Source organism: Spinacia oleracea, chromosome 2, assembly GCF_020520425.1.
Source record: "Spinacia oleracea cultivar Varoflay chromosome 2, BTI_SOV_V1, whole genome shotgun sequence".
Taxonomy (NCBI): Eukaryota; Viridiplantae; Streptophyta; class Magnoliopsida; order Caryophyllales; family Amaranthaceae; genus Spinacia; species Spinacia oleracea.
Genome location: NC_079488.1, coordinates 73,781,182 through 73,853,270, shown reverse-complemented (window position 1 = coordinate 73,853,270; position 72,089 = coordinate 73,781,182). Strand labels below are relative to the sequence as shown.

The window sequence follows — 72,089 nt, the reverse complement described above, 5'->3', positions numbered from 1 at the left end:
CTTACTCATTTCATCTTTTAACTATAATATACTTCGTATAATTCACTAACTACCCTACTTTCATCTTATTTTAATAAATTTAACTCACACTCCTAAAGTTACATGCCGGTCAAGTATTTTTTCTTTTAAATACGAAGGGAGTAACTTAGTGAGCACGATGAAAGGAAGAGCATGCACCTTCTACCCTGAAGGTTGATTTTCTAAGGATTTTTTTTTTAAATCATTGATATGAATATAATAAATTCCTAAACATATATTGATAGTAGACATTAATTTAATCATTCACAATGACATTACAAATGATGCAGAGGAAATTTAAATATTTGCTCCCTCCGTATTTTAAAAAAAGATACGCTTTTCTTAAATGACCGTATTTTAAAAAGAGATATATTTTTCTTTTTTGACATGTGGTCTCTATTTCCAATTATATTAATATTTCTCTTTTTTTGTGGTTCCCAAGCTTACTCACATCATCTTTTTACTATAATAAATAATTCATCCACAACCCCACTTTTATCTTACACAAATTCTTATTTACAATGGGTGTACAATAAATATTGTACACCGGAGTAAAAGTTAACTCAAAATGCTTAAAAGTTAAGATTATATATGTAAAAGTTATCTATTTTTAAGTGATAAATTTTTTCATTTTAGTATAACTTATTTCTTCAAAATCACTAATAATGTATAAAATCAATCATTTAATCATTTAAAATATTTATCTACCAATTTTTTTTACTAATATAAAAGTTAATCAAAACTAGGTTAAAGTTACAAAAAAAGAGGGTTAAAGTTATCTTGGTGTACAATAAATTTATTGTACACCTTGTGCGCGCAAGACCTTTTGTTATTTTAATAAATTAAACCAACTTTTCTAACACTCCTTGCCGATTAAAGTATACGGAGTATTTCTTTTTAAAATACGAAGGTACCCCATATTAACTTATTGTGCGTATATATATACATTTATAATATAAAAAATACTCCCAAGCAATGCCTTGGCCTAGTGGAAAGGATTTCACACTCCAACCAAAAGGTGAGGCCTCATCATCGCCCCCCTCTCAAAGTGTCTAGCCTGCTAACCCGGGTAGGTTGACCCGTGCGGAGTTCCGACTCAGTAGGACACTTCATCTTACCTTCAAAAAAAAAAATATATATATATATATAAAATACTCCGTACTTACAAAAGTGAACCCATCATCAGCCCATGACTACGAACTTTACGTAGCGGAGCTATCATTTTTCTTGAGCCCGTGACTTGTTTGACCAATTAAAAAAACTTTTACAAGATCCTTTTTTGACTTAATTTTATGATCATCAGATCATGATTATATAATCAACTTGATTCTTGAATGTAGAAATAATTGTATTAAAACGAAAAATAATTTAGTGTGCAAAAATGGAAGTACTCGATCAACTCAATTGATGACGTAGTAACGTGTGCAATATGTCATCATGTATGGCCGTATGTATTTATCCAACTTCATTCTCATTTCTCAACGTTGATGCTTTCGCATACAATGACAACTTAGAAATTGCTCAAAATACTTTAATAATTTAGTAACAACCGTTTAATAATTTAACTAGTAATTTTGGCCCGGACAATACGCTGGATTATTATGTGAATACCAATTAATTATTATATTCTTTAGTGAAATTATGTTTTAATTTTTTTCACAAGATAATTATTTTATATTATATTAATATTGCAAAGATAACAGGTAAAGTGTTATAGCTTAATTCTTTAATGCTCTAGTGTTAGAATTGAAGGTCGCGGATTCAAATCTTACGCAAACTATATGCGTCACGTGTCATATAAACGTTTATAGAAACGTCTTTTAATATATACGGAGTAGTATAGATTAATTACGTACGTCTGTTTTTAGCAAGTTTGAACTGAATTTAATAAACTACTATTCTCTGCAATATGCGAGTTGAGTAGTGGTTAATTACTTATTATAATAAATTGATAATTGATGGATTACTTATTGTGAGTAAAATAAAGTGTAAGAGTGAAAAACTGGGAACTAAGGAGATAAAGACCATTAGTATACTACATCCGTTTTAAAAAGATTTTTACGCTTTGATAAATGTGTCCAAAAATTAAAACTTTGACCATAAATTTTCACTATTATATCTATCAAAAATTATCATGAAATATCCTGTTAGATTTATCTCGAAATGTATTTTATAAATATCAACTTTTTATAATTTTTTACCATACGAAATTGGATATATTAACGGTCAAACATTGCACCGAGTCCGTGCAAATAATAAGTGTAAAGATTTTTTTAAAACGGAAGTAGTATCTGGGATTGAAAATCATAAGAGGAGAGAAATATGATACGAAGTATTAAAATATAAAAGCTTACAAAATGATAGTATAACTCTTATTAAAAAAAAACAGGATTATATCAAGTGTAACTCTTATTAATAAAAAATATAGGAAGATTTTTATTTGTCCCCCCTGTAGTTAAATCCATAAGATTACCTATTGAGCTTGTGACTTGAGTTGTGATGGATGGATTGGACTCCTTAATCCAAACTAGACGAGCCAGAAATTTTACTATGCATGTAATTCGTCCGCACAAATGCGGTATGGATGGATTGGACTCCTTAATCCAAACTAGACGAGCCAGAAATTTTACTATGCATGTAATTCGTCCGCACAAATGCGGTGTGCATGCCGTGTGCAGCATGCCTCTATATATCCTTCGGTAAAAGGGTTTCACACACGGAGTACGGACTACGGAGTATAACTGTATAAGTCTATAACGGAGTACTATTTTCGTACTTCGGTATATAGAAGGGTTTCATGTACTCGGTAAGGATGCCGACCTTATGGTTAGTGGCGGAGACGGCCCACCTAATTTTGTAAATATCGGAGGAGAATGTTTATTAGAAAAAGTAAATTAATATAGATTAAATAACTTTATCAACATGTCGACACCAAATTCAAACATTTCGACACCCCGATTCAAAAATCATCGCTCAACCATTGCTTGTGGTGAGATATTCGATTCTTGCTAGTTGAAGTTTTCAAGGATAGAAATTTCTCTTATCCTTCTCCCTATTCCCAAGGACCTGATGTACATGTGCTCTTAGTGTCATGTTATACGTACGTGGTGTTGATTTCACATCGATCACTTAAGCTTGCATGACACTCGATATTAACAAATGTATACATGAGATGTAATATTAACAAACAACATATTTTAAAATGTAGTACAATACTAAGGGATATGTTCTTGAGAGAATACGATAGTAGATGACTAACTTATAAATCTAGTCAAATATATTACAAGGCTTGTACATGGTTAGACTGGTTCCAACATGTTCTTGCATATTCAGCCTAATAGAAAATTCATGAAAATAACATTATATTATTACTAACTAATTCCTTCTCTAATGTCAAAAATAAAGACAGAAAGGAAAATGATACTCCAAGTCCACTTAATTAACATAAAGTAACGTCTAAAAGAAGCATCAAATTTCTACTTAATTAACCAACTCGATCAATAAGAGAAAAGGTGTACAGAGAATGAGACAAATGCAAACGGTTTCTTCCACCCTTTTTCCCACCTATAATTTTCTCGGCTAAAAGTTCAAATCAAGTTATTTCAAATCAATCTTTTCAATTTCTACAACCCATTACCTTCCCATTAGCTGACATCAATATAGATTATAAAATGGCATTTCAATATCAATAATGTCTCAGCTTAGTGGTTAATATTAGAGGTATGTTTATCATATCGTGATAGTTTGAATTACCCTTCTCCATTTGTAATTTTTGTTGCCTTAATGGCTCATTCACACCAAAATAAATAAATAAAATGGTATTTTGATCCATATCTTTTAACCAATTTGTCCCCTGACTCCATACCGTAAAACATCTATTATATATAAATTACAAAATATTGATAAATTCAGTTAAATGCTAATAAGCGGAAATTAGGCGAATAAAACAAAAGTTAAATGTTTGTGGTAGCGGGTAGCGTTTTGACCTAGTCAAGACGCTACTTGTAAAATTTGTAAGTGTTTGGTAAAGTAGCGATTTAGGTAGCGGTTAGCGATTGAGGTAGCGGTTGGGTAGCTGTTGTCAAACGTTAAAATTAGTAGCGTTTAAGGTAGCGGGTAGCGTTTGACAAATTTATAATAAAGTTTTGAATAATATTCTTGCTTTTATTTTTATTTTTATAATATCAACCGCTACTTTTACCGAACACTCATATTAGTTACCGCTACTTTGACAGCTAACCGTTACCAGCTACTATTCACCGCTATTCGCTACTTTAACCGCTACCCGCTACTCAACCGCTACCCGCTACCGCTAATTTTGCCGAACAGGGCCATAGTATATTTATCAAAACTAGCATTTCAAGATGAATTCAAAGTTTCAAGTACGTTTCAAATCAACCTTTTCAATTTCTCCAAGTCACTACTCCCATTAGCTCACATCAATATAGATCATAAACTGATATTTTCGTTCATCTACCGTTATACATCTATGTATCATGTATATAAATCATAATGGGTCAAAATAAATTCAGATAAGTGAAAACCAGTTAAATAGAATGTATGCTCAAAACTTGCATCTCAAAAACGAATCAAAACAGCCGTTAAATTTTACCAACTATGGAGATTAAGTCCTAGAGAGAATAAGACAAGTACAAAAGGTTTGAGCTCCACTTTTCCCCAACTAATAAAACATTCAAAGTTTTCAAGTTTCAAGTTTTGAAAATCAATTTACTTAAGTGATATAATCAACTTATATTTTGTCAATTAGCAAATGTCTAAACCGAAATACCACAAATATAAAAAGACAAAAAAGTAGAGGCCCAAAAAGCAGAACCCCTGGGCAGGTTCACATTCCCAACAAAATGGGCCGCGCACAACCCGCCCAAATACGGTCAAGTAAAGAGGGGGGGCCCAAACCCCAAGGCCCTAATATTTCGTAGCATCCCAAAGTCATAGAAGTTTCCAAAAGCTAAGCAACAAAATATACTCCAAAGTCATTTAGTTTTCAGTAAGCTTTAATGCTCTAAAATACCAACAAATAGCTAAATTACATTTCATCTTTTTGGCAAAAAAAAAAAAAAATTCTTCTTCAAAGTTTCAATTTCATTAACAAGTTTACAATTCCCATTTTGATTTCTTTGCCTTTTAATGATTTGACCCTTTACTTTCTTGTAGTTGGGAGTTTTGGGACCAATTTTAAAGGAGTTGTGAACTCGTGATAGAACAATATCAGGTGGTGGTTTTTTTAGCCGTTACTCGATTGTTAACTGTAATTAGCAAATATGATTGTATATTTATTTACTATGATAGTATGTTATTGCAATGAATTTTATCAACATTTGAGACGAAATTATAGAGTCAAACATTACATTCAGTAACGTTGATTATATTTGTGTAAGATAGTGGACAACCCTGCCAATATCAAATAATTGGCTATAATATCCCTTTTACAAGTCCCATTTTATAGTTGTAACTCATCACAATCTATTAAATACAGGGTACTTTGTATTACGTTGTTTTAGTTTATGTTATTACTCCCTCGGTCCCTTAATACTTGACCTGTTTTGATCGAACACGCTTGTCAATGCATAACTTTGACCATCAATTTCTTTAACTACATATTATAAGGATGGAAAACGCTGCTTTTTGTTTTCCGTCACTAACAGCCGTTAAAATTCATTGCTTATTTTACAATAATTAAACATATTTAGGAAATAATTATTAAAACGTAATTTATTTGCAGAATGATGAACAGGGCTATCTCTTTGTTCAACAATTGTGATAATGAACACCCTAAGAGGTGCTACTGTGGATTCACAGTATCCATTCAAAAGGCATGGACAAAAGAAAATCCTGGAAGGAGGTTCATTGCTTGTCCAGATTATGATGTTGAAACAAACAGAAGGGGTTGCATCTTTTTTAGATGGATTGATGAACAAGAACCAACAACTTGGCAAACAATTGTCATACTAGGGTTAATGCAAGATAAACAAAGCCTTGCTGCTGAAGTTGATAGTTTTAGGACAAAACTTAGTGAAGCTAACAATTATGCAAGGAAGAGGGAGGCAGACTATGTGATGAGCAAGATGAGAAGACCTATTAGTGTGAAATGTGAAGTGTGGGTTGTAATCCTAGTGGTTCTGTTTTTTTTTATCTGGTTTGTTTTAAGTTAAGTGGGTTAAGTGGGTAGGTAAAATGTAATGATCTGCACTAATGAAATGTAATGAAGACTTTAAATTCAATAAAATCTAACCTCATGGTCTTTTTTCTAATCTTCTAGCCATTGCAAGATCCTGCAATGCTTGGCTTGATATTGTGTGTCCTTGACTTGGTTGAGTCTGTGACAATGGGAAGTCATGTGCAGGGAAGGAGTAGATGGTTTGCTCACCCCCATGATCAGAATAGAAAGCTGCAGGAGGTCTTTGCCTCTGTGGTGTGGGGAAATGTTGTGATATATGTGTTAGGTTATGATACATATGACAATTCATAAATCATGCGGAAAAACCATTTAGCCAGGAATACATATTATTTACACATAATCATATAGCATATTTTAGATGCATACTCTTTGTTGCGTGCCTTCCCTAGCTGCGCCCGAACCGAACAAGAACAAGTCTTTAGGACTCCAAGTGTCGTCCCTCCGTAGATAGTCCACAGTACGTCCGGATCCGCCTTAAGATTGACCAACTAGAATCGCCCTTAAGGTACTAATAATTTCGGCACTTTTAGGCAAGATATGTGACTGAATTTTTCTCTCAAAAACTCACTTTGAATACTTGAAAACTCGTTATAAATTGTGAACCCAGGCCACATATTTATAGGGGTATGGAAAGAGAATTGGAATCCTACTAGGATACGAATTAATTAAATTAGAATCCTAGTGAAACTCTTATTTAATTAATTTATCTTTTAGGATTAGGAATTTAATCATTAAACGAATCCTGTACGTTTTAGGTTTCGTATGTGAACACAAACACACACGTACGCACAGCAGCCCACGAGGGGCGCCATGCGCGCGCGCACACAGCCCGAGCAACGCAGCCCACGACTGCCGCAGCCTTGGGCGCGCGCTGGGCCTGCCTTGCGGTGGGCCTGGCGCAGCCTTGGGCTGGCGTGTTGTGGCGCGCGTTTCCCTTGCTGGACGTGGGCCTGGCTTCGTGCTGGGCCTTCGTCTAGCAAGCTCGTCCGATGCTAATTCGTACGACGCGCTTCCGATTAATTTTCCGATTTCCAGAATTCATTTCCGATTCGAACAATATTTAACATTTCCGATTCCGGAATTAATTTTCGTTTCGAACAAATATTTAATATTTCCGTTTCCGGAATTATTTTCCGATTCCGATAATATTTCCGATTCAGACAATATTTCCATTTCCGGCAATATTTCCGATTCCGGCAATATTTCTATTTCCGATAATATTTTCCGATACGTACCATGTTTCCGTTTCCGGCAACATCTACGACTTGGATAATATTTATATTTCCGATACGATCCATATTTCCGTTTCCGGCAATATCATCGTTTCCGGAGTATTCTTTTCTTGCCTGTGACGATCTCAGCTCCCACTGAAACCAAGATCCGTCGATTCCGAATATCCATAGATGGAGTATTTAATGCCATTAAATACTTGATCCGTTTACGTACTATTTGTGTGACCCTACGGGTTCAGTCAAGAGTAAGCTGTGGATTAATATCATTAATTCCACTTGAACTGAAGCGGCCTCTAGCTAGGCATTCAGCTCACTTGATCTCACTGAATTATTAACTTGTTAATTAATACTGAACCGCATTTATTAGACTTAACATTGAATGCATACTTGGACCAAGGGCATTATTTCCTTCAGTCTCCCACTTGTCCTTAGGGACAAGTGTGCATTTCCTAATTCCTTTGTCGCTCGATGCTTGCTCTTGAACATAAGGTAAGAGTTGTCATCCTTATTATGTCCAGAGGTGTTCCTCGGTTTCAGAGTTCAACTGATCAAATAAACAGATAATCATAGCCTATGATTCATCCGAGCACGGCCATGCATTTCACAGTTTCTAGCCCTCCGAGTGGCCTTGTACAACTTTTAAGCATCTCATCCCGATTTATGGGAGGACAATCCCAATCTTGTGATCTTGAGATTAGACTTCGTTTGATAGGTGATTACCTGAGCGTTGCCTTTATAGCCTCCTTTTACGGTGCGACGGTTGGTCAACGTCAAAGAAACCAGTTCTCAAACAAGTAATCTCAAATCACTCAGGTATTGAGGATTTAGTGTCTAATAATTTTAATGAAATTTACTTATGACAGATTTTCATCTCTTACAGTAAAGTTTCATAGGTCTTGTCTGATACTAGTCTTCCCAAAGTAAGTATCTATGCAAATGATTATGACATTGCCATGTCCACATAGTTCAAGAAACAGAACTACTAGTCATCTTGCATTCTAATCGTCTAACGTTTTCTATGCGTCCAATTTTATAGAAAACTCCGACTAGGGACCATTTTCAACCTTTGACATTCAAGTTCACTTGATAGACATTTCTTAGTCACAGGACTGGTCCTGACAGTCTATCTTGAATATATCGTTAAATTGAAGGGACTCATCATTTAATACTAAACCAAGATTAAATGGAATATGAAAATACATTTCATATATGATAAATGTTCAACCCCTAATGTTTTACAACCATGGGCCTCGAACCCATCTTTAAAACATTTCATGGAATTCAAAGCTATGCTTGATTTCCAGTGCTACAATGTGAGTGTTGCTTCTCACTTGTTGCATAGGTTTAGTTATCATGCTTTGCCAATCTTAATATCTTTTTCATCGAATGATATTCGAGATAGGATGATAAGATCTTTTGAGTTTGTTTATTATGTGATCTAGTCTTTCTTACTTCGATAGTGGTTCTACGCATTTTGCAATGAAGAGCCATCAAGTTAGCAGACATGTGATCCACCCAAGTTCAATGAAGAACTCATTAATATAAACAACTCTATTTTATTGCTTCTTAGGCAATAAGTACTTTTACTTCAACTGTTTAGGTTGCTAGTGATGCTTTGTTTGGATTTGCTTATCCAAGCAGTTCACAGATATGTGGAAGACTTTCCAGCTGTATCTTAGAACATAGAAATTAATATTTAATTACCCACGCAACAACTCATGGTCTCCAATCCATGTTGCCATTTCAAAACACAATGCTCTATAGCTCGTCCTTGTCAATGGTTAACTTCAAAGGAATCTTGCTTGATCCTTTGCCAGTGTTTATGCGTGTAGCATCAATATTTAGCATATTTTTATTTCCTTGAATCAAGAAGTAATCCTATGTACCTTTTCAAGTACCATAAGTTTTTCTTGATCTCAATCTAATTGGTCTTCACTTAGATCAATAGAGATTGGTATATGTTCGTCATGCCTAAAGTCATACGATACGTTTTTGGCGATCCTCATATTATATCATACATGATAAATTCTTTTGCAGAATAATTCCCAATTGAATTCTATTCATGTAACTTTAGCTCATTCAATTTCAGTAGATACTGAATCCAGCTAAATTCTTTGACATATAATATAGGTGAAGAATTTCATTAGATTCTTTGATGTTAACTTAGTAAATGCTTATACATAGTTCAAACATTCTTTTACTTAGATTTATTCACATGGGTCGAATATCTCCAATGGAGACTTTCGTGTTTGATTCAGTAAATGCCATTACTTAATCCAAAACAATATCATAAGATCTTTGTAAATAGATCTTAATACCCAGTATGTACTAAGTTTCGCCTTGGTCCATCATTGATGAATAATTTCAAATCTAAGTCATTAGCATTTGAATGTTATTTTACAATAGAGAGATATGTGTGTGATACACATAGGACCAATTAAGTTTTTATGTACTCCCACTAAACTTCTTATATATCTATAAGAATCATGTATATTTTTGAAACTAAAATACTTATTAGCTTCATTAAAATATAATTCCAATTCCCAATTGCTTGCTTAAATCTGTACTTAGATTTTATAAGCTAGCTTTCTCTTTCAAGCATTTATTTGGATCCACAAATCCTATGACATACCATGTACATAGTTTATTCCAACATTTGATTGAGGAATACGTTTTGTCATCCAATTGCTATATGTACCAATATGCAATCATTGCTTGAATTATAGACTTGAGCATTACGATTATGCATGAGGTTTCAACACAATTCACACCATGAATTTGCTTGTAACCTTTAGCAACTAATCTCGCTTTGTGTGTGAACACAATTTCATGTTTGATGGTTTTTATCCTTAAAACAAACTTGCAACCAATAGGTGTGAACCTATTCTTGCGAATCAACAAAATTTCAATTTTGTCATCAAAACATTGAGTACGTTTTATGGCCTCTAACCATTTAAAATATTTGAGTCTATATATGGCCTCTAACCATTTTAGGGAATCTGGGTTTCGTCATAGCTTTCTTACAAGTCACAAACTCATTAATCTACATGATAATAGTTTGACTGCAAGTTGTAGGTTTCTTCACTATCTAATAGAAGAATCGCATAGCTTTAGTGACCTGAACTCCATGATTCTTCACTATTTAATAGAAGAATCTCATAGTTTCAGTGACTTGAACTCTATGCCTACTTGGGTATAGAACATCAAACAATAGAATATCAATAGCCACTTGAAAGTCCTTTGAATATTTGTTCTCCTTGAAGCACTTGTAAAGTCTTCTAAGAGATGTCTATTCTTTAAAGCCACTTCTAAAGTCTTTAAAGGATAAGTTCGGATTTTCTGAAGCACTTCGAAAAGCCTCCGGAATGTCCGTTTATGTTTGTTGTTTGCCTCGAAGACTTTCGAGGTCTATTTTCTCCCACTTGTCATTTTGGAAACGAATCTCCAAAAGGACATCATCTCGAGCAAACAAACATTATGTTCTCAAAAATTCGTGGTAGAAACAATACCCTTGTGTCTCATTTGAATAAATCACAATGAAACATATATCTATACTTGGGGCCTTAGTTTGTTGAATAACAAACACTAAGCTCCCACTGAGTTTAGGAACTCTTTAGATATATTATGAAAAGATATTTTGAAATTACTTTTCAATAGCTTTGACGAATTTGGTTTAGTTTGGTGGTAGTTGAGCATTTTGTTTTAGAAATTATAGGAAAAGTCTTTATGATTCATCATTGATCGAATCAAGTACTAATTGACTTCGATTATTCCAACTAAGATATGCCATATCTTATGGACCTAGATTGTGAAATTACAACACACAATCATTGATGATCATATTTGGTCTCAAGTAATCATCAACATGATCTATCCTAGATCTTTATGATTTCTTGCTTAGTGGATTTTATACTTCTGAATCTTTGAACTAGCCAAACAGATTCAACTTATATCATATTTGAGTAAATAAACCTATATTCACTCAAATCCATGTGAAATAATAAAGTCATAAAATCTTTCTTTAGCTTTGAACTCTATTGTCTAGGCGTTCTAACAATAGTTCATATCTTTTGTTACTTTCAACAAGTAAGACTAGTTGTCTTGAATGATCTAGAAATCAATCAACTTTCAAAATTCCATAGAACTTTTGAATGTTAACTCATTGATATGGTCTAAGCAACAATGCCAAAGATTAGTGGAACTCAAATCAAGGGGTTGATTTGAACCTAGTAAAGTTCTTTAAAGAGTTGTTTGTTTTAATCAAGCATATTGACTCAACCCTTAAATGACCATTTCATTCAAATAAACAAACAAACATTGTTTTTGTTCTTCTGAATGTGAGTCTTTCTGTGTTTGAAAACAGAAATTTAGGTATGTTGATTATGGAACAAAATAGCCATTAAGTTCCAGCCTTTGAAAGGACTTAAAACAAACTAGATGACCCTACAACTAATGTAGCATTGCCATGCTTCATTTCCCACTTGTAGGTCATTAGTGTATCCTAGCTTCCATTGTTTGAGTTATTACCGAAGTAAGAACCTCAAGCGGTATATGATACCAAGGAAGTTTGATTGCTAGGTCACTTCTCTTTAAACATAAACTTATAGGTAGAAACGGAATCATAAATTCCTTTCACATGTTCCTTTGTTTTCCTATTTCTTGTACCTTTTCTTATAGTCTTAAGAATTGAATTCTTTAGTGTTGACTTTTATACTTTGTTAGACATGTCCAATGTCACCAACAAGGTTCTTTACCATTTTAATTTATGTTGAATATTAAGTTTCAACTAGATGATCTTACCAGAAGCTTCTAAAGTTCTCTAAGCATCGATCTATTCGAATGTCTAGGGACTAGACTCATTCGAGAAATAAATGGACAAAGATATTAGGTTGTTAACCATTGGTAAAGCTGAGCGTTTTAAGCTCAATGATTTATGATCTCAAAACTACATTGTATTTTGAATTCACAAGCACCAATTGGTTTGCCATTCGATTTTGATGTTCGAAAACAACCATAAAAGTCGCTATAAGAAACGTACATTTTAAATTGCTCACTTTCTCTCATTTCCGTGAATCGTTCTTGGATTCACTACCAATCGAGGAAATTTACTGTTACCTTTCTAAAAGGATTTATTGCAGTGCAAGATATTTAATTATAAACAATAATTAAAACATACATTGAAGCATGCAAAGTCTAAACATTTATCATGAATAATAACTTGAAATTAAAGCAACCATGCAATTCAAACAAGTTATTAGCATTTTATTCGATTTTATTGTTCCGGCAGGTGTGAATAAAATGATTCCAAGACCCTAAAATCATTGAAGAACTAAGCACAGTTTGTCGACTTAATCCTAAAACATCTTAGGTAAGCAAAAGCCTTTTGCTAATAGTCTAGAAACTATTCTTGGTTGATAGGTACGTCTAAGAACTTATTAGGTAAACCTATCGATTTTGCCACGACATAAAAGGACTCCTTACTTATATCGTTGAGTTTCACCAAAACTAACATGTACTCACAATTATTTGTGTACCTTGCCCCTTTAGGACCAATAAGTAACACCTCGCTGAGCGAAAACTATTACTAGATTGATGTAAAGGATATCCAAGCAAGTGTATATTTTGGCATGGCACCTTTTAACTCAATTTTTAAGTTTGGAACTTAAGGCTCTTACTATGTTGGTTAGATTTTAAGTGAACTAAAATCCTTAATCATGCAACATAATCAAGCCACAATCTTATGCATAATTAAGACATATTTAAAGCAATAAATAACTTAAAGCATGCATAAGATAATTGTGATCTAGTATGGCCCGACTTCATCTTGAAGCTTTGACTTCAAAGTCCGTCTTGAAAATCTCCGTGGGAGGCACCATTTTCTTCAAATAGGATAAGCTATAATTAAAACTAATTACAACTATTTGATGGTACGCAGACCATATTTGAATTGAAAAATAACTTTGGTACTTTAGACCAATTACATTCAAATTAATGGTGCGCAGACCATATTTTCTATCCTATTTGGGCCATACTAGTCACTTCATAACCTGCAAAACAGTACATATACAATATATACCATTCACCCATTCATTATCATGAATGGCCCACATAGCTGGTTAGTAAAACACATTATGCATCACGTAAACATTTGCAGCAATTAATCAAGGGCACCAATAATCTACCAATTATTCAGTCCTTATTAATTCTAATCAAGTTGTTTTAACCTTAAGGATTCGTAGACCTAATCAAGAGTTTATGACTAAAAAGCGCTCCCACTTAAACCAATAAATTCATATGCTTTACTAATTTTAAACATAAAAATGTATTTCAAGTCTAACCGGAAACATACAAATTTAATTAAAATTTAAAGCCCATATAAATTTATAATTGAATCCAAAATTTTAATTTGATTTCAGTCGTATTTAAATTAATTCATGATTTTAATTTTAGTAAAATAATTAGAATAAATAAAATTTATTATAATTACAATATTCAAAATTAAAATCCAAGAAAATAATTTAAATTATTAATTTTAAAATTAATTAAAATTACGTAAACTGAAAATTTCAAATTAAACATTCAAAACGATCTAATCGTAATGCAAACACCCTACGCATCGCACGCCCATGGGCCACACGCACACAGCCATCGCTGGCCATGTGCGCGCAGCCCATGCGCTCGTCGCATAGCTGCTGCATCTTCCCATCGCAAGCCATCGCACAAGTGGTGCTCGCTGCGCGCGCGCCAGCGATCGATGCACGCGAGCCATCGCTCGCTGTGCGCGCTCGCCAGCGCTTGCTGCGCGCGCTCCAGCGCTTGATGCACGCGAGCCATCGCTCGCTGTGCGCGAGTAATTGCTCGCTGCGCGCGATCAACGATGGGCGCAGCGCTCGTGGCACGCGAGCTTCAATCGCTGCGCGCGAGGCTGCGCGCGCTTGCGCGAGGCAGTGCGCGTTGTGGCGCAGCTCGCTTGCTGCCCACACGCGACTGTCGTGCCTTGCCTTCGCCCATGCCCATTCGTCCATAGCTCGTGGCCCACGACACAAGGCAGGGCTGCTGCCTTGTGCTCATGCACCATGCCCTTGCTCATTGCATTCGTGCCGCACGGGCGACGAGCTCCCTTGCTCGTCGTCGCATGCCCGCACTATACAACATCCCTTAAGGGTAACACGAAGCGTCCATTGCTTTGTGCGTGCAAGTTATATGAACGAATCGCATAAATTTAAAAATTATATTTAAAATTAATGACAAATTAATAAATTAATATTAATTTCATAATTTTATGGCGAAAAATCGAAAATTTATTATTCAATTGATTTCTGATTATCATGGATTCAAGCCTAGGTCATAAAAATTTAAAATTTATCATAAATTTACAATTTTTATGGTGGTTTTTAATCATAGGTTTCTAATTAAATTATAATTAATTATGAAAATCAAATTAATTCTAAATTATTCTAATTTTCAACAAATTAATCATAATTACAAATTAGATTGCATAATTAACAAGGCTAGGCATTCAAACTTGTTAAACATATACAGTAGGTCAATCAAAAATTCAAGATTTATCAACAAGAACCGCAAATATTTAATTTAACATCTTAAATTTACGAAATTTTGCATTCGAAAAACTAAAACCTTCGAAAAGTCATAGTTAGGCTTCGAATTTGAGAATTCTGGGTTCGGCAGAAAAATATTATTTTGTCAAAATTTTAGAATGCCTTTTACATGCGGAATTGACACAAAAATCACTCGATTTGGATGAGTAACGAAGAAACTGCCGAAAAACTGCGTACGTATAATTAAATAAACGCAATTTGCAATTAATTAACAATTACGAAAATTAATCACCCCTTTTAATTCTTGCAAATTTGTAATATTTAACCATGTTCATGCAATTTAGATTATGAAAATAATAAGAGGCTCGTGATACCACTGTTAGGTTATGATACATATGACAATTCATAAATCATGCGGAAAAACCATTTAGCCAGGAATACATATTATTTACACATAATCATATAGCATGTTTTAGATGCATACTCTTTGTTGCGTGCCTTCCCTAGCTGCGCCCGAACCGAACAAGAACAAGTCTTTAGGACTCCAAGTGTCGTCCCTCCGTAGATAGTCCACAGTACGTCCGGATCCGCCTTAAGATTGACCAACTAGAATCGCCCTTAAGGTACTAATAATTTCGGCACTTTTAGGCAAGATATGTGACTGAATTTTTCTCTCAAAAACTCACTTTGAATACTTGAAAACTCGTTATAAATTGTGAACCCAGGCCACATATTTATAGGGGTATGGAAAGAGAATTGGAATCCTACTAGGATACGAATTAATTAAATTAGAATCCTAGTGAAACTCTTATTTAATTAATTTATCTTTTAGGATTAGGAATTTAATCATTAAACGAATCCTGTACGTTTTAGGTTTCGTATGTGAACACAAACACACACGTACGCACAGCAGCCCACGAGGGGCGCCATGCGCGCGCGCACACAGCCCGAGCAACGCAGCCCACGACTGCCGCAGCCTTGGGCGCGCGCTGGGCCTGCCTTGCGGTGGGCCTGGCGCAGCCTTGGGCTGGCGTGTTGTGGCGCGCGTTTCCCTTGCTGGACGTGGGCCTGGCTTCGTGCTGGGCCTTCGTCTAGCAAGCTCGTCCGATGCTAATTCGTACGACGCGCTTCCGATTAATTTTCCGATTTCCAGAATTCATTTCCGATACGAACAATATTTAACATTTCCGATTCCGGAATTAATTTCCGTTTCGAACAAATATTTAATATTTCCGTTTCCGGAATTATTTTCCGATTCCGATAATATTTCCGATTCAGACAATATATCCATTTCCGGCAATATTTCCGATTCCGGCAATATTTCTATTTCCGATAATATTTTCCGATACGTACCATGTTTCCGTTTCCGGCAACATCTACGACTTGGATAATATTTATATTTCCGATACGATCCATATTTCCGTTTCCGGCAATATCATCGTTTCCGGAGTATTCTTTTCTTGCCTGTGACGATCTCAGCTCCCACTGAAACCAAGATCCGTCGATTCCGAATATCCATAGATGGAGTATTTAATGCCATTAAATACTTGATCCGTTTACGTACTATTTGTGTGACCCTACGGGTTCAGTCAAGAGTAAGCTTTGGATTAATATCATTAATTCCACTTGAACTGAAGCGGCCTCTAGCTAGGCATTTAGCTCACTTGATCTCACTGAATTATTAACTTGTTAATTAATACTGAACCGCATTTATTAGACTTAACATTGAATGCATACTTGGACCAAGGGCATTATTTCCTTCAATATGCTGCATTAATTAAAACAAATTAGGAACAAGTTGGCTTCAGTACAGTAAAGTAACATGTAAGAAAGAATTTGAGTCTATTGAATGACTTACAGTAGCTATTCTTTGATACCCATTTGGGTAGGTATAAATACCCACACCCCTATTGTGCATTGGTATAGCTGAACTGGTTCTTGGGTGTTGTTGTTGTGGTGTGGTCTGCTCTGCAGTAGCATGATTGTTGCTGTGTTGTTGTTGCTTAGGGGCATTCTTGCAACCCCTTTTGTTGTGGCCTATCACACCACATAAGCTGCATTTCATAGAACACCCTATTCTCTTCAGCTTACCAGATGCAGTTACCTCTCCAACACCATATCTCCTCTTTGTTTTAGGTCTTCCATTGACCTTTTTCACCTTTGGAGCCACAACAATGCTATCAGAAGTAGGCCACTCTTGAGGACCATTTAAAGGCTCTAACAAAAATTCATATGCCTTCATGTAGGTCTGTTTGCAGAAATATGCATTGACATATTGTTCTGGGTGGTCTACTTTATTCCATATAGCAACAATTGCATGTTTGCATGGAATCCCACTCACCTGACATGCATTGCAACTGCAAGTATGTTGGTTCAGATCCACCACATACTTAACCTGTGTTGCACCTTCTCTTACTCCATAGCAAAACCCACCATCCCAATATGCATTCCAACCCCTAGCCCAAATTTTGTGTTTCTCTAACTGAATTTGGATCCTAGGACACAACATTATCTCCTTTTTTCCAATGAAATCTCTTTTCTTATGCAGTCTTTCCATCAAACCCTCTCTGATATCTTCCAACATGGTAATAATAGACTTGTGCCTTGCACTAAAGATGTATGCATTAAACACCTCACTCATGTTGTTGTCTACACTGTCACAACAAGATAATGGAGTGTAGAATGCCCTACACCATTTCTTGTAGTTCCTTTTCAGTAGGTCTTCAGCAGCTTCATGTGAAATAGCCCTCATTACTTCAATGTTTTCATTGAAGTGATTTACTGTGTTGCTTTTTGCAATAGTCCAGAATTGTTTTCTGTACTCTAAACCACCTCCAAACACTCCCCTAAAGTTACAGTACACATGCCTTGCACACACCCTACTTTCAGCTTGTGGAAACACATTTGACACAGCAGCAAGTAAACCTTTTTGTTGGTCAGACATGAATGTGTACCCTGCTCCTTCACTAGTGCCTAAATCAGTAGCTAGAAGTTCTAGAAACCAACTCCATGTGTCAGTGCTCTCAACCTCACAAACAGCCCAAGCCAAAGGGAACATTTGATTGTTTCCATCCCTCCCTACTGCTACTAACAATTGACCCCCAAATGGTCCCTTTAAGAAACATCCATCAAGTGATATGAAAGGTCTGCATCCTGCCAAGAACCCTTTCCTAAGTGCCTCAAAACACAAATACAGTATGTCAAACACATTTGCATCCAACTTCAACTTCACTGTGTTCCCTGGATTGCTTCTTAGTATCTCAGCTGCATACCTTGGGAGTAATGCATACTGCTCTTTGTATTCACCAACAATGAGTGCTTGACCCCTTCTCCTAGCCCTGGCAGCCTTGTCTTTGCTCACCCTTATACCCTTTTCTAACCAAATGGTTTCCTGAATATCTTGCACTCTCATGTAAGGGTTAACCTTAAACAGATTCTGGTAGTGTTCTGCAATCCAATGTGAAGTCATCTTCTTAATGATAGGTGTCCTACCACAAGTGTGCTCACTGACAAATGTTTTCACTGTAAATGACCTTCTTCCTCTCTCCCATGAAGCCCAAATTCTCCATTTACAACCTTTATCTTTGTGCTCACACTCTGCACAAACCCTAGTGGAATCATTTTTAGAAAATGGTATGTTTCTTCCTTTATCAATTGAATAATCTATGATTACTTTCCTAAATGTCTTTGGATTCTCAAACTGTTGCCCAACATAAAAAGTGGCTTCCCTCTCTTCAGTTTCAGTATTGTTTTGCTTCTGTTTCCCTCTCCCCCTCTTATGGTGTTGTGGTGCAACTAAGTAACCAACATCATCCTCATCTTCTGATTCACTAGGGCTGTCTAAGTCACTGTATCCATCAAAGTCATCCCCCAAATTCAGACCACCTTCTACTTTACTTTCTGCTAGTTTTTTCAGCATTACTAACTCCTCAAAATAAGCCTTTTCCCTTCTCATATCATCAGATATCTTAGACCTAGCAGTGGCTAACTCATCATCATCCTCATCTGTACCCTCTGAATCATAATCAATTTCAGGTTGAGGCACATTTTGAGGTTGAATTTGAGGTTCAGGTTGAGGTTCAGGTTGAGGTTCAGTTTGTTTGGGTGGGAGTACTGTAAAAGGTGGTTCCACATAATCAGAATTTAAGTCAACCACATCAGTATTCAACAACTCAAGGAAGCTACCTCTCCCTCCTCCCCCTCCTCCATTCCTGTTTAGGTTAAAGTTGTAGGTGGGTTTGATTTTATGTTCAATGTATATATGAATGCTTTTGTATTCAAAGAGTAAAGCTAAGAAAGGGTCACAAGTACTACTATCAAAACCTAAAAACCTAACCCCATTCTTGAATTCTTTCCTAGGGTCCCAGAAATGTACTTTCTCTATATCATTATAACCTAAACTATCCACTAATTCCTTAACATATTTGCCATCTGCATTCTCATGGATGTAATCAAAGACATCCACCCTCCCCCCACTATAAACCATATCACCTTGCACAACCCATTCACCACCATGATGCACATATATGCAAGGGTTCAAAGTCAAATCATCAACATCTGATCAAAGTTAAACAATATCAATTAAAAAAACAAAACTTTAAGAAATCAAACCAAACCAAAGCTTAAATAACAACACAAGAGATAACAAAAGGAAACAGTTTCATTCATTCATTCATCATGATCATTCCAGTTGAATTTACAAAAGGGTAGGCTTCAACCCTTACATTTCAAACCTCAATCCACTATTGAGGGAGAAGCCTACGGTTAGATATAAACTACTGTCATAGAAGTGACAAATACCAAAAACCAACACTTGTCACATTCACAAAAACCTAATTGCAATGACAGTAGTAATGTAATTGTCCTCGAAAATTAAAAATAAAAAAAAGCTATAAACAAGCTGGATCATCATAAGCTTGACAAAAGAGGGGCCACCACCAGCGCCACCACCACCCACCCCTGCATGGCCTCCACCACTAGCTACTCCTCCTCCTTGAAAAGGAGGGTGAAGCCGTCAAAGTAGACGGTCATGTCCTTGTCCATCCAGGCGTGGAAGTCACGGCCATCATTGTCAATGATGTCCATGATCACCCACTCCCGCAGCCACGCGCGGTAGCATCCTTGAGGGTAGTGGTATGGGAGGCGGTACCGCAACTTGGCCCACCTACGCCACTGCTTGCATACCATCTGCACAGCAGCCTGCCCCTCCCAGTCCAGCTTGGTGAAGATCTGGGTGATGAGGATGTCTTGATGATGACAAAGGGGGTGTGCCTCCCTTAAAGCAAGGTCTCCTAAAGTCAAAGTAACGGCCAAAGTCAATAAAACAGTAAGTAAACCCTAATTATTAAACGGAATCTAGATTAAAATACTTCCAAATTAAGAAACAATAGTTTAAATAAACACCATTTTCAAGAACATGCAAGCATCAATTCGAATTAATCAAACTCTGTTTTTTATTAAAGTGAATCAAAAACAGTAAGTGAAACCCTAATTACTACAAAATCTAGTTTAAATTAATTCCAAATTAGGCAACAATTGTATAATTTAACATATTAAACACCATTTTCAAGAACATACAAGCATCAATTCGAATTAAATATTGGAAAGTAAAAACGGACGAAACCCTAATTCCAACTTCAATTGATAAATTATGCGAAATCAGCCCACGATTGTTTAAATAACATATAAAACACCACAATCAAGATAATGCATGCACCAATTTTGGGAAAAAGTTACTTAACAAAAAAGCCCTAATTTATCATGGCTCAACTGCAAACATTTATTGAAATAACCGACAAATTGAATGAAAATACCTTCGTCCCATCTGGAAATTCTTGTTCTCTTCCTGGGGGAGGGAACTTCCCACTTGGAATCACTAGAACGTTTGTTGGATACGCAAGAACTCATTTTTGCAGAATCACCAAAGCAATAACTTCAAATTCTCTCAAGTGTTTAAGTGAGTAAATGGGAAAAGGACAACTGAGAGTGAAAATGGGGGGGGGGGGGGGGGGGGCATATAAATAGGAAGTGAAAAGGGGGGAAATAGGGTTGGGAACAGTAAAAAAATACCGCCAAAACATTATTAGGAAGGAACCAGAAAAAACGAGGGAAGTTGGAAGGGTTTCCACGTGTACACATTGAAAAAGTAAGTTGAAAAGGCTAAGTAATTGAAAAAGGCTTCTTTTCATCAAAATCATCTGTTTTCAATCATTAATCTACGTGTATATTAATTCTCCTTTTATTTTAATAATTTTTTATATTATTATATTCATTTTAACGGCCGTTAGTGACGGAAAACAAAAAGCAGCATTTTCCATCCATTTTGAGGGACCTAAATGCTCCTTTTGAAACTTGAGGGACCTAACTGCTCCTTTTGGCAAAGTTTAGGGACCTCCAGACCTATTTACTCGGAGTAAAACTATGGAAGTACTAAGATCTGGAGTAGTACGTTGTTTTTTATTTTAATTTTGAAAAATGCAAACTTAGTTATTATATGAAGTATATGTGGAATTATTATGACTTTTAGAGGTAGGAGAGTCCTCTTTACCTTTTCAAAGTTTTTCAGGTGAAGTTGTCTTAAGTTATGGCATTTTACTACGAAGACATTACAAAATTAGGTGAGTTTCTTAATGCATGGAAAATTTTTATTTGATCATGCACCTTACTCCAAAAAAAACTTATAAAATACATTGTCATAACTTAGTCGGCCAACGTTTAGGCGCTAACAAATATTTAGGATCAAATCTCGTCTATATCAGTACATGTATTTCACATCTCTTTACACAATACACACCAAAAATAAATAAATAAATAAAACTACACATTTGTTCTTTGTACTGAGATTATATTGTTGATATAAAAACCCTTGATCCTTTAATGTTATACTATGAACTAGTGATTACTTCATTTATATATTTTTCGAAATTTAAAAGTGAATAATTTTTTAATTCAGATGGTTGATGAATACTTAAGCTTACCATTTCAATTCGTAGTTACCATAAATAATTAAACAATAATTGCTACATTAAACTAATACAACACTCGTAGTTTTCTTGTATTCTAAATCTGTCAGCCTAGTACACAAACACGTACATAAAAGGTACTGATACAGTAGATTTCTCGTACACTAAACGTACCGATACTGTAGATTTCTTGTACAGTACAAATATATTTGTACTAGCTGACCTGCATTCTGGCTTTGTCTTGTACAGTAGCTTAGTTGTTTTTGTGTATGATTACTTCAAACGTGAATCACATATTCACATCAGTGTGAATTTCAATTACTCTTACAAACATCCAAGTTAAATAACTTCCAAAAAGCATAATGATGAAACCGCAAAATACACGTAAATGTTCTTATACTCGTACAATACTTGTATTCTTCCATAAAGAATCTAATTTATACGTAGTATCTTGAATAATACTCCGTATGTACATTTGTGACCTTTTTTTTTGGCAGCATACATTTGTGACTTTGTGATCTATGCATGCGCCATTTTTGGGGTATCGTCCTTAGGACACTTCTGTGGCATACGGCAACTTTTGTATAAGGTCATCTTATTGGAAATGCCACTTTGATTGCTAACTAATTGGGTCAACTACTTAACTAATTTGTTCACTTACTTAACTAATTTGTTCCATTACTTAACTAACTAGTTCTAGTGCTTAACTAATTAGTTTCATTGCTTAACTAATTGATTTCGATATTTAACTAATTAGTTCCAGTGATTAAATTATATGATACCAATGTGGTCTTTTGTGTAAAATCGCCTTATATAAAAGTTTGTATATGGGGATTGGGGTATCATTATTCCAAAATAGCGAGTTTATTAAAGCTATGCTCTGTTCATCTTACTTTTATTCCTTATTACTTATCCTAAGGAAAATTCAGATCAGCCCATAAAAGGCAAAAAACACTCATAGAAAGCATTCAAATAATACCAGATTAAAAAAATTAAGATCAGATCAAGGAAAAATCACATTAGACCGGACCATAAACTAAAAACATATATTCTTAATAGATGCATCATATTGATTGTATACACTTTTCATTTACTAACTTTGACCCCATTTATTATACTCCCTAATGATTTTTTGCACTTGTCACGCAATTGATGGCAAACAAACATTCACTGGTGGAGTTCTGAATTAATCTTAAAAATTCTGGCACCTATATATAGGGCAGGTTGCTGTCTATCAACACCCTCACAGCTCTTGTACTTGGGCTACTGCTTTTAGCTGAAATATGCCTTGCTTAAGTTTTACAACAAGATTGACAACAAGAGAAGACATTAGGTTTATGGCAGAACATCGCGCCCATGTGGTGCTCTTGTAACCTTACCTGCAAAATAACAGGAATGGGAGGACACAGGGGAATTGAAAGCAAAGGGCGAAAAAAGGCAGAAAAACTAGAGCGCCATTGAGTAATAGAAAGAATGTATATATATACAACTGGTGAGAACACACCATTAACAGAAACATTAAAAGATCCATGAAGAGAGTTTCATAGAGAAACTACCACCCCCAAAAAAAAGAAAACCTGCACAATAACAAAACACAAAAGAAACTTCTTCATATGTTCATGTGAAAATGGAAACAGTACAGCCATACTTGTTCATCAACATCAGAAAAACAACCGTCTACAATGCGTTGCCTCAATTTCAGTTGGGCAGTAAGGGCATTTGAAGGTCTTGGTACTGCTCTTTGAGAGTTTCGTGATTGATTGCTTGCAGAGAACATGCCCACATGACATCAGCATTGGTGGGTTCTCCTCGGTTGCTTGATCCCGACTTACCGGACACACAAATATTGTGTGGAATTGAAATTCTTTATCCAATTCAATAGGAACAGGGAGCTGCTTCATGGATTGCCATTCCTGTTTCTTACCCATCATAACATTCATCAGCTTAAGAAGGGTAGGAAGCCCTTCAACTCCAGCTGCTACACTCACACCCAATGGACTCTCGAAAGATTGCCCCAAAAGATTACAGAACTGCCTAGTGAACTCATCACCCAACTTTTCCCAGTTTATAGGAGCCAGAAGATCAGAGTAAGGGGAGGCATCAAGTTTACCAGCCCATAAAAGACATGCCATCAGCTTCTGTATTTCAGCCATATGAGAGGAAGCAAAAGGAGACAGAAATGTTCTTGCATATTTAAGGGCCTCATCTCTACCCTGATTCTGCAGAATTTCCACGTATTGTAGCCTATGAAGTTTAAGCTCAAGATCTGATCCACTTTGCTTGAGTTTCTCGCAGTTAGCAGACGCCCATTTAAGGGCTGGTTCTAAATCACGGGACTTCATGGCTTGATGGATATGGTACATCTCAATGAAAGGAGATTTCAAGGCAGTTGCTTCTTCCTCTCCAGCTTCATTGGCAAAGCAGTCTCCCACTTCAAATAGGCCTTCCCTGTATAGATGACTGGCTATGATCTCGTTAATCGTGTGGATATCAAAATCAACGTTCCTGTATGCTTTAGATATATCGGGGTTGAAAGATTTTTCGAGCTGCTTTGGGTACTTGCTTAATGGTCCGTTCAGCTCTTTTTGGCTAGATTCTAGTTGGCTGACATTAGCCATATCCTTTAACTTGGTCTTGAGATCAGCAAGTATGGCTTTATGATCTGGGTATGAGGTACTGGCATCAGTTGATTGTAGTTTAAGTAAAGCCTGCTCAATTTCCTGGCCTATCTGTTCTATTGCTTCCTGGCATTTGGAGGAACACAGCTTTTGCTTCTTTGTAACATGGTCAGCTGCATCTTTCACAGCCTTTAGCTCCATTTTACTGATCGTGGTTCTCAAAGAATCTGTCAAGTGCAACCAAAGCAGATTAAACTAAAAAACAGAAATACAAGGTAGCGGACAAGAGAACAGCTACTTTAAAAAGAAAGAGAGGAAACCTATAACTATAGTCTATATCTATTTGCAACCCTTCATATACATAGCTATGCTCATAACAAGCCAAAGTGTGAGGCTAATCAAAAGACAATAAAGAAGTGCTACCATATTTTGAAAAACTAAAAGAGACAGGGAGAGAAAGTCAGTTAACACTAAGGGCATGCTTGGATTGGGTGTAATGGATTATGGGGGTAATAAAAGTCAAACCACCTTAATAAAAGCACAATGAAGGTGAATTGAGGTGGTTGCAAGGAGGATGGTGTGGTATTGTGATGAGAAGTTGTGGTAGTGGTAGTGTTGTGAGGAGAAGGGAGGAAGGGGAAGTTATTACCCCAAAATGAGGGTAATAATCACCCTAGTGGGATGGTGGGTAACTATTCCCCCCATAATGAGGGTATTTGTTCCCCCTTTCCTTTTATTTTCTTCTTGCCAACACTAGCTTGTTCTCTTTGCCACCACTTCATCCCCTCATCATCACCTTCAATTACCTTATTTTTTTTAGTTTCACTTTTATTAACCCCTTAATGCATTACCCTGAATCCAAGCATGTCCTAAAAGAGACAAGGATTACAGGATACACGTCATACACCGGGTAGCACCAAGATAGCATAAATATCCAAACCTCGACTCACAATACTCGGACTACAAAAGTAGCTGCAAGTCATAAGCTACGAAAAAATATTTGACCAAATGTTAGGATAACTATTATGACAACCACACAGCCTTATATATGTACAACATAAAGGACAATGTCATCGATATGAGTTATTCTTTGTCATCAATATGAGGAACAGTTTGCACAAAATCAGTCTTCAATTTAGATCCTCATCCAGATTATTCTTGGTCATCAATATGAGTTATTTTATACATAACCAAACTATTTCTTTGACCATATGAATTCCATACACTTAACAGATCCTCCCTATCTCTTCTTGATCAAGCTTGTGTAGTGAAAGCTTTGGCAAGAGATACCCTGCAACCGTAGGCCAAATCTGTTTTACGATCATCTATTTAGGAGTTAGTCTAACCTTCTTCCCCATGCATTTTTTAGATCATTCGAGTATGTCACTTTGCAATCTCAATAATCCAAAAGCTTATGCAGAACGGTTTGCCCCAAGAAATTTTTGCTATCAAGTTACCATAGTTAGGAATCGAACGTTTTTTTTATTGAAAGAATTGAGAATAGGATGTTTACGATTCTACGTGGTCATAACAATCACTTTAAGAAGTGGAACAAACAAGATATGTGATCCATGTCCTTGGACCGGCAAAGAGAATTTATACACACAATAATAGATGATGATACAAACAAAGTCCTCCAGCCTTTGACACTTTTAAAAGAGCTTCCAGCTATTATGAAGACAAAAAGCTAAAGTGAAAGGAAAGAGACAAAGGAGACGATTAAACAATCATGAACCTAATATAACTTATTTTTCTTTTTTTTTATAACCTACATAATTAAAATTCAAGTTCTGTCACTATTCAAATGTGACCAAGAGAACACCAAACTATAAAATCAACAAGTGCTAGTCCTGCTAGAAAGGTCAATCTCAGGCAGAAAAATGCAAAAAGCTTTCATTCATTAGTTAATACACCTGGAAGGGAAAACAGGTTATCCCCTCCACGGCTCCAAACAAATTGTACACAAAATGAATCTATAAAGCACAGCTTATGGACTTAACAGAACGTGATTCTTAATACCCAAAGACACTTGTACAGGAAATAAATGGATCCTTGGGAGGATAAAAGGACCCGGGCATTCAAGAAGATTATTAGTGCCCAAATTCCCAGAAGGTTCTCACTAGCTTCTAAAATCTAAATACCCCAAGCCATAATTGATAAATTTACAGTCCTATTCTTTAAACTAAACCCTACCCCTAAAAAACTTGATCCAACAATGATATAATCGTCAACATAATGCTTTTGACCAAGGACTTGTAAAGACGCTTTGAGATATTCAACTGAACTTCTAAAGGGGGATCTAATGAAAGTAGGCTTCTTAAAAGCCACTCAGTTTAAGGGTTTTCATGCGCCCTGAGGGTCTAGACAAACAATACCGTGTCAGACGCCCTCTTCTCAAAGTTTTCGTAAAACAGTCCACCAGTGTCCTGAATCGGTTTAGAGGCACAAGCCGCACAACTCACATAATGCTTGTTGTAAGATCATGTAATGCTACTCCCTCCATCCTGAATTTAACACAACATCTTCATTTATAGGATGTCCCAAAATTAATTTAACATCTAAGTTGAGTAAGTTTTATTTCTCTACTTTTCCTCTAAAGTGAGAGTTGATGCCCACACCCACACCCACACCCACACCCACACCCACTCCCACTCACTTTGTTCTCTATACTTATCCACTCACTTTTTTCTCTCTAGTCTCTACTTATCCATGCAAAAAGTATAAGTTAGCTTAAATACGGGACAGAGAGAGTACGAAAGGTTGGACACACCCAAGAAACTTGTCCCTGGTTCATTAAAGATTTCTACCAATCCCCACTGAAGCATCTCCTGAGCATGTTCTGCCAAACACTATTGGGCATTGAGGGATTTAGTCTGTTCAAGATCTCGTGGGCGATGGATACAAGGGCTTCCTTCGGCTTCTTGTCAAGAACTACAATCCTTGGAAGGGAATTTTTGGGTAGAAGTTATAACATTCACATTGGCCTTTGCATATCGAAAAGTCCCTTAAAGAGTAAATAACCTACTGCTCAAAGCTGCATCAACTCATCAAGACGCGTCACTATTTTCATAAAAGGTCCCCAACGATGTAACGATGTCTTAGGGCCTTTGCAATATGAACCAAAATTTCGCCACTGTTCCATAAATGCTACAGGAGGCCATTGACAATAACACAAAACTTTATCCAAATTTCACCGTGACTGAAAACAAAACACAAAAGCAACACGGTTTTTCTTTTTCCTTATCCATTTTCCACCATTTTTCCACCATTTTCACAAATGAAGTTTATGACTTTGGTTACTAACGGTAATTGCTGGTCGTAATGCTACCACGGTACCACCTATCGATTACCAATAAGAAATAACAAGAGGATATATCTAGATTTCTACGAATCAAGATAATATCTAGTTTTTGCATCTTGCGAGGATTTTTTCTGGACCCTGTTGATATTTTCCATTACCCATTGGATGGATAGGGCACATGAATTGTCGCATCCAACATGGGTTGCAGGATGGTCTAGAGTCATGTAAGGTCCAACGTCTATTATAAACTTCGGTTTCCTTGGAGACTAGGATCCTTAAAGTTTGTATCCCTCCTTCGCCCAAATGGAGCACCTCAAATTCTCCATATCCTAGTCACTAGCATGGTTTGCCAAACTTACAAGTGGTTAACTATCAATGGAAACCCATCAAACATGATAGTAAAATTGGTAACAGAGATGAATGGGATTGTAGATAAATGGAGAAGGAAAGTTACTAATGAAGGACCTTCTGGTACCTTGTTTAACCCTAATGGATAAGACAATAGAATATAATTGGTAAACATGGTGATAAGCTGTTTATACTTCCATGTCCCAGCCTCCATTTACATACCTAGGATACAATTTGCTGATTTTCATAATTTTTGGTAACAAAAAGACTTCTCAATCGCTTCTATTTCTCATGTGATCTTGAGGAAAAAGTTTGTCAAGGTTTGGACAGAGAAAAAAGAGGGCAAAGCAGCAGAGTAAGATAAACATTCATGTGTTGCAAATGAAACACGAAAATGACAGAAGAAGCTTTGATCAAAAAGAATAAATGAGGCTAAAAGGCGAGGTCGGTGACGCCTGAAACATATTCTTGAAATCCTAGATCAGAAGAGTTACACTTTGAATAGTTAGAATATTATGCAAGTATTAAAAACATCCTGCAACTTCCAACTCTAATAAACCCAACAACAACACCACAGATTAACTTAATGATGACACATCAGATACTGTGATAAGGAAGACAACTCAGCTCCATAGAAGCAAAGTTATGAGTAAATGACATCTGAAGCACATTCTTCAGAACCTAAGCAGAAAGTGAATCTCATACAGCTGATACGCATCCCTTTCAGCAACAATGGTTTAAATCGCTATCATACGCAAACATGATTTACATGACTAAAATCTTTATCATTATTCAAGAAAAATACAAAAAGGAAAATGAAAGGTAAAGAAAAACAGCATCCATGCATACATAACTTGGCAAATAAGAACCTATGACATAGAGAGTCAGAGACATTGAGAAATGGAGTGGGGTAGTGTGGGCTAACAAAGTCATCATATAGTAATCTATACCTATGAATCTATGATTATGCAAACACTTATTATTCAAATAGGTACACTGATATATTAGTAGATAGAATCAATGAAAATGCAAACATGCTATTGTTGTACTCCTTTTCCTTTTCCTTTTAATAAAACAGAAAACTATATTCACTTCAGGTGCATTGAAGGATTTTCAAGTGCTAAGTGAAGCACCAAAAGTTGTAAAGCATGCTACTGTTCAACTCCATCAGAGATCATTTTCGCAATCCCCACCACTAAAACACCCTTCATAATAGTCAAGTCATTCCCAATTTCTTCCCCTCGTTCGATTCAGGTAGGGGCAATTTATGGAAAATCCAATCAAACATCAAAGCTCTTCACAATGGTAAGTATGAAGTTGAACCAAATTTCAAGACCAAAGGAATATCATGCAACTCAGATACAGCTAAATTAAATCTCTATAATATTCCAGAAAGTGATGCCATAGATTCCCCACTAATGCAACCAGTGAACCAATGACCACCCAAACGGAAAATATGTACAATTTGCACCAGAAATTTAATTGGTAAACTCTATAGCCATCACATCGAGACAACTATCTTCCTGAAAAAAAAAACCTTCAAAAGCTTGAGATATATCCTATGTATCCGAAAAAGGGTAAAATTCAACTAACCCAACTTATCTTTTAACCCATAACTTAAAGTCAATGAATAACTAGAGCAACTATTTAGGCCTAATAACCACATGAATCATGTATGAGTTCCATTTCCCATAAAACAAAAATTGCTTTTATGGAGCTGTTAGGAAGCTACATAATTCATTAAAATTGAAGTAGGAGAAGCAATTAAAAGAAACTCTAACCAAAACCCATGGAAATTGGAACAAAATTTAAACCAAGAACACAAACTTCTTGATAATACAGATAACAAAATTACCCCGGATAAACAAAAAGGTTCACCAAAAATGAACCACCCATTTCGCATATAAGTGAAAACACTAGAGAGATGAAAGATTGAAAGGGATTAACAGGTAAATGTTCAATTTGAGCAAAGTTGAGCAGATCGGAGAACGGGAAAAATAGATACAAATAAAAGAAAAATGGGTATAAAGAGCTTACCTCGATGGAGAGAGAAAAGGGGAAATGATGGATGAGATTGATTGGATTTGGTGGAGAGAAGTCAAATCTGAGCAAGGGTTTCTTGTTCTTCTCTTCTTCTGGGTTATCAGTTTATCACTGATGAGGGTTGAGGGAGACGAAATAATAATGCTTCCTTACAAGATTTCGTACAATTTCAGGAAATTGGAAATATAAGATCTTGATTTTTTTCCTTTTCATTTTTATTTTTTATTAGGGGAAATATAGTATCCGTGTGATGCACGTTATCATCTAAATATAAATTATTATGAAATCTGGTAGAAATTATTATCAATATAAAGTTTATAGATATATTCTTCAAATAAAAAATAATTAATAATGGATAAATTTGTTATTGCTCATTCGGTGTCTTGCTTATTAAAATAATTAAAACAAATAAAGGCACATAGATAAAATTAGGAAATTTGGTGAAACACTACCTTTAAGTTTGATGGTTTTGTGAATTGCTACATTTTTAAAAGAAAATTATATTTTACTACCTTATAAGTTTGGTTTGTTTGGCTAACACTACCATTTGCTATTTTTTGTTGATGTTTTCCGTCTTTGAACTCCACTACGACGGTTATTTAATATGGAAAATGAATAAAACGACAAATGAGCAAAGATATTTAAAAGAATAGAACAAATACATGGCGGAAAACATTAACGAAAAAGTCATATTAATCCAACCTTTGGCCGGTTTTCTTTTATTAATCCCACCTACGACATATTTTTTAATAATCTCACCTTTACTACCCAACGACATTTATTGGGCTTAAGTGACCGATAACCGGTGAAAAAATCATCGAGATGGTGATGAATTGATGATGATGACTGAATATATCGAGAGAGAGTACTTCCACGTAGGGACATATTACCGCCTAGCTACAATAGGTTTATAACGCGTTGGGCCCAATAAAAGACGTTGGGTGGTAAAGGTGGGATTATTAAAAAATATGTCGTAGGTGGGCTTAATAAAAGAAAATCGGCCAAAGGTTGGATTAATATTACCAAATTTTCCAAAAGTTTTTATAAGGTAGCAATTCACAAAACCACCAAACTTAAAGGTAGTGTTTCACAAAATTTCCACAAAATTATTTTCATTCTCATTCACCACTTGTGTCAAGCATAAAGTTATCTCACCCGCCTTCCACTTCGTTATTAATACTCACTTAATACTCGCACAATCACTCGTCAACCTGATTACACGATCACTTAACAGCTATCTAGACTAAGTACTTTATTGAGCTAGAGATGACTTTGAGGCGGGGCAAGACCTGCACACCACACCAAGCACCCACCTACAATTCTCATCTTCATCTCATCCATCCACGATAAAAAAGATATCCATCCCTCCCAACCCCCGTCTCGAGAGGTACAAAATAAAATTCATCACCTCTTCATCACCCCATCCCAGTGTATCCACACCAACCCCTAGACTCGACTTTTTTTGGTAAGGGGGTTTTGAATTTTAAAGCTCTATTGTACAGCCTCTCGAAAATCCATCTGTCTGATTAGAGTTACTGAGTAAATAAACAAAACATTATAAAGTTAGATGAAATATTAGCGGTTCAGACGATACAATCTGAAATCCATCATCGCCCCTTTACCCGCGACAAATACATTTTCTGACCCCATTACCCAATAAACTTTCGTCCATCACCGTCACTTGGGCGGATGCACAAGGAAATCTCCCAAAAAACTCGCCCCACTAACAATTTGACATCCCTATATTCGATAAATAATCCAATTTTCCTTTCAAATAAAATTTAAATATATTGACTTAAGTTTATTACGAAGTTTCAAAATTGATTTTATTAGTTATAATATTGAAAAAAATATATTATTTATGGGTAGTACTCCGTATATATAATTGCTACAAAATAAACATAAGTTTGGAAAACGATATGCGTATACTCCGTATGTAATATAAAATTTTTGCTCCTTAATTAAGATTCTAATATTTTTTTTCTTTAACTATTTTTTTAGTGAGATTAGTCATTATGTTATATAGAACTTTTTTTAATATACTATTTTAATTAAAAGATAGGCGAATCAATGAGTGACATTTGTCATCACCACATTGATTTCTTCTCTTTTAGTATACTCCGTATTATATAGGTATAGATATGTTGCGTATAAGATAGTACAATCAATTGCGGTTATAATTATCGAATTTAGTTGTTAAAATAGTGGAGTATAGAGTACTATATTAAGATTTGTATACATTCTTTTTTCTAATTGTGTAAGTACAAATTGTTAGGCTACATGCGCTTAAATTTTTATAATGGATTAAAGTTTTATAAAAAAGATAATCTTATATTTTCAGATTTGTTACCAAACTATAGAAAATATAGTTTATAAGATATTCTCCATGTATATAACGAAATCTTAAAGTTAACAAAATAATTGCACAATCAATTTACAAATTATATATATAGGAAGCACTAATTGATTTCACTTTTTTCTTCTAAACTTATTTACTCGATTACTCCCTCATTTCTTTTTGTTCTTTACGTTTTACTTATTTTGGTGTTTCAAAATGTTTACATTTCCTTTTACATTATCACATAAATACTTTAATATTCTATCAAAATTTATGTCCAATGACTATTTTAACCAATTAAATCCATTAGATCATTTAATCTTTCACACTTTTCCATTGGGACATTCATTTTTTCTCATTTTCTCAATATCAGAATTTGATATAAGTGAAAACATTATAAATAAAAGTAATTTGCCTTATTTAAATAAAAAGTAGAGGAATCTCAATGTACATTAATTAGTCGTTAATAAATGTGTGAAAAAGCCAAACATAAAGAACAAAAAGAAATAGAGGGATTACTTAAGTTATTTGAAATTATTCAAAAAGTTTTGTATGCACAAAGTGTATAATAAATTTATTGTACATCAGAAAATTTTTTACCCATTCTTTTAATATTTTTACCTAGTTTTTGCAACTTTTAATACTTCAATTAAATTTTATATTATATAAAAAAAGCTAATGGATAAACATTTTAAAAGGTTAAATGATTTATTTTATGCATTATTAGTAATTTTGAAAAAAATAATTATAAAATGAAAAATTTATCACCAAAAAATACGGAGTAGATAACTTTAGCCCTATATAAGTGTAACTTTTAAGCATTTTGAGTTAACTTTTACTCCGTACAATATTTATTGTATACCACTTGTAAATGAAAATTTGTGGAACCTATTAGAACTTATCAAAACTTATTTTAGTTATAAGTGCACTCGGATAAGCATTGTTTTTCCTAAACTTATTTTATCTTTTCTGAACTTATTTTACGTGAAATAAGTGAAAATAAGGTGACCAGAACAAACAGAACATAAGGAGACCTTAGGAAGTTGCGGGAAATGAATGGGAAAATAGGTACGAGTATGTTAGGTTTTGAATCCTCTAGAGTTCTAAAATAACTCTACAAGGTAGAGTTTGAGCAATATCAATCATTGAATGAAAAATCAATGACTCATATATTATCTTTCTAAAATCCCCCCTATTTATTCTCATTAATATGCACTCCCTGATTTCCCCTTCCCACTAATATGGGCCATTGATTTTGAAATGTATGGTTTAAATATAACTTTAATTACGTGCATTTAGGGTTGCCTTTGTTTTGTTTTTTGTTTTTCTTGTTAGAGGGAGGTCCAGCAAATTCATTAATCAATCGACATAAAGTCGCTAAGTATATATGAGGAGATTGTATTAGAAATTAGTTATGCCTAATCATACCTAGTATTTAAAAACCTAAACCATAGCTACATTACTGACATGTGTCACCTTCTCCATTATCTCCCTTTTTTTCTATTTTATTTTTATTTTTCCTTTTCTTTTTTGTTAATACTTCCCAAAACATAAACAACTCAAAAGACACTCATAATAAAAATTTAGGTATAATCACTAATTAATAGACTAACATAAATTGTGATTAATCAATTAATGTTTTATGCCAATAAAAATAATATTTTATATTAGTACTGATACGTTATTACTAAGAGTACAAGAAAACTAAACATCTTCATCTTCCACAACAAATTATAATATTTTATATTAGTACTGATACGTTATTACTAAGAGTATAAGAGTACAAGAAAACTAAACATCTTTTTCCAATTAACCATCAATCCCTCATCTTCCAAGCCCCTTATAAATAAATTTGACTACCAACCATTATTCGTTATATCATTCACACAACAAATTATATTACCCCGTACCAATTCATCGTACAATTTTCAAAGGTAATATGTTTTTACTTTATGTATGTTTCTCTTTTCTATGGTATAATCTCAAATTTTCTCATTTGTTTTGATTATGTTCATTGCTAAATATTTTTCTTTGCTATTTTAGAAAAATTATATTGTACGTTACATTATCCTTCAAAATTATACCATTGTCGTTGATTGTTTCCCCAAAATTTTGTTTGAAGTAATTTTATAATAATCGTAGCTTAATGTGAAGAAAGATTAATAGACATAAAGTGGTTCTATTTACGCTAATCAAATCTTTGTCGTAGCATAAACAAAAATTAATTTGTGATACCTCATCTAAAGTTTGTATTACGAACTGTTTAAGTTTTTTCAACTAATTCATATGATGCTCTCGTGCGTTGCACGGGCAAAATTGCTAGTTTGCTAAACAAAAGAAATTGGATTAGCAAGGTGGTGGTTTACTGGTTTATATCATTGTCATCTCTTATAACACGAGACTAAGTAATAACACTTAAAATTAGTGTCCGCACATTTAGAAAGAGGGGAGATCAAAAGATGTCAATTAATCTCTAACTAGTGTGTGGTTCGGGCGATACTCCGGTTGCTATATTCACCAGTTAATTCTAGATTCTTTTTTCTCACAACAAAATACGTGTATTTCATAATGTGAAAAAGATTCATTAAATTCGTCAACTACACAAACACACTACATCATTTATCATGCCAAATAATTTTTCAATTAGATCATCTTAATTACAATTTGTATAATTTGTTTGTTTTGTATGAATGACATTTATACAGTTGATGCTTATGAGACTTATGACATTTTTCACTTCTAAGAGTGTGTTTAAGAGAGTGCAATAGAGACTTTTAAATCCCAAGTTGATTAAGAGTGTATTCCTTCACCTAGGTTTCACTTATATTAAAACTTATTTTAGTTGTAAATTGAACCGGCCGGTGTAATTCTTATCAACCTTTATACGTTTATGAACTTATACGCATCTATACTATATATATTAAAAGACGTTTCTAACAAAGTATATATGACACGTGAAACTCTCTTTCACTAGAAACATGACACGTTATCAACTTAGCAAGGAATATACATACAAAAATTTCGCAGGGCAAGGCTTAAACATGAGACCACCAAGATGTAAGGTAGAAATCTTACCATCTTAGCCAACTACTTGATATAATTTTTACTCCATATAAATATACTCCGTATATAACTTGGAATAATGAATGTTAATTACGAGTACTATGCAATAACTCTTACAACTATTTTATACTTTCACTAGATCGTGATACAAAAAATATTGTAATTGGATACCAAATAATTTTTAAGGAGAGAAAATAATTCAAAGTAACAATTATCAATGATAAAATAAAATTATATTATTTAAAGTAGAAACCTGGGGCATCGCCCGGGGTACACACTAGTTACTAGTCTACATTAAGTAACAATAAGGCAAACTAAATGTGTTATATATATTTAACTAAACAAATTAGTTCATCCATTTAACACCCAACTCCTTACCAAATATCAAGTAAACAGGATCTCAAAGCACCAATACACCAGGCCAACCAACAAGTTGAGAACAAAGAGTGTCAAATCATGATCAACGACCCTTTTATAATTTCTTACATACACCGAAGTTGCATTAAAAAATAAACATATATTGCTACTTTGCAAGTTTTTTTATCAACCACGTTTAAGAAATGTACCCGGTTAACCCGGATGCATAATATACTGGGCACGAGTAGAAATGTACCCGTATCACTCCAACATTTCGTATAACCGTATGTAACCATTGAACTCATTTTTGCACACGTGGCGTTCTTCTGGTAGCCTCCGCACCATCTGCTGATGTCCAGTTCTTCAATAGTGCCCTCATCCTCCTTGTCTCCAGTCGCCCTCTTCAGCATCATACTATCGCTTCCACAAAGGTAATTTCTTTTGTACAATTGATTATCATTTCAACATTCTATACTTGTCCTTCCAATTTGTACAACTATGCAATTTCTGTTTGTTAATCTTCTGAAAATCTGAAATTTCCGAAATAATTTTGTTCTAGGGTTTTGCAAATTTATTTAACAGTTTCACTTTTTTAAATATTTTGTCATGGATTTTTGGCTTACTGAACCTTCATTCTTAAGCCCAATTGAATCGTTAGGGGTGTTTGGTACGTGGGAATGTGAGTTTGGGATTAGAGGGTGAGGTCATAATTGGGAATTTCGTATGACAAGATTCGTAATTTCGTATGAATAATCGTCAGCCTGGCATATGACTCTAATTATTCTGCATTTTCGTACATTATAGTATAGGTGCGCATAGGAGTTGGTTCAAAACTCAAAAGAAACGATTTTAGAGGTGCAACATGTTCTATCACTTAATCAGAGCACCGATAATCTTAGTGCACCCCCAATCCCATTACTTTTTCATTCATTTGTTTTTTTTTGCATCTTGTAAGGAATGTTTCTTATTCATTCATCAGTTCGGAACAAGAAGATTTCTTTCATGACCCTGAAAATACGCTTCACGCTTGCATGTCTTAATAAATTGGTTATTGATATAAACATTTTGGTTACTGTTGGGTGTTTGTCTCTGAATATTAAAATGTTGTTTTCAGGATATGGATCTGAGTTTACTGAACAATGATATCTCCTTCAATGTACTGTCTCGATTGCCTGCTAGTATATTGGTGCAACTAAAATTGGTCTCAAAAGGGTGGCAGCACTTAATTTCCAATCCTGATTTCATGCGCTTGCAAATGAAGATAGCAAAACCAATTTTGATTTCAGGATACTTGTTCCAGGAAAAGTATCTGTACTGTGAAATTGATGTTGAAAAGGTTAGCTACATTCCCATTAGAGCGAAAGAAACTAGAATTTATCAGAATGTCCTTGAGTTTTTACCTGAGAAGGTTACTGTTTTGGGATCAAGCAATGGTCTAATTTGCTGTAGGAGTTGCCTCCCTTCACCTGACCCATTGATTTACATCTGCAATCCTGCCAGTAAGAAATGGGTGCATGTGAAGTGGGATAGAATCAACATGAAGGATTACATTGCTTTCTCTTTTGAACCATCTTCAACTTCCACATTGAATCCGAGAACAGATTACAAACTAGTAAGGGTGTTTGAAGTGGATGTACATACTCCTGGGAAAGAAGAGTTCTACTTCACCTTTGAGATATACAATTGGGAAAGAAGGGTGTGGGTAAAATCAAAGGAAATTTGTCACTGTGAAGATTCCTTGTGCATCAACCAAAAGGTTTCGGTTAAGGGTATTTTATACTGGCTGACAGATGGTCGTACAGTTGTGATGTTTGACATTGCAAATGAGCTCTCTTTGCTGATTTCTCTCCCTATTCCTTTCACTGAAGGTATACGCACTGAGATTTGTCTTGGAGAATCTAACGGCAAGTTGTATTGTGTAGTGATATCACAGGAAGGCATTTTGATTTGGTCCCTTGAGGAATGTTTCAGCTCCAACTGGGATCTCAGATCCTTCATATCCTTCGAGGTAATGGAACAAGAGAATACACAGTATTTATGCAATTTGGCGGAAAGAGTTTCAACATCTGTTGGTGAAAAAGTCCCATGGATGGAACCATTGGCTTTCAAGGATGGTAAGTTATTCTTAAGGGTCTCCAATTCTGCCTACTCTTTTGACATTCAGACAAGAAAGATATGTTTTCTGTGCGAAATGTTAGATCTTGGTCATGAGTTTGCTGGTCCAACAGTGATTCCGTATTCTGTCACTATGGCTAATCCGTAGATGGTTGATCTTCCCCTTTTGTTTTGTTTTGGGTATATGCATGAAAATCTGACCAGGTGATGGATGTTACTGGGTTCTTCCTGTTAGATATCAGTTATTTTTGTTACAGAACATACTGTATATGTATGGTTGCCAACATCCTGGTGTAAAATTGGTTGTCTTTGAGAAAAGTTACAGAACATGTGTTTGATTAACGTGTAAATTTTGTTTAATGAGAGACAACCTCTCAAAATTGAAGGTGTACTATCGATCTCTAGTTGTTTTGTCAAGGGTTAAGCTGTTTGGTCGTAACTAAGCATTGTCCCATCGAGATATTTTAATTTAACGGAGACCAATCCATGGTGTTGTAACTTGTAAGTGTGATGGTATCAGACGTATCAATATTTTTGCTGATGAATCGTTTTCTATACATAGTACATCTCTAGCAAGGTGTTATGAGAATGAAGTCTCTAGAATTCAGAATAATCAGCCCAAGTTTTGCAGCTAATATAGCCAAAACTTGAGATTTAGAATTCAGAATTCTTTGTTACTTGAGTCTCATATATAAATGATTATTCGGGCATAATTAACGTACATTAGAATTTCGATATCTTGATATTAATTCACTTGGCTCTTTCAGTATATCTCTAACTCCATACGTGATTCGCTGCAGCCAGGATCGGTCATAAACTATTACCCCGGAATTATAAAGTTGCTCCATCCAACTATGCAACTGTTTCTCTGAGTCACTCACAAACAAATTTGCAGTATCTTTATATCCAGTTTAAAGTTTAAACAATAAACAACCACTTTTCTCACAGATCAGTAGTAATACTAAATTTATAAAAAAAAATCCAAAGAAAACCTTAAACTCAAACACCAGCAAAATTAAACAAGAGAGATAACATAGAAACATACCCAGTGAATTTCCGTTCATCTTTCTAGCAGCTTCAGTTCCCCCCGTTTCCGCCTGCTTTCTCGGTGAAAATACAGAGAGAAAGAGGAGTGGAGTACAATTCGTGGAATACTTGCTTTTTTGTTCTTCCCTTTGTTTATTGTCATGCTTTTTCCTTCTTGTTTTTCCCAAGCCAAGCGAACCCAATACTTATGTTTATCTTTTCTTCATAAATTCTCAACAAATTCAAGCTCAAACACTGCCATTAATCTGGGAAATGATGTATTAAACGAGCAAGAAAAAGGGTACCATGATTTCCTCAAAAATGTCCACCAAACCTCAGATTTACCCCATGGAAAAGCAATTCATGCCCAGATCATCAAAAACTGTTGCTTCCGTTCCATTTTTCTCCAGAATTTTCTTCTCAATATGTACCTTAAATTCGGGGATTTTGACAATGCAGTCAACCTGTTCGACGAAATGCCCCACAGAAATGTTGTGTCTTGGTCTTCGTTTATTGCTGGATTTGTGCGCAATGGTTTTGCTAAGCAGGGTCTTTTATATTTTTCTTGTATGTTAGATACTGTGAGGCCTAATGAGTTCACTTTAGTTAGTGCACTTAATGCTTGCTCTTCTACTGGGTTTGTTTCTCAGGCTTATCAGGTTTACTCATTGGTTATTCGACTTGGATTCCAATGGAACGTTTTTGTTAGGAATGCATTTTTGACTGCTTTGATAAGGAATGGTGAGGTATTGGATGCTATTAAGGCTTTTGATGGGTGTTTGGATAAAGATATTGTGTCTTGGAATGCTATGATGTCTGGGTACTTGAAGTTTTCACCTTTACAGGTACCTAGCTTCTGGTTGAGGATGATTCGTGAAGGTGTAAAGCCTGATGGATTTTCATTTTCTGTGGTTCTTAGTACCTTGGCTGCTGTTGGTGATGATAAATTTGGAATGCAGATGCACGGTCAGCTTGTTAAGTTTGGCCATGGAAGTGAAACATGTGTAGGGAATTCAGTAGTTGATATGTATTTGAAGTTTGGGGATTTTGTTAATGGGCTTAAAGCTTTTCGTGAGATTAGTTGCAAGAATGTTCGGTCCTGGACATCATTGGCAACCGGCTTCTTGACTTGTGGGGCGCCAAGTAAAGCACTAGAACTCCTTGGAGAAATGAAGATGGAGGGTATACGGCCTAATCAGTTTAGTCTTGCCACTACCTTTAAAGCATGTGCTAATATGGCTTCTTTGGGTGAAGGGAAGAAAGCTCATGGTTTGAGAATAAAGCTTGGAAGTGAGATGGATATATGTGTGGACAATTCTCTGCTTGATATGTATGTCAAATGCGGATGTATTGATAATGCAATGGTGGTATTTAGGCGGATTAAGGATGGTACCACAGTTACATGGACTACTATGGTTATGGGATTTGCCCAAAATGGTCAAGCGTTGGAAGCTCTCCAAATTTTCGATGAAATGGTAACTAAGGGTGTCAAACCAAATGAAATTAGTTTTGTGTGTGTTCTTTATGCTTGTAGCCAAGGTGGGTTAGTGGAAAAAGGATGGAAATATTTCTCTTTAATGACAAATCAATATGGAATTTCTCCGGTAGAGGACCACTATGTTTGTATGGTTGATCTGCTTGGAAGGACTGGACATATAAAAGAAGCAGAAGAGCTTATCTCAAAAATGTCTTGTAAAGCAGGACCATTAGTTTGGAAAACCTTACTTGGTGCCTGTCATATTTATGGGGATTTTGAAGCAGGAAAGCGTGCAGCACAGTGTGCAATGCATCTTAAGCAAAGTGATCCTTCAACGTATGTCTTGTTATCCAACATGTTTGCGGGTTTGAACCACTGGGAAGGAGCAAAGACAACGAGGGACATGATGAATACTAGAAATGTAAACAAAATTGAGGGAACCAGTTCATTAATACAAGTATCTATCTGATTATTGGCGCCATGATTCCTAAAGGTTACACTACTTTTCATGGTGCACCATTTGTTCCTATTAACAAATAACAACCACATCAGTAATAACTGTAGGTTTATTACTTTATTATAATGTATTTTAAAGGTTTTTTGTGCGATCCGAGTGTTCAATTTAATTACAAAGTATTATACATCGTTCAAGATCGAGGTTCTGGTAGATATGATTTTTGTATTTTAAGCTCGATAAAGGGTTGTAGAAGGTAATGACTAGAGTGGTTTTTCAGGTCTGAACTACAAGGATTAATTGGACTTTGCAGGCAAAGACGGTTGTATGTTGATTACAGTTGTCGGCTTCTGTTTGATCAGGCTGTGACCATAATGCCTGTAAGCAACAAATTTACCCAAAATATTTTCCATCATGTTACCTCATCTATTTTGTAACCATTCATTGATACATGCCTAAAATTATGGTTTCAGTTTGCCCTTTACTCTCTGTTATGGAATCTACCATCTTAATCTGATTTATAATAATGTTGCATTTCACCAGCAGAAATTATGGTTGGATGATTGTTATTATATCCAACCCTTGTCCCGCCTAATGGTAGCTTTTGTTGGTGGTTGCAGTATGGTTATGCTGTTATTGACCTGGTCAGTTTAAACCCATCCCGTACAGAAGAAATCTGTCTGTCTAGATTTCTGGCACTAGTTTTGCAGGTAGTAAGTTTGTGATATTGCACATTTGACATGTTTATTACTTATTGCAGAAACCTTTTGAATTGATTGCATTTAGACCTGGTTATTGGACATGGTAGTCCAATGGATATAGGGTTAGGGTCAAGTTAATAGGGCTTTTATTGGGCAGGGTTCTTATTGGACAGGGCCTTTATTGGACAGGGTCATTATAGGGTCAAACTTATACTACAATTATTTTGAAAATTAAAATAGTAATGATACAAAAAATTACGTGTATACTCCGTAGCTTCGTATTTACTTGTACTTGCACATGACTCTTTTGTTTTTCATTTTTCATTGCTCGTTTATTGACCCGCCCACTAATGACCCGCTATTGACCCGCGACCCGCTAAAAATGACCCTTTCAATACCCGACCCTCTTTTGACCCGCACCGACCCTGACCCGCCCCGCCCCGCCCGATAACCAGGTCTATTTGCATTTAGTAAATAGTGAAACTTTGTACTAATAGAAGTATATGCTTTACCCCTGCTATTCCAGTTCATCTCACAGAGGCAGAGACCAGTGCGTGGAAGTGCTTCTAGGCTGTTGCTGGATTATAATCGAACTTTTCCTTGCAAGGTGCATGTGTATTTGAGAGCTTCTGCTTCCTGCTAGGATTTCTTGGTCAATGCTTAGTTTTCTTTCATTATAGAATATACATGTTGCACTGCTACCTTTTCTTGTCCTCCATGTTTTATATAGAACACCGCTCCTAATAGGTGCTTTCTTTGATGAAATACGAAACATTTTCACTCAACTTTATCATATACTGTTTACTTACTTTATCTACGGTCTTGTCGCTTGCTGACTTTGCAGACCTCCTTTACAGCAGCTGGTTGTTATCTCTGTGCCGCTTCTGGCACCAATGGAACCAAGGTCCTCGTCTGTTGCTCAGTTCAATCCGTTCTTTCCTCAAAAACAGAATTATATTCCACATATCTTGGCCAGGGGCAAAAACAATGTTTTTCATCTGATATGGAGCAAATAGTCATAGATAAAAAAAAATCTTAAAGCACTTAGTTTCAGATGCTTCACATGTTCACTTTCATGATGACATGGCTTCAAACTCTGTCCTAGTTGAAGCTAGAAGACTCAAAATTCTTAGCGAGTCAACCTACGAGTCTATTTTACAGTTGCAGATGAAAGAGAAACAACTGTTTAAGTCTAAATCAGCAAGTCTAAGAATGAAGTAGAATTAGTACCTAGTAAAGAACCATTTCGAGCAGGACATAGCTGTTACTTTATGAGCAGGTTCTATCTTGCATGGATGTCAAATGATGGAAAGGACTCATGTTTTAGTTCTTTGGAAGATGGTGGGAAAACAAGCCATCAGGATTGCAGTTTGTGCATTGGTGGTGACGCGGTAGCTTACATGCGTCACATGATTGATGAAGACTGGTTGTTTCTTGCAAAATTGTCAAAAGCTGAAGATTCCTGCACCTTTAAACAGCAGAAGTTCCTTGTTAAAACTGGTATGGAGGAAGTAACTGACAAGATCGTCAGCTAAACAGGCACTAAGAAATCTGAAAACTATTCCGGTTGCTGCTCGAAGAAGCTTACCTGTCATAGTTAGTACAGAGGGCTTCCTGCTAAGCATTCCAGTAAAGTTGATTGTTTTTTGCAATTGCAGTTTTCATCTGTAGTGATAGTTATATTTGATGTTACTCTTTTATTAGATACTTAGATAGGCTAACCACATAGCTCCCTCCAGGATGTTGTCACCATTTTCTAGTTGATTTCTTGTGTTTATTTTCCAGATTTAACTGCTAACATGTTTTACCGTTGTCTTAGAGCATTGGTTTCAATCATTGTCCTTCGTTGAACAATAATTTTGTGCTGCGATTTCAGATCTATCACCATGTATGTTTAATTTATAAAGTTCGATGTTCAAAATTGTAGAATGAAATTAGTTGATAAATCACTATAGTTAATTTTGTAATGTAATTTTACAAAAAATATTATATACTTTCGCAAAAATAACACTATTTTTCTAATAAACTTTGATACAGTGTTGTAAAATTAATCATTGCCGCAAACTAAAAGCAAGGAAGAGGATGCTGGTAATAACGAGAGTATTGTTGTGGATCTCTAACCTTCATAGCAAACTGCCAAAGAAATTGAACAAAACCGAAATACGTTGTTGTTTTGATTTATGTTCACTATCATAATTTTTATATTCATAATTTATAAACTAATGCATGTTCATGTTTATATGATACAGAATAGTCAGTTGATTTTCATAATTTGAAATTTGGTAACATGTCATTTTTAAGTCATAATGTTCATAACAATAAATAAGGATATATATGTTCGATTCTTATTTTGTAAATTTAGAATTGTTGTAATGATGTACACAGAGTAATATGTTTGAATCAATTGTGATAAAAATGTGGGTGTTTATATTGTACATGTATATTTCCTGAATGTAGTTACAAAATTATTTTCTTAAAGAATCACTTGTATTTTATTCTTAGTTATGTTCAATTTTTAAAACTCAATGTTCGGTTTTAGAAATTCAATATTCATATCATGTTTGATATCCTATTCAAAAGTTCAATGTTTTTACCGGAATATGTTATTTTTTATTTATGTTCACTATTACAATAGTAAATGTTCAAAATTTAAAAGCTAATGTTTATTTTTATAGAGATTGAACAATCAATTGATTTTATAATTTGAAAATTGGTAAAATCTTCATTTTAAATAGTTGTAATGTTCATAACTAAGGATATATATGTCCGATTTTGGTTTTGTAAATTTAAATTATTGTTAAAATATTTAAATCAATTGTGATGAAAATGTGTTTATATGTTTAGTTCCTGAATATATTTACAGAATTAGTTTCTAAGAAAATCACCTATTATTCTTAATTATATTCAATTTTAAAAACTCAATGTTCGATTTTAGAAATTCAATGTTCATACCATGTTTGATATCCTGTTTAAAAGTTCATTTTTCATTTTAAAAATTTCAATGTTTAATTTTCAGAATTCATCGAGGAGGAGAGAAAGACAAAGTCGAAGAAGAAGAAGAAGCGAAGGAGAAGTTGGTGAATTCAACCCATTTGCATTTAGTGGTAGAAAATTATCGAAAATGAGGAGGGCAAATGAGAACTATTATGATGGAGAAAAGTTGTATAGGAGAGAAAAAAATAGAGAGGAAAGAGAATGAAGAAGAAAAAGATTCATCAATGTTTTTTTTTTATGCTAATGAGATGAATGATCCTCTTACAAAAAAGATTCATCAACGATTCAACGTTCATATTCTTTTACTTGTTTATTTTTCAAATGACAATTTTCTCACGTAATGATAAAACTTAATTAGAATAAATTATTATGTCACAAAAGCTACGATGAAGGATACTCCCTATGTCCTTATTTATTAGTTTCTTATGAAATATTGAAAAATCCACAAAAAAGACATTTTGCATGTGAATCTCTAAAGAATTGCACCTATGTAGGTAGGAGAGAGAAAAAATTAGGAAAATATAGGTAGATGGAGTGTTTAGTATTGTTAAATTAGAAAATAAATGGACCACTTGCATATTTAGTTTGGATAAAAAAAAAATGAAAATTATAATATAAGGATAAAAGGGAATAATTGTTGAACAAATAATGAAAGATTCTATAAAGAACTAATAAACAAAATATTCCAATATGAAAAGACGATTAATAAATAAAAACGGATGGGATATTTTTTTTTGGTCTGTTTTCATTCTCTCAAATGGGGACCTAACTTATCTATACCTAGTATTTAAAAAACAAAACCATGCCCATTACAATGACACGTGTACCATCTCCTTGCTTTCTTTTCCAAAACAAAAAAATTCTTGTCATGGGCTTCTGGGAGCACCGGTTGAATACTCCTTCCCCATTCCCATTCTGTTGCACTTCATATTCCTTTTCATTAATAATCATTCAATTCCACTTCATCCTCCTCATCATTAATCCTTCAAATTTACGATTCTTGAAAATCAAAAGTCTTCCATTTCACCATCAATTAGAATTGGAGAATCTAGATTGTGCATTAAACTAAAAGAACCCTCAAATTAACCACAAATTGAACCACGAACTAGAATCAAACTCCAATTTCCCCCTTCAAATCGATCCCAACATCTTCTTCCTATCTTTAATAGCCTCCATTTATAAATTAATTTTCAGTCCCAACTCTATTTAACAATCTTAAGGAGGACAAGATCTAACTGTTCAATTGAGTGTGAATTTGCCATGCTATTATTTGTTTTATTATGCATAGTTTTCTCTGTTTTACGAACAAATTGTTGTGATTAATTGAATTTTCATTTTTAATTTTCAGGTACTTTTAAACAGTTCTTGAAGCAACTTCAATAGTTCAATAGCGGCAGATTCGTCCAGTACTTCATCAACTCCTGTTCAAATCAGCAAAGTTTGTTTCAAGATTTAAATTTTCTCTATGTTTCTGTATTTCTTTCTTTGATGTGTGAAGGAAATCATCCGTGATTCTTTCATTGATTGTGAGAATATTTATACAGTTACAATCGCAAGGCTAAGTTAGGGTTAGCAAGGCTAAACTAGTAATTAACACATTAATTACAATATTAACTAAATATACATATATAGTCTATCACACCCCCGCAGTCGAAGCGGGAGGTTGTCGTACGCTTAGACTATCCCGAAAATCATCAAATAGCACGCACGGAAGTCCTTTTGTAAAGATGTCTGCAATCTGGTGACGGGACGGAACGTGGAGAACACGGACCTCTCAACGGGCAACCTTTTCACGGACAAAATGAATGTCCATATCTCAATGTGTTTAGTGCGTTGATGCTGAACTGGATTGCCGGATAAGTATATCGCACTAACATTGTCACAATAGACCAAAGTAGCCTTTTCAATAGGACAACGGAGCTCCAAGAGTAAGTTCCGAAGCCAACAAGATTCGGAAACAACATTTGCTACACCTCTGTACTCGGCCTCAGCACTTGATTTAGACAACGTGGGCTTGCGTTTGGAGGACCAAGATAACAAATTATCACCAAGGAAAACACAATAACCAGAGGTGGATCGGCGGGTGTCCGGACACCCACCCCAATCAGCATATGTATAAGAGATAAGAGAGGCAATGGGAGACTTATACAAATGCAGACCAAAGTGAATAGTACCTTGAATGTAGCGCAAAATACGCTTTAGAGCATTCATGTGCTCTACCCGTGGATCATGCATATGCAAACACACTTGCTGAACAGCATAAGAAATGTCAGGCCTGGTGAATGTGAGATACTAGAGGGCACCAGCTAGCTGCCTGTAGTGTGTGGGATCCGAATGAGGTGCTCCAGCCGTGGCCCCAAGCTTAGCTTTTGTATCGACTGGAGTATGGCTGGGCTTGCAAGAGGTCATGCCTGCACGGTCAAGGATATCTGCTGCATAATTCTGCTAGGAAAGAAACATACCATCCGCAGTGCGGGTAACAGCGATGCCCAAGAAATAGCTTAGAGGACCTAAATCCTTCAATGCAAATTCGGCACTGAGCATAGTCATGATGGACTGTCGAAGAGCATCTGAAGAAGCTATGAGAATAATATCATCAACATATAGCAGAATATAAGCAATGTCAGTTCCACGACAATAGATAAAAAGTGAGTGATCACATCGGCTGTGAGAAAAGCCAAAAGAAGAGACATGGTCCGCGAACCGCTGGTACCACGCTCGAGGATCCTGTTTGAGCCCATACAAAGATTTCTTCAACAAACAAACATGGTTTGGATGTGCCGGATCCCGAAAACCTAGAGGTTGATGCATGTAAACTGTTTCATGGAGATTCCCATGAAGAAACGCGTTCTTGACGTCCAACTGATGAATGGGCCAAGAACGTGACAATGCAATACTCAACACAGCCCGAATAGAGGCCGGTTTCACAACCGGACTGAATGTCTCATCACAATCCACGCCAACCTGTTGAGACCTGCCATCACCTACAAGACGGGCTTTATACCGCTCAAAAGAACCATCAGATTTCTTTTTATGGCGAAAAATCCACATAGAACGAATAAGATTCACATTGTGAGGACGGGGCACCAACTCCCACGTCTTATTTTTAATTAGAGCATCATATTCATCATGCATGGCGGATTTCCAATTCGGGTCATTCAAAGCACACACGGGATTACGGGGTAGGGGCGAAATGGGTGAAGTTGTGGTGGTGCTTAAGTTAAATGGCTTTTTGGGTTTGGAAATCCCATGTTGACTCCTTGTAATCATTCTGGTGGGCCGTTGAGCATGAGGGATGGTTGATTGAGGTGGGCCGGCAGTGGGAGGGGAGAGTGGGGATGACTGGATGGGCCCACTGCTTTGGGCAACTGAATGATGCAGCGGTACAGTAGCTGAACAATGGGGGGGGGTTCAGTTTGGGCTGTGGGCGGCAGCGACGGACCAGGGGTAATGGGCGTGGGCTGGACTTGTGTTTGAGGATGTGGGATGGGCTGGGGGATGAATTCAGGAACTGCTGCAGATATGGATTCATTCCGTGGTCCAAGAATTCAAAAGTGTCAATAGATGGAGAATGTAACTTAGAAAATGGAAATTGTTGCTCATCAAAAATTACATTTCTCGAAATAATTATTTTATTTCTTGATAAGTCTAGACACTTGTACCCCCGATGATTTGACGGATATCCCAAGAAAGCACAAGGTGTGGAACGTGCTTGCAACTTATTGATGGTTGCGGCCGGGAAAAGAGGATAGCACAAACACCCAAAGACCCGAAGATGTGTGTAGGAAGGAGTGCGTTGATATAGCACTTGAGTAGGAGATTTGTATTCTAGGACCTTGGATGGGAGGATATTTAAGAGGTAAGTTGCCATTTGTAATGCATGATGCCAAAAAGAGGGCGGGACGGATGCGTGGGCAAGTATAGTTCGCATTATGTTGTTAATGGATTTTATTTTTCGTTCCGCCTTACCGTTTTGAGATAAGGTATGGGGACAAGAAAAACGGAAGTTCAAGCCATTGGTGGAACAAAAAGCTTGAAAAGGTCCATTATTGAATTCCCGCCCGTTATCACATTGAATATTTTTGATGTCCCTTTCGAATTGAGTTCGGATTAATGCTTTAAAATTGAGGAAAATAGAATAAACTTGAGACTTGTTCGAGATGGGAAAAGTCCATAGGATATTGCTAAAATCATCAAGGAAAAAAGCATAATAACGATGCCCATGAGAACTCAAAACGGGAGATGTCCATAAATCACTGTGAATTATGTCAAACGGCATAGTAGTAAATGACATAGAATCATAAAATGGCAACTTAATGTGTTTCCCCAATGGGCAAGAAGTACAAAAACTACTACGGGCCTTATTACATTGGATTAAATTACTGCTACGAAGGGAACTAAGAATAGCATGGCCCGGATGTCCCAAACGCGGATGCCATAAGTTTGGGGAGGCAGCAAGGAAACTGGATGGTGGTGAAGGCTTATTTTTGGTGTTGATTGGATAGAGTTCCCCGGTGCTCTCACATCTCATGAGTCGGCTCCCCGTTCGTAAATCCTTCACAGAAAGTCCAAACGGATCAAACTCAACAGAAACATTATTGTCATTAGTGAACTTACGAACGAAAATAAGGTTTTTGATGAGTTTGGGGGCATGTAAAACATTGTTGAGTTTTAAAGGGGGAGCAGGAGGGGTGAGGGATGTATGACCACAACCACGAATAGGAATAGTATTGCCATTACCAACAATAATACCAGTGTTTTTGCTCAAATTAAAATAAGACGTGAGAGTACCTGGATTGGCAGTCATGTGAGATGTAGCTCCAGTATCCATATACCAATTTTCATCTGGTTGTTGGAACGAGAGAGTGTGCATAGCGGCCTCAATATCAGTTGGTGCATAACCGGAGGATGGTGGAGCTTGCATGGAGTAGGCCTGATGTGCATGAGGACGTGGAGCAGGGCCCAAGACTCCACTGTTGTTGGGCCTGTTGTATGGACGTGGTTGCTGCCATGCAGTGGTTGGATAAGGGCATGGTGGCATTTCCCAATTAGCATACGGCCAGGGATCATATGGCCAAGGAGCAGGAGCCGGCTGAGGAGCCACCGTCGGCTGGTGGTTTGAATTCTGTCCACCGCCATGACCACCGCCATGACCACCACTGTGATAGTTTTTCCCACGGTTGTTGTTTGAGTGATTTCCACGACCACGATGCTTAGAATTCCTGCCACGATTATCACGATTGTTATTATAACTACGGCCGTGATTATTGGTATTACCTCCTTGATGATGATGGTGGGCAGGCGGTGGGGATGAGACGTTGTCATCAACCAGAAGAGCCGCAGAACCAGAATCTCGTGCCCGCTCTTTTGCTGTTGTGTCTTGAAGCTTTAGTCGTGAACATGCCTCTGCAAACTTAGGGAGCACATCTCGCTGCTGAATATTAGTCACGAAATATGAATACTCCTCCGGCAGACCCGCTAAAAGTCGCATCACCAACCGTTGATCCGAGACCGGCGACCCCACATTCGCTAATTGAGTGGCAAGAGATTGAAGGCGGGTGTAGTATGCAACCACAAATGGAAAGTTGATCAATTTGGTGGTGGTAAATTCGGTTTCGAGATAAGCCGCCCTCGTATTCTTATTATCCTGGAAGAGAAGAGCAACCCGGTTCCAAGCCTGTTCGGCTACATCATCAAGGACGAGAACGGATGAGAGGACGTCAGGGGACACGGTAGCATATATCCATTGCAACACGACTGCATCAAGGCGGTTCCAGAGACTCAGATCAGCCGCCTTCGAGGCTTTGTACGCGACAAGTTCAGTAGGGTTGGTTGGAGGAATGATGTGCTCCAGGACATTGTGCACTCTTGCTTGAACCTTAAATAGGGTTTCCCACTCATGGTATTGAGCGGTTTCAAGGTCCAGGGAAATGGATATTAAAGACTTCACATTAGTGACAGCCAAGGCAGAGTGAAATGGGGATTTGTCAGCCATGGATGAGGAGGTGAAGGTGCAAAGGAAGAAGAAGATGAGGCAGGGGGCGACGACTAGGTTAAAAACGAGAGAAGGAAGACCTAGTCTGATACCATGAAGGAAATCATCCGTGATTCTTTCATTGATTGTGAGAATATTTATACAGTTACAATCGCAAGGCTAAGTTAGGGTTAGCAAGGCTAAACTAGTAATTAACACATTAATTACAATATTAACTAAATATACATATATAGTCTATCAATGTGGATCTGCTCATCTTAATTTTCCTATGTCTTTTGAGCTTCCTCAATTTTGTTTTGAAAAAGCAAGTGTTTATTCAATTTGTGTGTTTTTTTTGTGGGGTTTCTTTAATTAGTTGTCATAATAATGGTGTTGGTTAATATTGTCTAGGGAACTTTTATGAACAAGGGTCTTGGTTTCTTGGATGGATGTTCCACTTCTGTTTTAGAAGTATTGACCAAGCTATGTTTCATTATAGTTAAAATTTTGGAGATTCAGCTGAATTTGTTCGTAGAAATGCATATATTATTTGGCATCCATCGTATGTTTGGAGTAGCTAAGGACTCTATTATAGTGGAGAAGAGCCAATAGGATAATGGAGATGGAACACATTTGCCATTTTGCCTCTTAGTGTCAACATCATTATGGCAAATTCGTAGTTAATGTATTTCTTTTCAATTTGGTTAGTGTGTTTTTTATAATATAATTTGTGCAATTCAGAGACTCTGCGTATAGGCTCCAATTTGCATTTGTAAAGTAATTTCAATTCTTGATATCTCAGCTTATTAATTGTGTTTGAGGTTGGCGAAAAAATGTTAAAATTCTCATTGAATTGCTTTTAGTTTCAGGGATATGAATTATTATAGAACTATCAAGACCCTCCTTCTACCATGTTTTGTTGGCTGCCTTAGGACCCGAAGACTTGAACACAACTTAGTAACTTTTTCAAGGTATTTGATGAGTACTTGCATCAACTAATCAACTATGCATGTGTTTATTTAGTGTGTTATATATTATTGTATTTCATGTTCTGCTAAGCTAATAGGTGTTAAATCATTCATCCTTACAGTCTCTTAAGTATGTTGGAAGCTTAGAATAGGTTTTGCCTTTAAGATATGCATGCAATCTAAAGAAAATGTGAGGGTACAACTTAAATCATTCATAATTAAATTTTATAATTTGTGTGTTCTTTCAGTCACTAAAAGTTGCTCGATCCATGTCAAAGTTAGTTAACCGAGGATAGCAAGGAACTTTAATTAGATTTGATTAGTTTATATCAATTTTGTTTTGTTGTACTGATAGATTAGTTTATATTGTGAGATTGTATGACAATTATAATGATTTTGAACAGATTTCAATTATCAACATATTTCTTTTGGAAAAAAAAAGCACCAAAATTTGTACGAAGTATATGATTTTGAAAACAACATAGTACTTATGAAAGTAAAATGACCAAAATCATTAGCTAATGCATTGTGTACATTTAGTTATTTTCTTTTGAGCCGGAACTCTTGGATAATAAGAGTTTTTCTAACATTTCCTCAAGCTATTGTTGATGCTCGAGTAGGTTCCTTCAATTCCATTTCGGAGAAGAGCTTTGTGTGAATATCTTGGTTAGTGGGTCATTTTTACTTATAGTGGCGATGACATGTGACATCTTTTTTGTTGTTCTATGCAGCTCCACCTCTATGTCCCTATCCCAAAAAATAATCAAGAGTTCCTAGAGGATCATGGAGTTATACTAGAGGGGGAAGAGCTCCTACCCTCAACAACAAAATTTAAAATTATTGTTCTATAAAGATTTGCCCATAAGATGAGATAAGAATGTAACTATTTAAGTTATTCGTAAGATGAGATAAATTTGTGTATAAGTTATTTTTTGTCTGCAATAGGTTGTCAATGGGGTGATATACTACTTTTCACACGAACTTTTACTTTATTTAGCGTTGTATGAGTAAAAATAGTGTTATTGCTTTTAGGAAAGTTGTATTTAGGATTTCAGCAATTAACTTCTTTTGAACTTCCTGTATTAAGAGGATGCGCTTAAATTTGTAATGTTCCGATTGGTGTTCATATGTTGATTAATAGTTATGTCTAACTTCGTCATCTTTTTTTAACTGTATAATGTGTCTTAAAGACCGGTAGGAAATTAATGTCTTAAGTAGATGGGATATTGGCTTGAACTTTAGATTGAAATAATTAAACGCTAAACTGATAAAGTTGATTAATGGTTTAAATTACGATTTCAAACTTAAAAGGTCTCTATAAAAAAAAAAGGAGTTCTTTACCAAAAATTAGAACTTTTAAATAGGACTTTTTAATTATTATTACTGTTTGGGCTCCCAATTGAATATCAATTGGGCCATTAAGTCCAAAGCTCAAGGGCTCACAGCAACAACATCAAACCCACTACAGTCAAAAAGGCTATTCAGCCGCCAATCAAGGCCCAAGGCCCACTTGCAATAAATAACCTAAGGGCATTTATTGTACAAACTCTATAAATAAGCCGTCATGGCTCACTTACCAAGGTACGTCCATTTCACGCCTTAAGACTACTCTTCTAGGGAATTTCTCTCTCTAGAATCCGAGCATTGTTCTTACTTAGGCATCGGAGGGGCTTTCCTCGGAAACACCCCCGAGGCTAGTAACTTGTTTATTGTGCAGATTGATTTGGACACAACACATTCGAGCTAGCAAGATCTTCAACACACACAAAAGGGGCCTTCATTCGAAGCCCATTGTTTCATCCACTTCAACACCGGAATAATTTGGCGCCGTCTGTGGGGAAGAACACTTGAAAGCTCCGAAAAAACACTTCACTTTCCACGTAAAAAATAGAAATGCCCAACAATGACAACCAGGTGGGAGATGTCCTTGTCCAAACGGATTCGGAATCCGATGGAGGTGAACAGCTACACTCAGTGGCGAGATCGCAGCCAACAAGGGCCACCGCCACGACTAGCAGACCACTCCCCTCTCGAGAAGAGCTCGCTGCGGCCATGACCATCATGCAGAACTTCCTCTTCAACGAGAAAGAACAAGCCCAGGCAGCAGCACGGCGAGAGGCGAGGAGAGCCAGGCGATAGGTATTGCTGAACATGCCCTCGACTGACGAGGACAATGTGAGACCCGAGCAAGATCTCTCCACAATGTCAGGAACGCACCTAATGACGAGGTGGAGAGAGAGCACGTGGGATACACAGCAGAGAGCTGCACAGCAGCCAGAGTGGTTCGCAACGCCGTCTCCAACACCGCAAGCTCTCCAAAGCGGGGCAAGTGATCGCACTCGGATCCGAAGCTCGGTCCATAGCAGACTGCGACCTTCGGTTCATGATAGGCTGGGTAGCCCCTGTGGGTCCAGTAGACAACCCGAGGGCAGTGGCCTGTCGAGAAGGAGAAGGAGAAGCGACCGAACTCCTAGCCCCCTACACGCCCCCGAGCAGTCCCTTAGAGGAAAATCGAGAAGCGAAGGTATCAGGGCGAGGCTAGGAAAGAGAATCATGACTCCGGCATCTTCCCCATTCTCGGATGATATTGTCATGGAGACAATTCCCAAAGTGAGACTACCAACGCACCTGACATACAGCGGGACTACGGATCCGAGGGATCATGTCATCTCTTATGAACAACAGATGTTTCTGAGTCCCTACTCCGAAGCCTGTTGGTGCAAATACTTCCCAACCACGCTGACAGGAGTTGCAGGAGAATGGTTCAGATCGTTGCCGAAGGGGTCGATCAAAAGTTGGAAGAAGCTGAAGAAAAGGTTTTGTGTGCAGTTCGTGAGCAACAATCGCCCATCACGAACCACAGCCGAGCTAACTTCTATGCAGCAAGAAAGGGATGAAAGCCTGCGAGACTTCATGGCCAGATTCATGAAGGAATCCACCAACATTCCGAACCTACAGCCAGACGTGGCAATCTTCGCTTTGAAGCACGCGCTACGGGAGGGAAAGTTCCGAGACAAACTGACAATGAAAAACCCCTCCAAGATAGCAGACGTGCTCCAAATGGCAGATGCGTTCATCGGAACAGAAGAGTTCAACAAAGTCGCAGCAAGGCTAAGAGGATCCTCGGATCCGAAAGATAACAAGACAAATCAGAGTAAGCCCGAGGGCAACTCGAGAAAGGGGAAAGAGAAGGTGGGCGCGAGAGATGCAAGCCCAAAGAAGGATGGGAAAAAGGGTGAATTTCAACCCAAATACACCAACTACACTCCACTCGCCATACCCCGAAGAGAAATTTTCAATCTCCACAAAGATGATGAAAAGTGGAAGCTACCAGACAAGCTCAGATCCAACCCTCTCCGTAGGAACAAGAACAAGTGGTGCGAGTTCCACGATGACTTCGGCCATACCACTGAGGAATGCAACTCGCTGAAGGACAACATCGAGGACCTCATCCGCCGAGGCTACCTAAAGCAATACTTGCTCGACCGTAGAACGGAGAGGGAAGAAAAAGAGAAAGCAACATCTGGAAAGCAACAAGAGCAAGCCCAGAGAAGAGTCCATGAGACCGAGGGGCAAAAGAAGAAGCCAATTCTAGTGGTGTTCGGAGGACAAAGGTCCGGCCACGCCAGCAAGAAACATTTAAGAGCTCTCTCCCACCGAGTCAACTTCAGCAATGTTGGGGAGAATCAACCTACCCCCCCGAACATGACCTTCACTGCTGATGACTGCCTCGGGACCCAGTACAAACATGACGACCCGTTGGTGATCGAAATGGATCTCAACAACCACAACGTCCATAGAGTACTAGTCGATGGGGGAAGCGTCGTCAATATCATCTTCAGGAACTGTTTCGAGCAGCTCATCCTCGAAGAGGGAGAGGAGTCACTGACCAAGGTCAGCTACCGAGGGAAGATCACCCTACCCGTCACAATCGGCCAAGGCCTAGCAGCGAGAAACGTCCGAGAGGAATTCTTGGTGATGGACTGTGACTCAGTATATAACGTCATCATGGGACGAACCATGATCCACAAAATACAAGCAGTTCCATCCACATACCATCAGATGATGATGTACGTCTCGGACGCAGGCTTCGCCGAGCGGATAAAGGGCGATCAAGAAGTGGCAAGGTCAACCTGTCACATGGCCATCCGAAAGCCGAGGCTAGGAGATAGCCCTGAGGACGAGGATGAGAAGAGTTCTCCCCCAGGTGGAGAAAAGGAGGCCAAGAGGAGAAAGGCGGGGCCGAGCAGCTTGGTAGAGCCCGCAGAGGTTGACGCTCGGCCAGAAACCCTTTCCCCCGAATCAGACCAAGAGATGGAAGACGTTCCCATAGAGGATGAGTCAGACAGAGGTGTCCGAATAGGCAGAGGCCTAAGCTCGGGACTTCGAATAGAGCTGATCCAGCTGCTGAGGGATCACAAAGATATCTTCGCATGGTCGGCGGCTAACATGCCAGGGATAGATCCGAAGATGATCTGTCACAAGCTGGATGTCAGTCCTGAAGCTCGGCCAATCAAACAGAAGAAAAGGAACTACTCCTCGGAGAACAACAAAGCTATCGCCGAAGAGGTGAAGAAACTACAAGAGGCAGGCTTCATCGAGCCATGCATGTACCCCAAGTGGTTGGCTAATGTGGTCATGGTAAAAAAAGCCAATGGCTCATGGCGCATGTGCGTCGATTTCACAGATCTGAACCGAGCCTGCCCAAAAGATTGCTATCCCCTCCCGAGGATAGATCAGCTGGTAGACTCTACCAGTGGCCATGCATTGCTGAGCTTCATGGACGCCTTTTCAGGGTACCATCAAGTATTCATGCACCCCGACGATAGAGCGAAGACCGCCTTCATCACGAGCGCGGGAGTGTTCAACTACAGAATGATGCCCTTCGGATTGAAAAATGCCGGAGCCACCTACCAAAGACTAGTTGATCACGTCTTCGCCGATCAAAAGGGAAGGAACGTCGAGGTTTATGTGGACGATTCCATAGTAAAAAGCGTGAAGGAAGAGGATCACATCAAAGACCTGGCCGAAACCTTCGCCAACCTGAGGAAATACAACATGAAACTGAACCCGAAGAAGTGTGTCTTCGGGGTAAAGTCAGGGAAGTTCCTCGGATTCATGGTGAGCGAAAGGGGGATAGACGCGAACCCGGACAAGGTCCAGGCTGCGCTAGATCTGCCCGAACCGAAGACAAAAAGAGACGTGCAAAGGCTAACGGGCAGGTTAGCCGCACTGTCAAGATTCATATCGAAAGTTTCGGATAAAGGAGCACCCTTCTTCAAAGCTCTCAAACCCAATACCCTCCCAGGAGGAGAAGCAGAACCCATCAAAAAGAAAGGCGTCCCGAGGAAAGTGGACCCCGAGCTGACATGGGAACAAGAGAAAAAGGATGCATTCCAGCAGCTCAGGGCTCACCTAGCTCAACTGCCGACGCTAGCCCGACCCAAAGAGGGGGAAGCTCTATACTTGTACGTCGAAGTCAGCCCTGGGACCGTAAGCGCAGTGCTCCTCCGAGAGGAGGAAAAGAAACAACAGCCAATCTATTTCACCAGCCGAACCTTGACGGACGCCGAAATCTCGATATCCGCTCATCGAGAAGGTAGCATACGTAGTGGTGGTAGCAGCTCGGAAGTTAAGACCCTATTTCGACTCCCATCAAATAGTGGTGCTAACTGACCAGCCACTGGAGAAAGTGCTAGACAAGATAGAAAGGTCGGGAAGATTGGCTGCTTGGGCTTTCGAGTTGTCCGAATTCGGAATCAAATACCAGCCGAGGACGGCCATCAAAGCACAGGCACTCGCAGAATTCTTGGCCGAATGCTCATATTAAGAGGTGCTAGATGACACCAAGAGAACATGGGAGGTCTACACGGATGGATCTTCCACAGTGAACGGTTCGGGAGCCGGAGTAGTACTGATACCCCCCAGTGGGAAAAAGCATAGAGTACGCCCTAAAGTTCGGTTTCAAAGCAACCAACAATGAGGCCGAATACGAGGCAGCAATCGCAGGGATAGAGCTGTGCTTATCTCTTGAAGCCGAACATGTTTGTCTCAAGACTGATTCTCAGCTCGTAGCCAACCAGATCCGAGGGGAGTACGAGGCCAAATGGCCAAGCATGACAGCTTACCTAGCAAAAATAAAATCCTTAACGTCAAAGTTGAGATCCTTCGAAGTCATACTCATTCCCCGAGGTCAAAACACACAAGCAGATGCGCTGTCCAAACTTGCAAGCTCAACGCTCTCTGACCTAAACAGGTCAGTACATGTGGAAGTACACCAAGAAAGGAGCATCGACATGCCACCCCCTACAGTTTGCAATGCACGTCCCGAGCCAAGTTGGATGGACGCAGTCATTGCATACAAAGAAAGGGGAGAACTTCCCGAAGATAAGCTGCAAGCAAGGAAGCTGAAAAGGTTCAACCAGTGGTTCATCATTGACGCTAACGGAGAGCTCATGAGAAAGTCATTCTCAGCCCCACTGCTGAAATGTGTAGGCCCAACCGATGCCGATTATATCCTAAGGGAAATCCACCTCGGCATATGTGGAAATCATATTGGAGGCAGGGCACTGGCACACAAGGCACTAAGGGCCGGATTTTGGTGGCCCACCATGGTTCCCGAGGCAAAGGCGCTGACAAGAAAATGCGAGAAGTGCAAAAAGTTCGCACCTGCAATCCACCAGCCAGCTCAAACCTTGCAAGCAACACTGTACCCCTTACCATTCGCACAATGGGGTTTGGATATCATTGGTCCATTCCCTTCGGCTGTGAATCAGAAGAAGTGGCTGATTGTGGGGTGGACTACTTCAGTAAATGGATTGAGGCCGAAGCAGTCTCCTCCATCACGGAGCAGCAGGTCCGCAAGTTCATCTGGCAAAATATCATCACAAGGTTCGGGATACCGAGGCTACTGGTCTTCGACCATGGGAAGCAATTTGACAACACACCACTGCAAAGATGGTGCAAACAGTTCGGTATCCACCTCGCCTACTCAGCAGTGTGCCATCCTCAGAGCAACGGCCAAGCCGAAGCCGCAAACAAACTCATCCTTAATGCACTCAAGAAGAGGGTCGAGGACGAAAAAAGCAAATGGTTAGAAGAGCTCCCAGGAACACTTTGGTCCCTTCGAACCACCGAAAAGGAAGCCACAGGACAAACGCCCTTCCACCTGGTTTACGGTTCTGAGGCTGTCATCCCTGTAGAGATCGGAACAGAAAGCTTAAGGGTCCAGGCATACAACAGGTATGATGGAGTCCACGGTCAAAGAAACGACCAACTTCTGTCCGAATCATTGGATCTACTAGATGAAGCTCGAGACGAGGCCAGAACTCTGAACACAGCGTATCAATAGAGAGTCAGCAAGCATTACAACCGAAGAGTCAATGCCAGGCCTCTAAAGGTCGGCGACCTAGTGCCCAGAAACGCTGCTGCAGTTCAGAAGGGAAAGATCCATGGGAAACTCTCGGCAACATGGGAGGGACCATACATCATCCACTCCGAAAAGAGGACTGGCACCTTCATGCTTAAACAGTTAGATGGAACGATCTTGAAGAACCATTGGAATGTCGATGTTCTCAAGAAATATTTTGTATGATCTAACTTCCTTCCTTTTGTAATCCAAGTAAGTCGTTTAATGAGAAGAGGAAAGCCACTGGTACCATGTGTTTCATTAAACATACCCTTATGTCTTTTTATTCTATCATTATATCTTTACGCATGCAACTTCGGATCTGATCAATCCGAAGCTAAAATCAACCCGAAGTAGCCATTTCCTGGGGTCAAAAGGCCCAAGAAATGGCCAATTCGAAACAACCCGCAAGGTACCGTCCAGAACCCTCGGATTCGCGGTACCCAGGGACATTCCGTTCGCAAAAAAGTCTCGAACAGTTATAGAGTTCGGCTCAGATCCACGGATCCCCGAAACTCATAGCTAAGTCAGGCTTGCGATTTCTTGCCCAGGTTTCCGAACCACAAGAAATCGGAAGAACGGAAGTAGACATTAAAAGAGCTCAAAAGCAGACTCAACAGATCCACGGATCTGAAGAGCTCAAAAGCAGACTCTGGACGCGTCTACATACATTAAAAGAGCTCAAAAGCAGACTCAACGGATCCACGGATCTGAAGAGCTCAAAAGAAGACTCTGAACACATCTACACGCTAAAAAGCCCAAAGGAACACCCAAAACAGATCCACGGATCTGAAGAGTCCAGAAGAGAAACTCCAAGGAAATCAAAGACTGAGAGTCCAGAGCTACCGAATCCACCTAAGCAAGTCTCGAAACGAGTCTTAGAAAATCTACGGATTGGGAAAGCTCGCAAACGAGGAAACAACTTAGAAAGACGGTGGATTCAAAAGCAAGAAAAAAACAGATACTTCGGTAATGTACGAAACAGCAAAATCATTATTTATTTCAATATTTGGAGGGACAAGTACAATCACACCAACTAAAGCTCGGATCAAACCGAGGAATCCTCAAAAATTGAAAGAAAAATGACTTATAAAAGCTAAATCGGCAGCCATCAACAGACAAAACATCGGCCTACCGAAGTACAAAGAAAGCAAAAAAAAAAGAGGAAAATTATTGAAGTACAACGTAGTGCCGAGACAAAAGGGAGGAAATCAAGCGCAAGTTCGGAGGTCCTCAACTAGAACCAACCGACTCTGATGAAGACGACTGCCCGAGTCCCTAGGGGACGTCACCATCACGTCCCCGAAGAGCAGACCGCGAAGAAGTGCCAGCAGTGGTGTCCCCTTCCGAGGCAACCTTCCGAGCTTGCTGCGCTTTAGCAGCTTCTTCGCGCTCCTTGGCAGCGTCGTCCCTGTCAGCCTGACATTCCACCAAGTTATCCTCGGCCTCGAGCCACAGAGGCACATGCTTAGTCCACTGGAAGTCAGGCATGTGCTTGGCGAACATTCGGCGACAACCGAGGATCCCCTCCCAATATTGGTCCCGACACTGGTCGGCGGTGTACAGCAAGGCTTTCTCCGCTTCGAGCTGGCGAACCTTGGCCCTAAGCTCATCAGCTTCGTGCTCCAGCACGGGGATCCGTTCAAGAGCAGCTGTAAACTTTCGAGCGCTCTCGCGAAGGTTCAGGATGACAACATCCTTGCTCTGCAGCGCAACATCAAAGCGAGCCTTCTCCTCAGCTTTCTCCACCTTCAAGGCCTCGTGCTCCCGAGCATCAGCCTCCATCTTCGACTTAAGATCATGAATCCCCTTGCCGAGCAGCTCGAGTGTGCCCGTCTGTTCCCGAGTAAATTCGGCAACCAAGCCCTTTGCTTCTTCAAGCTCGGTAAGGAGAGTGTTCGCCTTCTCATCCAGAAGGGGAACATCATGATCACAGCGCTCCTCAAATCTGGCCTACCTCACTTCGTCAAAATACTGACATTCCGCAGCGAAGGAAGACCAAAAATGCGCCTATGAGGATGAAAGAAGGAACAGTGAATACAAAAAAAAAAAAAGAGAGAGAGAAAGAAAATCACAAGAAAGAAATGATGCTTACCTCGTTCAAATGGAACTGAGCCATTTGAGTAGGGTGGTTCGTCTCCCGTCCAGGGACACGCCAAGCAGGGATGCCCCGAAGCATGTTCTCCCTAGCAGCGCTGGGGCCAATCATGGACTCGGGGTGCGCCTCAGGGTCTTCACCCAGAACAGAAGCACGAGCAAACCGAGCCATGGTGTCCCTCACCTTCCGAGGAACCCTCCGGATCGGCACGTCGAAGGAAGGGTACGCCAGATGCTCCAACACCGAAGTAGATGTGGAGCCCAAAGTCTCGCGAAACTTCCTCTTCAATCCGCGTTGAGGGCCAGGCTCCCCACCTTCGGGAACCTCAGAGTCGGCACCCTTGGCAGCCGAAGGATTACCTTCCTCAGCACCCGATGAGGCAAGGTCGACCACCACCTTCGGGGGATCTTGCTGATCATCCCCCTGCCCAGCCGCAGCAGCATCCTCGGATCTAGCAGCCTCAGCAGAGCCAAAGGGGGGTCCATCTCAAGCTCCTCCACCATTGGAGTGACATCAGCAACAGTCCCCCCCACTGGAGTGAACTCGGGCTTCGGAGGCGAAGGCGGAGTAAACTCCTCGTCAATGGGCTGGTTCACAGGCTCATCCTGTACCAAAACCGCCACACTTTTCAGCTTCTGGCCAGGAAGCGGAAGCTTACTCTTGAGGCTCGGCGGCGGACCCATTTCTCCCTTTTGTCGAGCAAGATAGCGTTCGCCCGCTTCAGCTAAGCTGGGATCCGCAGCAACAACCTGCCGAATTCTCTCCTCAGTCAGATAAGGGCGACGGCTCAAAAATTCGAGAATTTCGGGACTAGGGGTTACCTTCGACGAAGAAGCGAATCTCTTCTTCAACTTGGAAGGAGACCTCTCCTTTCTGTGCTTCTTAGGAGAAGCCTCTTTCTCCGAAGTCTTCCTCTTCTTTAGCTTCTTCGACTCCTACAAAAGGTAAGGGTGGGGCGGATGAGCAACGACCGAAAGGCCAAAAAAAGGCAAGAAGAGTGCGAATGCAAGATCGCTCACCTCGGGAGCGACGAAGGATGGAGGAGACGAGGCAGAGGAAATGACAGGCGCAGCAGCTGTTACCTCTGGTCCCTAAGAAAAATAGGCACCGAAGACAGAGTCAAAATCAAGGCTACAAGAACCCACAGAGCCGAAGTCTAAACCAAATTAACGAAATAATCAGCGTTACCGGATCAGAGGTAGTTACCAATTCAGGAAGCACTGTCCGCCTCGGGACAGCTTCTCCAGGGTTCTGAGAATCCCAAGGGTCGGCTCGAACGTCTTCCAGATGCGCAAGAGCGTGATCCGAGAACTTGTGATCCTCGAGCTTCGGCTGCCGAGGATTCTGCGCCTTGAAATCGTAGGGAGGACAACGAACGAGAACCCCTTCGCCGTTGAGCTGATAACCAAGCACCGCAGAGTCAACAGCCTTCTCGCCTTGATCTACACAAAAAGAAGAAATAAAAGATGAGATTCAAAGGGATAAAGAAAGGGGAGGCCAACACCCCAACTGAAGCTAGATCTCAGTAAAGAAAACCTCACCCCTGTCATATATCCTACTGAGACCAGCAGCAGCGAGGATGACCTCCCGTGTGATATAATGCAGGTTCGGAAGCCAATACATCGGCTCCCGAGCCGTCTTGGCTTTAAACCACTCCAGCTGCATGGCGTGGTCAGGATTCTCTCGATCAACAGGGCCAACCCGCGACATCGAAGGGTCCGGCTTCACGAACCACTTTGGCGGCGAGAAGTAGTGAGGATGCTTCGGATGGACGGGAACACGAACCAACAACCATCGCTTTTTCCACCCGTGGACCGAGGATACGTACGGAAAAGCGGTCATATAAAGATCCTCGCCTTTCCGTTTATTCTTGTTGTTGATGGCCCACCAACCAGCCTCGGCATTCGCGTTCCTCACGAGCTCATGCATCTCTTTGAAAACCTCGACTGACGGCTCGTAGCCGAGGTAATCGCACATCCAGCGATACCCCACAAGATGGCGCATGGACTTCGGGGTCAACTGACCCAATGAAACGTTGTACTCCTCCAGCACACGGGCGATGAACGGATCCAAGGGAAACCGAAGCCCGAAGTCGAAGTGGTGGAGATACACAGGAACGTACTCCGCCGGAGTACGAGTCACCCTCGCATTTTTCTGCTTCGGGAGCTCGCACCAATAGCCCAAGGCATGTTGAATGCCATAAAAATCCTCGGCAAGCCGATGATACCTTCCTTTCTTAGCATCCACCAGCCACTTCCCATCAATTGCCACTCCATCAGGGCCAACAATCTCGGACTTATCCTCGTAGAGGCTAGCAAGCCTCCCCAAGGGATCCGCCTCCTCCCACCGCCTCGGAAAGAGCGAACGGATAGGAAAACGACCCGTCACGCCAGCCCCCTGACTTGACTCGGCACGAGCCTCATTCTCCAACTTCTCTTCGGCACCAGCCTCAGGAGACGCTGACCTCGGTCCTTCGGAAGCAACCCTATCCTCATCCCCACTAGAGGAGGACACCACACCAGATTTCTTCTTCCATCTTCCCCCAGCCATGGCAAACACTGGGAACGCCGAAGATTCACAGAAAGGAGTAGAAACAGAAAAAGGCGAAAACGGAAAACAAATTACCTTGCCAGAAGCGGAAATTGCCGATGAAGTGAACGAAGTAACGTCCCGTAGTAAATTCACAATGAATATGCAAAGATCTGAAGAAAACACCCAAAGAAATTGCCGGAATTCTGAAGATATGAAAACGTTTGAGTGAATAAAGTTTGAAATGAAGAAAAAGATGCGGTATTTATAGGCCACGTCCTAAAAACCGCCCAACTTCCACACCCCACACTTGTCACTCATCCGCGAACCCGCATCATCTTCCCTTCGAAAAAAGAGAAGACCTTTGGACTTCCCATAGTTGGAAACCCACCCATTTAATGCAAAATGGGCCGGGTCTAGGGGCATGTTGTTTGGGCTCCCAATTGAATATCAATTGGGCCATTAAGTCCAAAGCCCAAGGGCTCACAGCAACAACATCAAACCCACTACAGTCAAAAAGGCTATTCAGCCGCCAATCAAGGCCCAAGACCCACTTGCAATAAATAACCTAAGGGCATTTATTGTACAAACACTATAAATAAGCCGTCATGGCTCACTTACCAAGGTACGTCCATTTCACGCCTTAAGACTACTCTTCTAGGGAATTTCTCTCTCTAGAATCCGAGCATTGTTCTTACTTAGGCATCGGAGGGGCTTTCCTCGGAAACACCCCCGAGGCTAGTAACTTGTTTATTGTGCAGATTGATTTGGACACAACACATTCGAGCTAGCAAGATCTTCAACACACACAAAAAGGGCCTTCATTCGAAACCCATTGTTTCATCTATTTCAACACCGGAACAATTACCATATTGGTTGATTAACTATAAAAGTTCAATTAATTTATACGGACTGCGTAACTAAGAGTAGAATTGTTTTCCATCAAATAATTGTTTTTCAACTGACGGGCAATAAACTAGTTTTCCGTAATACGCAACTTTTGTACAGCCCAGTAGGCAGTAGCCCACTAACAATTGGAAAATGCCGTTTATTTTCGCGCCATTTTCTTATATTTTTTGGCTGGTAAATTGGAATTGCTTTAGATACTCTCTCGCTCCCTCTCCCACTCTCTTTTTCCCCCTCTCTTTCTAGGGTTTTACAAAAAAAAAAACTGGAAAGCAAATCTTCGTCTCATAATCTCATCTCAGCTTACCAGGTAAAGCTCTTCTCTCTCTCCGGAATTGCAATTTGCCCTTTTTTCATTAATTTCCTCTTGTCGAACTTTGATGTTTGTTTTTTCAATTTCTGGCACATTTGAAATTATCAATCGGTCAGTTCTAGCGTCGTTCCGTAAATGTTGAGGGATTTCCGTCCATTTTTCTTATACCCAGAAGTTAAAGAAATTCTAGCAACTACTCAATGAATTTTGAGGGATTTCCGTCCATTTTTTTAAATGAAGTTTTTTCTTCTTTTCTTTAGGGAGTATATACTATAATCGCCTGTTTCTGGAGGTTGAATACTTTTGATCTGCCTGAATCTGTATTATCTACTCCGTACCTGTAATTTAGTAACGATCCGCTTTCGAATATGCATGTCATTTATGGCTAACGCCCTGCTGAATGGGGCTTTAACAGAATTTTAGGGATGAATGGATGATGGTGAAATGGTGATTGCAATTGGTACATTGGAGCTTATACGACATTTTCTCCACCAAGTTCCGTCACCATTTTCTAAATTGCCACTGTTTTTTTTATCTGTTTTGATTAACACCAAAAATGTCAGCTTTACTAAAAACCACATATTTTTGCTTTTGATTTATGAAAATGTAAAATATTAGTGAAATTCATTTGTTGTTGCTGAGGAAACTTGGTTAGAAATATGTTCTCAACATTTGAGTTCTGCAAATTGTGCTTACTGCTCGGATAGTTCAATAAGGATTGAAAAACTTAGGAAGCAAAATTTGCACTTAGAAATAAGATTTACATACACATGAGTTACATGACCCCATACAGAACTTAGGCTCCAGTTGTTTATGCGGTAACCATTTTCAAAGGAAAATGAATTTCCATGGAAAGCATTTTCAAGGGAAAATATCATGGGAAACTAGTTTTCCTTTGTTTGTTTCGTTGCAACAAAAGGTTATGGAGAAAAAAAAATAGAAGTAGAAAGCAGAGATGGGTAGGAGGAGAGAAAAAGAAATAAGTATAAAGAATTAGAGAGGAAAATGCGTCATTCCTTCTTTTCAAAAGAAAAATTGTGTTCCACTCTTAACAAAATAAACAAAGGGAAATGGGAAAATATTTTCCGGGAAAATGTTTTCTTTCAAAAGAAACGGGCCTAAATATAGGAGTGTATGACATGATTCATTTGCTCAACTGCTCGTTTTCTTGGTAATTTCTAAAATGGGCAGCCATTTAAAATAAAAAAAACTTCCTGCCTCCTATTTCCTTTGAATTCTGTCACATATTAAGTACGGAGTACAAGTGATTTGAGTTTCATTTTACAATCAAAGGTTAAAACATGACAGTACTAGTACGAATGAATGAATGTATTATGATATGTGGTTAGTTTTGTATTGTTGTACTTATTAGTTTCGTCCTGTAAATAGGTTTCTTCAAATTACTAGAAACTGGTATCCACTACCCAGGTTGCACAAGATGGCTGATATGCCAAGGCAAGATGACTTGACCAATGAGGAGGAAGTTCTGAATTCTGTCTTACCATCCAAAAGGTCAGCTGACAAAGCTTCCCCGGATTGTGTAAAGAAACAGAAGGCATTGGACAAGGAGGCCCACTGTAATGCTGTACATGAACAGGTACTTTTTACCTTACTAATTCTCGAAACGCTCCATTTACTCCCACAGTCCTACTTCTCTCACTTCCAAGCTGGAAGTTGTGGCTTTTGTTAAAATGAAGAGTTCTATGTTTTTGTTTTCTTTCTTTCTGTTTTTCCTCAATATTGAACTAGATGTAAAATAACTTGATGTTATGATCATGCAGGGTGATGCGTTCTCTGAAAAGTTGTGTCCGCCAGTCGTACCAGAAGACGAGATTCAATCCCAAATTGGAACTCACGATCCACCCCCTGCAGAATCTCTTCTGTCATGTGATTACTGGGATTCGGAATTGAATTGTCAAAATAAAGATGCAGAATGGCTTGTTACTGTTCAGAATTTCACCTTTGATCCAGTCATACTGAGGAGAGAATTGGCCAGAATGGTTATACTACATGAGTACCCTCTGTCTGTGGTTGATCACATAGGGTTTAGGGACTTCTTGCACAAACTTAATCCGTTATTTGGAATGGTTTCTCAAAACACTGTCGAGAACGACATAATGAAAATCTTCAAATTCGAGAGGTGCATAGCTTACACTGTATTGCATGAAAGTTCTTCAGGTAGGGTTGCTATTACAACGAAAGTGTGGACTTCTAGTGATGGAAATCGGAAATTCTTGGCCATCACAGGACATGTAATTGATGAAGACTGGAAAAGACAATCTTTTATCATGAGGTGAATTCACTGTTCATTTTCCAATGTCAAAGATCTGTCTTTATCAAAGCTGTGAACTATATTGTCTATATATATGTTTCATGTCTCAGTTCCAACCAACTATTTCTCTGCTTGCTGCAGGTTTGCGAACGTGCCTCTACCTTGTACAAATAAGTCAATTAGTAAGGTCATTCTAGATTGTTTCTCATACTTCGAAATTTACAAAAAGCTCTCAACGATAACAGTTGATAGTTACACTTCTGATGATGGGCTTATTGACTGTCTAGTGGATAACAAGCTTCCGGGGAATGAACTCCTTTACAAAGAAAAATTATTCCGGTTGCCATGTTTTGCTCATACGTTGAGTATGATGGTGGAAGATGGATTTGACATGGTTAGGCATATAATTGAAAAAATTCAAGATAGTATCATGTTTTGGACATCATCACCTGAAAGAGAACTGACATTTGAGAAAGCCGCTTCTAAGTTGGGTGTAAGCACTACAACAAAGTTGGTGCTTGATTATGGGTTGAATTGGAGTTCAACATTCTTGATGCTGCAAGATTCATTTATTTTCAAGGATGTTTTTTCTCTCTTGGGACAGCAGGAATCTCAATACGATTCTTTGCTTACCACGGAGGAATGGGATTTAGCCCAGGAAGTGTGCAACAGATTGCAATTTCTGTATGATGAGATGAAGACTTTGGCAAACTGTCCTGCTGCTTGCATGTATCTAATGCACTTGTGTATTATGAAACTGACTTTAACTGACTGGCTCAAATGTGAGGTTCCAGGGATTAAAGAGATGGCCTCAAAGATGATAGAGAAGTTCGATAAGTACTGGTTTGCAGCACGTGATATGCTAGGAGTAGCAGCTATATTTCACCCTAAATATCGTTTTTTCCCCCTGAAGTATTTTTTTCCAATAATTTACGGAGATGAAGGTGAAAGTGAGGTTGAAAGGATTCGCCAGATTTTCTACCGTATATTTAATGAATACAAGAATTCTCTTCCCATTGATGAACCGAGTGATGAGGAATTACGGTCACGTCTGTCTCATACAGATTACATGTTCATGATTTATATGAGAGAACAGAAGAAGAAAGAACCTGAACCATGCGAGGTGGACTTGTACTTAAAAGCGTACTTCGATCAAGAAGCAGAAGATTTTGATATCTTGTCTTGGTGGGGTGGAAAGAAACAATATCCTGCCTTGCAAAAGATGGCAAAAGATATCCTAGCTATTCCAATATTGTCAGTTGATGTAGAGAATGCATTTGATATTGGTGATAAGATTTTGGGTGCAAATCGGTGCAGACTTCGTCCAACAATGGTTGAGGCACTGATGTGTACTCAGAGTTGGATTAGAAGACGCAAACGCTTGGATTCAAAAGGTAAACAGTCGAGTTGTAGGAAATCCAGTAAAATCTTACTGATTTACCACATTATAATCCTAAACTTCATTTTTATTTTTATTGGATAATGCTGATAATCACACTCCCACTTTGTCTGTGTCTGCAGTTTCATCTTCTGCTGTGAATTTGCATTCTTTCGGTACAATCTTTGATGATGCTTATGCTGAGAAGGGAATAATAATTAAGGTAAACTTGAGTTCTGTTTAAATACTCATATAGCGATATTGTTATCGTTCTCTTGAACTGAAGTTTCAAATTCATATAATATTGTCTTTCAGGAAAACACTGCAGGGTCAGGTGTGGAATTTGAATGTGGTGTATGGTCTAAATGAAGCTGCTGCAGAATTGGTCACTGTTAACTTTCGGAAATCTTGTTCAAAGGTTAATCTGTTTGTACATGTATGTTTAACTTATGGAATTTTGTTTGTAGAAGCTCATTGCAAACTGGTGATGTAGTAGGCTTCACACAACAATAGTGGAGACACTTATGAGTTATGATGTAATGAGGTGTATGTTTAACTTATGTGTTTCTAGAGAGGGGCTCGAATAAAGGTATTTCAATTACATTCCCTAATACGAAGTACTTGTATTAAATAACTGACTATGAACTCAAAAGTACAATAAGTTGGTACATAAGATAAAAACACAGTGATGATGGTTAACCATAAAGTAAAAAATTCCTACTAACTTTTTTGAGGGAGATTGTAAATTCAAAGTCTAAGAATTTATATAATCAATAAAAAGTAAGCGTTTGCGAAATGTGTAGCTTTTCTTGGCCCCCAAATGTAAACTAAACCGTATCAATAAGACTGTAATCGACTAACTGAACTAATCAGATCTTGGTTAGTGGTTAAATATAATACTATAGCATATGCATGAATCATGATAGGCGGTATGTTTGAATCCCTATCTCCCCTTTGTAATTTGTATTGTAAGAAATTCTAAAAGTAACTAAAAGTTATTCCGTTAATAATAATAATGAAAAAAAAAACGAAGCTATCTAAGGATTATAATATACTTCCTCCGTTTCGGAAATATCGCACCATTTAATTTTTATATTATTCACGCTATCACTTTGGCCATTTGTTGTGATTCGTACGTAAGAAAATTTTAGTCATGTGAGATCATGTTAGATTCCCATCGATAAATATTTTCTAAATATTAATATTTTATAATTTTTACTTTTATAATTTTTACTTGTGCACGATTTTAGATATTAGAGCATCTACAATGGTAAGCTAATTTCTAAATTAGCTTGTCATGCCACATAATATTCCAAGCTACTTCCCTTTCTAGCTAGTTAGTACCCTAGTGGTTAACTACTAGCTTGATATTTAATGTAATCACATTTGTCAATCAATATTTTAATTTAATTTAATTTAATTTAATATTATTTCATTGGCCAAGTTTTTTCAACTAAATTAGCTAATTTGCTTGGCCAAGCTAATTTATTATTTCAACTCCAATGGTCAAGCTAGTAGCTTGGAATTTCTAAAAATTGCAAGCAAGTCCCTAGCTACAACCATTGGAGATGCTCTTAAGAGTCAAAGTAATGGTTAGAAGAATAAAAGTCAACCATGGTGCAATATTTTCGAAACGGAGGAAGTAATAAAAAATGTGGTTAAGAATTATTTCAATATTGAGCAATGTACAATATGAAGTAATTTTATTACCAGGACCGAATAGCGGGAATACGAGATATTTTGCAAAAAGAACTTCAAAAAAATAGAAACACAATTTGAACGAAGAGTACTTTAAGCATTGTTCTTAAAATGAAAGCCCTAAAATTGACATGTTCAGCTACTTCACTCTCCGTCTTTCTCTCTCCGGGAGCACCAATTGCCGAGCAGGTATTGCATTTTGCTAATTTACTGTAAAATTTATCGTTTCAATGTCAATGCTTATATTCATGTTAACTCTGCTTTTCAACTTTTGAGGATATTTCGCTAGTTTTTGAGGATTTTTTGTATCAATTTCTTGTCAATTCGAAATCACCAGGCTATTTGTTCTAGTTTTAGGGTTTTAGCGTTCAATTTTATTGCCATACCCAGAAAAAGATCCAAAATTTTATGCAATCGGATTATTACTCTAAAATTGAAATCATTTAACCACAACTTTACGTAAGATTGGTTCATTAGTGCCCTAGGTTTCTCTTTTTTTGTTTGTTTTGTTTAACTGTTGGAAATTTGGGAAAATTTGCATTCTCTGTGGATGCTACAATCTCCAAGAGACTGAACACTTCAAATTTTCCGTTTTTTGTTTGGGAAAGTTACTTCTAGACGAGGTCATTTGGTTGATATCGGGAAGTAGAACTTTGTAGGAAGAAGCTTTTCCCATGTATAAATATTTCCTAGTAAGTGGATGATATTGTTTGGTTAAATACGGGAAGTAAATTCCCATGGAAAATTCCACTTACCTGGGAGAACCTACGTAAACAACTTACTTCATTTTGTAGGAAGTAGAACTTCCTAGGAAGTGTGACTTCCAATATTTTTGATGACTAAACAATACTCTAATCTTCCACTTCCTAGGAAGTCATACTTCCTGTGGTTTTTCATGTCTAGTAACTCAACTTTGAAGTTGAACGAAACATTGACACTATGACAAAAAATGGCACGAAGTTTGCATCTTAATACAACTAATAACTCAATTGTCATTAGACGTTTGAGGTTTTGTCAGTAATGTGACGGACTGACGGGACAATAATATATTTTTTTTCTTCATATTATGACAAAAACTATCACAAAGTTGGCAACTTTCTACAACCAGTAGCACTAAATTGTATTCTTATTTGAGTTTATAAGTCTTTTGTGGTGCTATTAATGTACTTAAAAGGTGTATTGGTTGTGGAAAATTACCTGTCTTGTTTTTGTTAGTGTCAAGTTATTGTCGGAGCTTTTAGACAGTCCAAAGTTCTGGTTGAAGTAATTTTCCTTTTAAAAAATCTTCGTTTTGTACAAAGAAACAACACTTTTAAACGAACATGTTACTTCTGGTCTTCCAAATGGGGCCAGGCAGAATTTTATGGATGAAACTGCTTTCTGTGGACGAAACAATTGTGATGGCGGCAATTGCAGTTTGTTTTTTTGTAGAGCTTAGTTGACATTTTGTCTAGATCAAACTTAATGGCACAAATACGTTTTTTCACTCTTCTTCAAATGTATTTTTACAGGCTGAGATATTACCAAAACGTCGATACTCTTTGGAAAAAGTAACACAGTAATGCTACCATGTACCTTATAACTTAGTGAGTTAGTGGCATTGTTGTGGTGTTTTACAGATGATAGTGGCATTGTTGTGGTGTTTTACAAATGATAGTGGCATTTTTGTGCTTATGTAATAATAGTGAAATAAGTGAACAAACTAAATTATAACGGCACTCTTATGAAAAGTGACAAACT

General features: G+C 38.0%; 6 protein-coding genes across 11 annotated transcripts in view; 4 read left to right on the top strand and 2 right to left on the bottom strand.

The window, feature by feature from the left end:
* Nucleotides 1–19,988: 19,988 nt before the first annotated feature.
* On the bottom strand, nt 19,989–20,933 carry LOC110803762 (uncharacterized). The gene is made up of 2 exons (XM_022009292.2): nt 20,822–20,933; nt 19,989–20,299 (listed from the first exon to the last, which is right to left on the bottom strand). Exons 1-2 carry the CDS (start codon nt 20,913–20,915, stop codon nt 19,989–19,991), a joined length of 405 nt encoding a protein of 134 aa, XP_021864984.2. The 5' UTR covers nt 20,916–20,933.
* A 2,473-nt stretch (nt 20,934–23,406) lies between these two features.
* LOC110790776 (protein RMD5 homolog) lies at nt 23,407–30,444 on the bottom strand. The gene is made up of 2 exons (XM_021995543.2): nt 30,275–30,444; nt 23,407–24,815 (listed from the first exon to the last, which is right to left on the bottom strand). The coding sequence occupies exon 2, from the start codon at nt 24,787–24,789 to the stop codon at nt 23,632–23,634; it is 1,158 nt and encodes a 385-aa protein (XP_021851235.1). The 5' UTR covers nt 24,790–24,815; nt 30,275–30,444; the 3' UTR covers nt 23,407–23,631.
* Nucleotides 30,445–36,142: 5,698 nt separating this feature from the next.
* On the top strand, nt 36,143–40,162 carry LOC110790761 (putative F-box/kelch-repeat protein At3g17570). Of its 3 annotated transcripts, none has more exons than XM_056837023.1 (3): nt 36,312–36,469; nt 37,153–38,152; nt 40,025–40,162. In XM_056837023.1, exons 2-3 carry the CDS (start codon nt 37,156–37,158, stop codon nt 40,030–40,032), a joined length of 1,005 nt encoding a protein of 334 aa, XP_056693001.1. In that variant the 5' UTR covers nt 36,312–36,469; nt 37,153–37,155; the 3' UTR covers nt 40,033–40,162. The 3 variants fall into 3 exon arrangements, with proteins under 3 accessions (XP_021851222.2, XP_056693001.1, XP_056693002.1); XM_056837024.1 differs by lacking the exon at nt 40,025–40,162 and having other exon boundaries at nt 37,153–37,807; nt 37,961–38,533; XM_021995530.2 differs by lacking the exon at nt 40,025–40,162 and having other exon boundaries at nt 36,143–36,469; nt 37,153–38,533.
* LOC110790775 (pentatricopeptide repeat-containing protein At2g27610) lies at nt 38,738–43,631 on the top strand. Its single transcript, XM_021995542.2, has 5 exons — nt 38,738–41,149; nt 41,391–41,490; nt 41,731–41,820; nt 42,338–42,418; nt 42,656–43,631. The coding sequence occupies exon 1, from the start codon at nt 39,341–39,343 to the stop codon at nt 41,123–41,125; it is 1,785 nt and encodes a 594-aa protein (XP_021851234.2). The 5' UTR covers nt 38,738–39,340; the 3' UTR covers nt 41,126–41,149; nt 41,391–41,490; nt 41,731–41,820; nt 42,338–42,418; nt 42,656–43,631.
* Nucleotides 43,632–64,869: 21,238 nt separating this feature from the next.
* LOC110790759 (zinc finger BED domain-containing protein RICESLEEPER 2) lies at nt 64,870–69,262 on the top strand. 2 transcript variants are annotated; one of them, XM_021995529.2, is made up of 6 exons: nt 64,870–64,998; nt 66,391–66,598; nt 66,783–67,294; nt 67,415–68,667; nt 68,795–68,874; nt 68,967–69,262. In XM_021995529.2, exons 2-6 carry the CDS (start codon nt 66,440–66,442, stop codon nt 69,018–69,020), a joined length of 2,058 nt encoding a protein of 685 aa, XP_021851221.2. In that variant the 5' UTR covers nt 64,870–64,998; nt 66,391–66,439; the 3' UTR covers nt 69,021–69,262. The 2 variants fall into 2 exon arrangements, with proteins under 2 accessions (XP_021851221.2, XP_056693000.1); XM_056837022.1 differs by having other exon boundaries at nt 64,871–64,998; nt 66,430–66,598.
* A 1,117-nt stretch (nt 69,263–70,379) lies between these two features.
* The window catches only part of LOC110790774 (zinc finger BED domain-containing protein RICESLEEPER 2), a 5,735-nt gene continuing 4,025 nt past the window's right edge, over nt 70,380–72,089 (top strand). For 2 of the 3 annotated variants that reach the window (XM_056837018.1, XM_021995541.2), the window contains exon 1: nt 70,380–70,538. The gene's annotated coding sequence lies outside the window, so the exon portion shown is untranslated. The remainder of the gene's footprint in view (nt 70,539–72,089) is intronic. The other variant, XM_056837020.1, reaches the window with a different exon arrangement.

Excerpts from the sequence above, each read along its gene's own strand:
- LOC110790759 (XM_021995529.2), top strand. The coding sequence starts at position 66,440 with ATGGCTGATATGCCAAGGCAAGATGACTTGACCAATGAGGAGGAAGTT. Across the intron at positions 68,668-68,794 it reads CAAACGCTTGGATTCAAAAG|TTTCATCTTCTGCTGTGAAT; the intron begins GTAAACAGTCGA and ends CTGTGTCTGCAG. Across the intron at positions 68,875-68,966 it reads AGAAGGGAATAATAATTAAG|GAAAACACTGCAGGGTCAGG; the intron begins GTAAACTTGAGT and ends ATTGTCTTTCAG.
- LOC110803762 (XM_022009292.2), bottom strand. The coding sequence starts at position 20,915 with ATGAGTTCTTGCGTATCCAACAAACGTTCTAGTGATTCCAAGTGGGAA. Across the intron at positions 20,300-20,821 it reads AATTTCCAGATGGGACGAAG|GAGACCTTGCTTTAAGGGAG; the intron begins GTATTTTCATTC and ends CTTTGACTTTAG.
- LOC110790761 (XM_021995530.2), top strand. The coding sequence starts at position 37,156 with ATGGATCTGAGTTTACTGAACAATGATATCTCCTTCAATGTACTGTCT.
- LOC110790775 (XM_021995542.2), top strand. The coding sequence starts at position 39,341 with ATGCTTTTTCCTTCTTGTTTTTCCCAAGCCAAGCGAACCCAATACTTA.
- LOC110790776 (XM_021995543.2), bottom strand. The coding sequence starts at position 24,789 with ATGGAGCTAAAGGCTGTGAAAGATGCAGCTGACCATGTTACAAAGAAG.